Below are 70,902 nucleotides of genomic sequence, written 5' to 3'. Positions count from 1 at the left end.
CAGGCCAGCCATCGAACCCGAGTCCTCAAGGAAGACACTAGCTGGGTTCATTACTGCTGAGCCACAACAGGAACTCCTTCACTTGGTTCTTAAACAACAGCTTCTCCGTCCCCGTTATTTAGGAAAGCCTGGGATGAACGCAGTCATGACTCTGCCATGGCCTCATTTTGCCACCATGGGACAGGCGCTTTGGTATGTTTCACCAGCTCCTATCACTCATCTCTCTCTTTTGTTTTGGGCCAAGCCCGGGCCAAGGATAGAACTCACACCACAGCAGTGACCTGAGCTACCACTAGATCCTTAACCCACTGAACCACCAGGGAACTCCAATTATCACACATCTAAATGGAACAAATACAAAACACAAAACAAGACAAAACAAAGAGTTCTTGCTGTGGCTCAGTAGATTAAGAATCTGACGAGTATCCATGAGATGCAGTTTGATTCCTGGCCTGCTCAGTGGGTTAAAGGATCGAGGGTTGCTGCAGACTGGAGTGTGGGTCACAGATGGAGCTGAATCCTGTGTTGCTGTGGCTGTGGTGCGGGTCACAGATGCCGCTGGAATCCTGCGTTGCTGTGGCTGTGGTGTAGGCTGGCAGCCACAGCTCTGATTCGACCCCTAGCCTGGGAACCTCCATATGCCACAGGTGCGACTCTTAAATAAACAAACAAACAAAAACAAATGGGACAAATATGATCATCCGGGAAACTCACAGGTAATGTGACGCTATCCTTAATTTCTCCTTCTTGAGATCATATCTAATAGGTTTTTTAAAGGCAAATATATCTTATACTCCAAAGCACTGAGTTTAAACATGGGATTTCCGGAGTTGCCATCGTGATGCAGCAGAAACGAATCCCACTGGATTCAACATTTGTGAATGTTGAAAATGGTGTGAAGGTGGGAGGCTATAGCTGAGGTTGCAGGTTCAATCCCTGGCCTCACTCAGTGGGTTAAGGATCTGGCGTTGCCGTGAGCTGTGGTGTAGGTCGCAGATTCGGTTCGGATCTGGTGTTGCTGTGGCTCTGGCGTCGGTCAGCAGCTGCAGCTCTGATTTGACCCCTAGCCTGATGCTGCAGGTGCAGCCCTAAAAAGACGAAAAAAAAAAAAAAATTAAAAAAAAAGGGATTTCCCCCAACCCCCCCCAAAAAAAAGAAAAAAAAATATGGGATTTCCTTTCTTTCCTTGCTCTCTCTCTTTGGTTACTACTTTGGTAAAAAACCTAAAGCAACTTGGAGTTCCCGTCATGGTGCTGTGGTTAACAATCCGACTAGGAACCATGAGGTTGTGGGTTCAATCCCTGACCTTGCTCAGTGGGTTAAGGATCCGGCTGTGAGCTGTGAGTTGTGGTGTAGCTCGCAGACGCGGATCAGATCCCGAGTTGCTGTGGCTGTGGCGTAGGCTGGCAGCCACAGCTCCGATTTGACCCCTAGCCTGGGAACCTCCATATGCCGCAGGAGCGGCCCAAGAAATGGCAAAAAGTCAAAAAAAAAAAAAAAAAAGCAACTATCAAAAGGAAATAATTCAACTTAATTCTTTCTGCCTAAATAAGAGTCTTGCCTGCACATGAGTTTTGAACCTGGAGCTCTGTCTTGGGGTCAGCCTGGGAGCACTCATCATGTTTACGCTAAAGCTGAATGTTGAAAATGGTGTGAAGGTGGGAAGGCTTTAGCTGGAACGCAGACCCTCCAGTCAAAACCAGCATTTTAATTTAATTTTCCATTGATTTGACTTTTTCTCCTAAGTATCCGAGTAAAACCTATACTTATTATGGATTTTTTTCTTTATCAGATTTTATTTTGGAAACATACAGGTAACATGAAATTACTCTTTTAACCATTTTCCAGTGAACCGTTCCGGGGCATTACGTCTATTCGCGCTGTTGTGCAACCACCACCACCAGCCGTTTCCAGCTCTTTTTCATCACCGCAAACTGAATGTCTGTCCCCATTAACCACTGAGGCCCCATTCTCCTCACCTAAGCCTGGGGCACCCACCCTTCTCTTTCCGTCTCTTTGAACTTGATTCCTCAAGGGGCCTCCTATAAGCAGAATCACACGTTTGTCTCTCTGTGATGGGCGGAGTTCATTAGCTTAATATCCTCAAGGTGCACACCTGTGTCAGCCCTTCCTCCCTGTCTGAGGCTGAGTCGTGTTTTATTGTACATGTGCATACCACAGTTAGTTTCTCCATCGCTCTGTCGATGGCTATGGGGGTTGTTTCTCATTATAGAGGATATTGGAAAATGCAGAGAAACTCAAAGAAAAAGAAAAAAAAATAACGTTCTATCATAACCTCATGGCCAAGAAGCTGTCATCGTTGGCACTTAGGCACACTTCCTTGCAGCTGTGACCGTGGACGTTTGTGGCTAATTCTTCCCCGTCGTGAGGGGTGATGTCTTCATGCAGGTCTCTTCGTCTGAATTCCTGATAATGCTTCTTAGAAAAGGAATCACTTGGCCAATGGGAGTAAGCCTTTGTAAGACACTCAGTGGATAATGCCAAATGCCTTCCAGAAATAACTGCAACCTTAACATGAGGAACTGGGGAGCAGAAAGGCTTCCTTTGTGTCCCGGTGGCTCCCTTTACAGTGAAAAAAAAAATTCTGATTAAAAAATCCGCATTTACACATTCAGTTGAGTAATTTCCCACGTGCATACAAATGGTACCACACAAATAAAATATTTGGATACTTGATTGATTTCTCCCCTCCCCCTCCCGAGGTCTATCAGAGACTTGGTGCCTTGCATGGTTCTCTTCCTCCAGAGGTAGCATTTTTGCACCTATGTGCCCAGTGGGTTGGGGTCTGGGATGGGCTCAGGGCTTTGCACGGGTCTGCAGGAGGTGATGAGAGCCAGAGGGAGGATGTGAGCTCTGGGACTTGCCTTGAGCTGTGTCCTGCCTCACTTCCTGCTGCCCTCAGAATAAAGCAGAAATGGAGCAGCTTCCTCTCCAGGTCTGTGCTGCATCCGGTGGGGGGGTGGGGGTGGCGGGGGGGAGGCAGCGGCTGACCTCAGCCCACCTCAGGAACTCTCTATGGATGCTCTAAGCAAGCCCAGCCACGGTCCTGGTCCTGAAGAATTTTGTCCACAGTGGGCAACCACTTAGTGATGCTCTTCTTCCCAGATGAGCCAGTTTCCTTCCAGAGGCACCGTGGTTTTTTTTTTTTTTTTTTTTTTCGTCTTTTTGCCTTTTCTAGGGCCAATTCCTGCAGCATATGGAGGTTCCAAGGCTAGGGGTCTAATCAGAGCTGTAGCCACAGGCCTATGCCACAGCCACAGCTACTGGGATCTGAGCCGCATCTGAGACCTTCACCACACAGCTCATGGCAACGCCGGATCCTTAACCCACCGAGCAAGGCCAGGGATCAAACCTGCAACCTCAGCGTTCCCAGCTGGATTCGTTAACCACTATGCCATAACGGGAACTCTGGCACCGTGGTTTTGACGACCCAGCACCCACCCCAAGTAGCATCGGAGGTCCAGCGGTAGCCTTCATTAACTCCGTGGCCCTGGGGATGTTGCCGGCTTCTTTGAGTGTTGGTTTCCCCATTGAAAATCAGTTCAGACATTTATATTAAAAAGAACTTAGGGCAATGAGATCCTGCTGTATAGCATAGGGAACCATACCTAGTCACTTGTGATGGAACAAGATGGAAGATAATGTGAGAAAAATTGTGTATATATATATGTGTGACTGGGTCACTTTGCTGTACAGCAGAAATTGACAGAACATTGCAAAACAACTCTCATAGAAAAAATAAAAATCTTAAAAAAAAGACTTGGGGGAGTTCCCCTTGGGGCTCAGCCGGTTACAAACCCAACTAGTATCCATGAGGATGTGGATTCGATCCCTGGCCTCACTTAGTGGGTTAAGGATCCCATGCTGCTGTGGCTGTGGTGTAGGCAGCAGCTGCAGCTTCTATTAAACCCCTAGCCTGGGAACCTCCATATGCCACGGGTATGGCCCTAAAAAGGAAGAAAAAAGGACTGGGGGAGTTGCTGCCGTGGAGAAATGGGATGGGCGAGGTCTTCGCAGCAGCAGGGATGCGGTTCCATCCCCTGCCCGGTGCAGTGGGTTAAGGATCTTGCAACGCCGCCGGCTGTGGCAGAGGTCGCAGCTCGGCCTTGGACTGGATCTCTCTGGCCCAAGAATTCCATAAGCCATGGGGTGGCCAAAAAAAAAAAGGCTTGGAGGAGTTCCCTGGTGGCCTCGCCGTTAGGGATCTGGCACCGTCACTGCTGTGGTGCGGGTTTGGTCCCGGGTCTGGGAAATTCCATGGGCCATGGGTGTGGGCCAAAAAAAAAAAAAGGGGGCTTGGAAACCAGAAAAGGTATATATAAATATCTGATGTTATTGGTCTAAGGGCGATTATTCGGCACTGCAAAGAGAGTGGTGTTTTTCACCCTGAAAGTATCTCTCGATCATCGTAACAGTATCTCTTTAAAAAGAACACAGCCTTTCTAACTCATATTATTGCTTCATGGGTTTCACGGAATGTCATTTTACCCGTTCTGTTCCTTATCTCTTTAATCCCTGCCACGAAGAGGAGCTACCCCGTCGAGGACAGAGGAACGTGATGCCCCATGACATCTGCTGACGTCCCAGGTCGCAGAGAAGCGGGGCCGAAACCCTGGACGCCTGGATTCAAGGGCGGTGTGTCCACACCCAGTCCCCCGCCTCCGAACGTCCTTAGAGGGGAAGATGCCTGCGTACTTGCTTCTCCCCGTGTGAACCCGGGCCGGTGATGGCAAACCGAGGAGCGGGCTGGAGTTCAAGGCACAGGAGGGTCCTCTCCAGACCTTAGATGCTGCGGGTCCCTGACGTCACGTCTTCTTCAGGCAGCTGTTGTCCTCGCTCCCCACTTCGGGGAAGTAAGTCGAGGACAAGGACAGGGTCTGGGCCCCTCCTGCTGCCTCGCCCCCCCCTCCCCGGTGAAAGCCGCTTCTTACTCGGGTGCCCTAAATAATACGCTTCTTCTCTGTTGTTAATTTTGAAGGCGAGATGCTTATTATTTATTAGTCATCCCGACACTGTCTATTTAGAGCATTTATTGCCTATTTTGCAAACACGCTTTCGTGATAGGTACATATTGTGGTGTTTGACCCTGTAAATAAGAGTTTATTATTATCTTCGAATGCTCACACGGCATGCAAAAAAGCGACATTAATACCTGCCGTTTCTCCTCACTGCGGTTACTGCTAACTAGCAATCTGTGTTAACCGTTTTCAGACTGGGGAGAAAAGAAAAGAAAAAGGCTTCTTGTGCTGCTTGTGAGCAGAAAACGGGAGCCAGTCGGGGGAAAGGTGAATGGTGATGGTTTCGGCGCTTTTCCCGTGCTCAGATGTGTGGTGCTTCCCAGGAGATCCCTGCTGGGCCTCGGGGGTCGGGTAACCACACTTTGGCGAGCCGGCTCTGATGTTTTTGCAAACCTGGACGACCGCCCAAACTTGGTTTCAGCAGGAGATGTCCAGACAGCCCTCTGTGGACTGTGGCCGTAGAAAACCATCTGCTGAGATGAGCAGATCCAGCGTCTACTAAATACCAGCAATTGTCCCACCGAGAACAGTTCTGTGCTCTGTGGGCTCGGTGATGCGAGTCGAGGAAATTACAGGCTGCCCAGCCACCAGGCCTTCGGAAAAGATTATGGGGTGACTTACTGATCTTTAGGTGGGTCAGGGGTTTTGAGGGAAGGTTACATTTAAAAGCATGTAGTTAGAGTGGAAAAGATGGGGTTTGAAGTCTCAGCGTTTGAGAGATGGGGCCTAGAATCTCAGAGAGAGAGAGAAGTGGGGGTGCAGAGTGGACAAGGCTCTAGGCAAAAAGAGAGGGGGCTGTCGTCCTGGTTCTGACGCAGCCCCTGGGAAGGTCCTCTGTCCAGCCTGGGCAGCCTGGCTAACCTCCCAGAGCACAAAGCTACAGCTCAGGAGTTGCATCTAGGAGTTAAGGATTTGGCATTTTCACTGCTGTGGCTCGGGTTCGATCCTTGACCCGGGAACTCTGCATACCCAGAGCGCAGCCAAAAAAGAAAAAAATACCAGCTCAGCAAGCGAGTGACCCTCCCGCTGATGGGAGTCAGACCAGGAAGACAGCCCGTATGTTTCCATGTCAGGCAAGGACACCCCCTATTACTCGAAATCAATCCATTTCAGTGACGTTCCGCCCGATTCGCTCTACTCCCTTGGCAGTTTCCCCGGAGCTCCAGACATTCTCGGGTTTTTTCGTTTGTTTTTTTTTAAAACTCCGAGCTCCCCATCCATCCCCCTCCCCCCCTCCCCCTTGGCAACCACAAGTCTATTCCAGACATTCTCATTTTAATGAAAGAGGTGCACCTTGGGTCAACCTCCGAAAGGGGGGATACCAGAGGAAGGATTGGGGAGGGTTCAGGGCGGGTCCTGGCCTTTGCCCCTGTTACAGACTCAGTGGTGTCCCCTCGCATCCATACGTGGAAGCCTCAACCCCCAGCTCTTAACTCCCCAGCACCTGTGAACGTGACATTTGGAAAAAGGGTCATTGCCGATGCGGTTAGGTAAGATGAAGTCATCCCAGGGCATGAACAGCCACTAATTCCACGTGTCCACGTGGGGACACACACACACACACACACACACACACACACACACACACGACATGCACACACCTGCCCAAACTGCTCTGACGGCTCCATGAGTCGGAGACTCTTAGGGGAACCATGTGCCAGCTGGAAAGTCAAGAGCTGTGTGTCCTGGAGTTCCCGTTGTGGCGAAGCGGAAACCAATCCGACTCGCATCCATGAGGATGCAGGTTCAATCCCTGGCTTTGCTCAGTGGGTCAAGGATCTGGTGTTGCCATGAGCTGTGGTATAGGTTGCAGATGCAGAGCTCAGATCTGGCGTTGCTGTGGCTGTGGCGTAGGCTGGCAGCTGTAGCTCTGATTCAACCCCTAGCATGGGAACCTTCATATGCTGTAGGTGTGGCCCTGAGAAAACACACACACACACACACACACACACACACACACACACACAAATAGAGGGGCACGTCTCCTGGGAGTCAGGGACCCCTGCTCCTGGTGCAGAGGCTGCCTGGTGGGGGTGGGTCAGGACAAAGCGGTCGGGTCCCTGAGGATGCCTCAGGGCCACCCCCCATCTGCAGAGGCACTGAGCCTCTACTCCACGTGGACCACCTGCAGCCAGTACCAAAGTTCCTCAACCAACTGGGTTAAAGCGGTCCTTTAGACTAATCACACGGCAGCCCCGTGCCATTGCCGTCTTGCGGATCAAGACCAGCCCAGTACTGATCCGCTCATAGAGGTCCACCTAAAAGGTTTTAGCTTTTAATTTTAATTTCAGACCAGGAAGACGTGACACAAATAGAGGTCCTAAGTCCCCATCACCCAGCTGCCCCCAGGAGTGGCACCTTCCACATCACGGTCCACCGTCAAGGCCAGGAAATGGATCTTGGCACCACACAGTGGACGCGTTTCAGGCCATGGTTGGATTTTCACTAAGCGAATAGCTTTGGGGGGCAATTCCTTGTTTTCCCACGGTGACACATTGAAGACTCTTTTAGGCTCTGTTTACTTTAGACATGGTAGGGCTTTCATTTTTTTTTTTTTTTTTTTGTCTTTTTGCTATTTCTTTGGGCTGCTCCCGCGGCATATGGAGGTTCCCAGGCTAGGGGTCGAATCGGAGCTGTAGCCACCGGCCTACACCACAGCCACAGCAACTCGGGATCCGAGCCGCATCTGCAACCTACACCACAGCTCATGGCAACACTGGATCGTTAACCCACTGAGCAAGGGCAGGGACCGAACCCGCAACCTCAGGGTTCCTAGTCGGATTCCTTAACCACTGCACCACAATGGGAACTCCCAGAGCTTTCATTTTTAAGTTTTTGCAAACATGAGAGGCTCAAGGTAAAAATTCAAACAATGTGTAATTAATTGTGTAGGGTGTGAAAGCTTGTTCTTTTCTCTCTCAGTAGAAATCACTATGGTTACAAGTTTGGTGTGAATCTCTCTATGTTTCTTGCATGGAGATACGTATATATTTATACCCAATTATCTACACCCATGTGCCTATGTAGCTTCTTTTAAAAAATCATATTTCATAAAGCATGTTTCTCACTAGTGTTGGAAACATAATTCTTCCGTACCACGCTTCCACGGATCCTGTTTCACTGGATGAAAGATCGGGATCTGAGAACGCCTCTGCCTTCCGTGGCGATTCCCTCCACCCTCAGCCTGCCCTTGAACTCAGCCTCTTCTGCAGGTGAGTCTCTCTTCTCTGAATACTCTGCCTCCCTGTCATTCCATTTTCCCCCAATGCATCTATATTTCTATAAATTCCGGGACCCTCTTTAGAGGGCTGGCTTTTCCGCTTCTCTGCTCTACCTGCTCCCCTCTCCAGCACAGGCAGAAGTGTGCACTGACCAATCTTTTTTTTTCTTTTCTTTTTTTTGCTTTTTAGGGCCCCACCTGCAGCACATAGAAGTTCCCAGGCTAGGGGTCAAATCAGAGCTGCAGCTGCCAGCCTACACCATACACCACAACTCACGGCAATGCCAGATCCTTAACCCACTGAGTGAGGCCAGGGATTGAACCCGTGTCCTCATGGATACTAGTTAGGTTCGTTACCGCTGAGCCACAGTGGGAACTCCTGGGCTGACCCATCTTGATCCCCTTCTCAACCTGCCATGCTGGCCATGAAGTGCCAGACCCGTGTTTCTCCCAATATTATTGATTGATTGGTTGTCTTTTTTTCTTTTTTTATAGCGACAACTCTGGCGTATGGAAGTTCCTGGGCTAGGGGTGGAATCAGAGCTGCAGCTGCCAGCCTACACGACAGCCACAGCCACAGCCACACCAGATCTGAGCCACATCTCCCACTTACACCGAAGCTTGGGGCAATGCTTCATCGTTAACCCACTGAGCGAGGCCAGGGATGCAACCTGCATCCTCATGGGTACCGGTCCAGTTCTTAATCATCTGAACCCCAGTGGGAACTCTCTCTCCCAATATTTTTTGGGACACATTTATTCAATCTTTACACACTAGTGGTTCCTCATTTGTAAGAGGAAAAGCTGGATCACCTACAAAACTATGAGATCTGGAGCAGCAGTGGGAAGTTTTTTTTTTTTTTCTGCAAAGGAGCAGGTAATACCTATTTTAGACTTTGGGGACTATATGGTTTTGCTGTCACAGCCGCCTAACCTTGCTGTTGCAGCCCAAACGTAGCCAGTGACAATATGTAAATAAATAGGTGTGGTTATATTCCAGGAACATTTTATTTATGGACACAGACATGTGAATTTTGCATCTTTTTTTTTTTTTTTTACGTGTCACAAAATATTCGCTTCCTTATTTATTTTTAACTGTTTAAAAATGTAAACGTTATTCTTGACTCACAGGTAGCACAAAAATAAAGGCGGTGGACCAGATTTGGCCCATGAGCTGTCGTGGGCCAAGCCCTGGCTTATTGGAAGCTTTGGGGTCAGCCAGAGAAACGTTGGCATAGCTGTTGTCATTTGCTAGCTCTGTGACCTGGACAAACTCCTCCACCTTCAGACCTCGCCCCCTTGGCTGTACAGGAACGCTGTTCATCAGCTACGCTTTCATACAAATTTTTTTTTTTTTTTGTCTTTTTTGTTGTTGCTATTTCTGGCGTCCCGGCATATGAGATTCCAGGTAATCGAGCTGTAGCCACGCTACGCCAGACACAGCAACGCGGATCCGAGCCGCGTCTGCAACTACACCACAGCTCACGCAACCGATTGTTAACCACTGAGCAAGGCAGGACGAACCGCAATCATTCCTAGTCGATCGTAACCACTGCCACGACGGAATCTCATACAAATTAAACACAGACACAAGAACAAAAAGCCGTCTTCAGGAGTTCCCCTTGTGGCAGAGCAGAAACGAATTGGACTAGTTCATGAGGATTCGGGTTCGATCTCAGGCCTGTGGGTTGGGATCCGGGGTTGCCGTGAGCTGTGGAGTAGGCGGCAGCTGCAGCTCTGATTCCCCCCTAGCCTAGGAACTTCCATATGCCACAGGGGTAGCCCTAAAAAGCAAACAAACGAGCAAACCAACATCTCCCACCTCCCCAAACAATAACAACAACAACAAAACTAAACAACACAAAACACCTTCAAACCTTGCAGAGTTGTTGCTGCGAGAATTAGGATAACTTGGAAGTTTCTGACACACAGAGGGAACTCGTAGGCGTTAGTTCCCTTCTTGCCGCTGGCGATCTTTCCGAGTCTAGAATTCAGCAGCTCAGAGCACAGAGCTCAGCGGTGTCACCAAGGCCTTTAGAGCCTCTGCACAGTCTCGGCCCCCGTCACAAATATACACTCGGATGCACGGGGCTCTTCTCCACCAGTGGGCTCCAAGTGTCTCCACGGAAAATGGAGAAAATAACCCTCACCCTGTCCATCTACAAGAGGTTCTGAATTTTCGATTATTTCTGAAATGCCTCCATTACGTGTTTTGCTCTTTTATATTTCATAGCACTTTATGGAGTATTTTTTTTTAAATGAGGAAGTTTTAATAAATTTTTTAAAATGTGTTTTTTTTTTTTTTTCTGCTTTTTAGAGCTCTACCTGCAGCATATGGAAGTTCCCAGGCTAGGGGTCCAATCAGAGCTGCAGCTGCCGGCCTACACCACAGCCACAGCTGTGTCTGTGACCTACACTGAGGCTCATGGCAACGCCGGATCCTTAACCTACTGAGCGAGGCCAGGGATCGAACCCGTATCCTCCTGTATACTCGTCGGGTTCCTTACCGCTGAGCCACAACAGGAAATCCCAATGTTTTATTGTTTAATTATTTATTTATTGTCTTTTATTGTTTTATTTTTATTGTTATTTCCCGAACACAATTTTTCTTTTCCCTACTGTACAGCACGGGGACGCAGTTACACATACAAGTATTCATACCTTTTTCTCCCGTTGTCCTGCTCCGTTGTAAGTATCTAGACATAGTTCTCAGTGCTGCACAGCAGGATCTCATTATTAATCCATATTCCAAAAGCAATAGGTTGCATCTGTTAACCCCAAGCTCCCAATCCCTCCCACTACACCCCCCTCCCGCACCCACAAGTCTATTCTCCGAGTCCACGATTTTTTTTCTGTGGAAAGGCTCATTTGTGCTGTATATTGATACCAGATATGAGTGACATCATATGGTATTTGTCTTTCTCTTTCTGACTGACTTCACTCAGTACGAGAGTCTCTAGTATGTTTGGTAAAAGACACTTCAGTAACTCAAAAGTCTTATTATCGGCAAGCGCCCTGCTGTGAAAGTCAAGTGGATACTGCCTGCGGATGAGGAAGCTTTCCAGACCTTTTCTGGACTGACTGACTTCTCTGTCCAGCCAGGCCCCCAGTTTGGACATTTTAACTCAGAGAATTTAAAGTGACTTACCTGGATGATTTCATTCGACACCATTTTTTTTTTTTTTTTTTGCATTTATTTTTGGCTGCACCCGTGGCATATGGAAATTCCTGGGCTGGAGGCCAAACCCTGGCCCTCAGCGGTGACAACATTGGATCTTTAACCTGCTGAGCCACCAGATCCAATTTATGAGTAACTTTGTATTTGAGGCAACAGAGAGGTTTAGATGATGGTCAGCATCTCACAGCAGTGGGAGAGGCCAGGACGAAGGCCCCGGCCTCTGGAGCCGAGGATCTGGCTGTTGCAGAGCCCACACCCAGCACAGCTTCTAGCGCTTGTGTTTGGTCCATTCTGCTCCTTTGTGATATCAGGAGGGGTTTTTTTGGCGATGCCTGTGGCATGTGGAAGTTCCTGGGCCAGGGATCAAACCTGAGCCACAGCAGTGACCCTAACCACAGCAGTGACAATACCAGGTCCTTAACCCACCAGGAAACTCCCCAGGGCATAGTGTTTGAAGTTGCAGTCTACATCTTTATTTGTGTATTCTGTGTGACCCCGAACAACTTTTTACATTGTGATTGGTCAACTGGTGTTCAATAAATATTTATTCATTTATTCAGACATTCAGGAAGTCTCAGTCATGGCCCTCCAGCCAGTGGGTCATTTGAGCTTGTGCTGAATTCTTCTGTGGTATCAGAGATGTGTGTCTGAGCCTTAACCCACTGAGCGAGGCCAGGGATCGAACCCACAATCTTGTGGTTTACTAGTCAGATTCATTTCCACTGCGCCACGATGGGAACTCCCAGAAGGTAGTTTTAAGAGGACTTCCCATCGTAGCACAGCGGAAACAAATCCAACTGGTATGAGGATGAGGGTTCGATCCCTGGCCTCGCTCAGTGGGTTAAGGATCCTGCATTGCTGTGGCTGTGGTGTAGGCTGGCAGCTACAGCTCCAATCTGACCCCTAGCCTGGGAACTTCGGTATGCCACGGGTGCAGCCCTAAAACACACACACACACACACACATACACACACACACAAAGGTAGTTTTAAGAGCAGGAGTCTGTGGTGTGGCACTGACTCGGTCCTGTGTGCACTGCTGGTTCGAGCAGGTGGCAGGTTCCTTAACTTCTCTGGTCTTGTCTTCTCACCTGTAAGGTCGAGAGACGACTATCTACCTGGCAGTGATGTAAGGATGCCAGAGCCTGGCTTATAAACATGCTCGGGGAACAGGAGCTGTGATCCATCACAAGCGGTTAATAGACAGGTGAGGCTACTCTGTGGTCCAAAGGGCTCGAGACCCCAGCGGCATATTACCCCTCGCTGCCCACCTGTTGATGCCCCGTGTCCATCGTGGGAGGGCTGTGGCCTTGATCCAAGCCTTTCCTTGGGACTCAGTCTGGCGGAGACGCTTCCACCGGGAACCCCAGGGTGGAGCAGAGGGCAACGAGGGTGGGCAAACCCTCGCAGGACCTCCGAGTTGGACGACACACTTTCCTTTCACCTTCCTTTGGCCACATCGAGTCACATGGCCAAGCCCGATGGCATTGGCGGAAGAAAAGATAATTCTCCCCTAGGCAGAGAGGCAGCGAATATTTTTGAACGCTATTACAGCCTGCCACAATGCATATGCAAAATAACCTTAGGAAACACAAGGCCCTGTGGTGCAGAAAAGACCTGTAAATGCTGAATAAACATGAACGCGGAGCGTGCTTTCAGGCTTGATTGCTTCTTGAGGAATTTTCTGAGAAAGGCTTGTCTTGCCGCTCTCCTGTCAGGTTTATATAAAACCTAAGAGGACTGTACACACACTCCCGGCCGTTCTCAGACACACAGTTCCAGGCAAGCCAAGCGTCTGTTTGTCTTCTTGAAGCCTTTCAGAGGCAACCGCGGATCCAAGCAAATAGCGACTTTTTGCCAGCCAATCTGGGCTTTTAAAATAAATTTGGAGAAATTAATGGCATTCTGGAGACTCATTAATTGAAGCACACACATACACACACACGCACACATTATTGTCAAGCCTTTGGATCCTGTGTCTGTCAGGGCTTTTTCGTGACACACAACAGAATCCATTCTTGGGGGGAAATCGAGTAACGGCAATTAGGTAGCTCAGAAAATTTCCAGGAGAGTTTTGCCCTTAGAAACAATGGCTGAATTATGTGGATGGCATTGCCCGCCTGTTCCAGGGGAGAATTAACGGCTCCAACTCTGGGCACATGGCGCTGTGGCTGGAAACTCTGCCAAGTCGCCCCTCGAAGCTGGAGGCCTCCCTTCTCTGTGCTCCGCCGCCTTGCCACAAGGGACTCTGGGCAACCTCCTCTTCTTTCTTCAATTTTAACTTTGTTGAACAATCTTTTCCAAGCCCAGATCTCACGCGTTCATCGCCCTAACCAAGTGGTCAGACGTGGCATCCCAGGGAGGAGAACGTCCGGGCTGACAGGTCTCCTACGAGACACACACAGCGTCACCTACGAAATGTGCTCTTAGCAGGATGCAGGAGCACCTGCCTCTCTAGATTGGCGATGATCGCAGCTGTTGGTATTTGCTGCCTACATCTATTCATTTGTTGGGGGTTTGCACAATGCTGATAGTCTCATTTTACCATTTCTTTTAAAAATTTTCAGTGGAAACATCGAATAAAGATACTCTTCCCCTTTTTTTTTTCCAGATGATGATTGAGAAGCTAATAAAAAAAAAAATGGTGCCAGGTACCACGACAGTAACAAAATGGTGTTGTTTTCTGGGGTTTTGTTTTTTACATTTTTTTTTTAACTAGAGTGTGCTAGTTGTCTCTATGATTCTGTTCAGATGACTGCAGAACCTGGAAAAGCTGTTGCTGCTATCGATGCATAACATACTGCTATTGCTCTTTTTATATAAACCAATCAATCAATCAATCTATATACATATATGTATCATTTGGAAACTTTGGCTGCGCTGTCAACTTTGGAAGAAGTATCTCAGTTGTACCGTGTTGGGTTGGCATTGCACAGAAATTAACAGCCACATTGGTCTAGAAACGTTAAACATAATTTTTTTCCATTTGCACAGGGGTAACACACTGTATTAAATGTAAGGTCTTATCTACAGGGGTTTGATGACAGAAACTACTAAGTATTCTCCAAATAAAAAAAAAAAGAAACTCTTCCCCTTCTCAACTTTTGGGTTACTCAGCTTTTCAGAATGCCATATAAACAGAATAAATGTTTGATTTCTTCCCTTTATTAGTTTTATTTGTTTTCAAGATCATGAGTTGGTTCCTTACCACTCTATCTTTCTTTGGAGATGACCAATTAGTTTTAATATTTAAATTAAAAAATTTTTTTTTGTTTTTTTAGGGCTGCACCTGAGGCATATGGAGGTTCCCAGGCTAGGGGCTGAATTGGAGCTGCAGCTGCCGACCTACACCACAGCCACAGCAACGCAGGATCCGAGCCGTGTCTGCAACCTACACCACAGCTCACGGCAACACTGGATCCTTAACCAGTGAGCGAGGCCAGGGATCAAACCTGCATCCTCATGGATCCTAGTCCAATACGTTAACCATTGACCCATGAGGGGAACTCCAACCAATTAGTTTCAAAGTCTGTGTATATCATCGAATTAAAATGTATTTGACAAGTTTCAATCAACTGTAGTTCTCATTTATTTTTGCCATGCCCGTGGCATGTGGAAGTTCCCGAGCCTGGGATTGAACCCGCTGGAAAAGAACACACCAAGATGGGAGTTCCCGTTGTGGCTCAGTGGTTAACAAATCCGACTAGGAACTATGAGGTTGCAGGTTCGATCCCTGGCCTTGCTCAGTGGGTTAAGGATCTGGTGTTGCCGTGAGTTGTGGTGTAGTTTGCAGATGTGGCTCAGATCTGGCATTGCTGTGGCTGTGGTGTAGGTTGGCAGCCACAGCTCTGACTGGACCCCTAGCCTGGGAACCTCTGTATGCCACAGGTTCGGCCCTAAAAAGACAAAAGACAAAAAAAACAAAACAAAAAAACCCACCAAAATGGTAAACAGTGTTTACTTCTGGGTAGGAAGATTATGAATGAATTTTATTTACTTCTTCATATTTATCTATATTTTCTATTGCTTCTAAAACGTAGAAACTTCTTACGTAGTAAATTCCTAAAGACTTTTTAAAAAAACTTACTTCTACAGAAAATTCTCTTTTACCCTCTACTGTGATCTGAACATCCTAAAGCTTGGGATATTGGATGATTTTTAGGTGGTTTAATGCAGATTAAGCATTTCTTATTTTCTTAAGTATAATACATTACAAAAAATATATATGTTACAAAAAATACGTAATTACAAATATGGTAACATATATTAAAAAATGAATTAAATTCAACAAACGGAGCTGACAACATTGGCTATCCACATACAAAAAAACCTGGGAGTTCCTGTGGTGGCTCAGTAGGTTAAAAACCTGGCTAATATCCATGACGACGTGGGTTTGATCCCTAGCCCTGCTCAGTGGGTTAAGGATCTGGTGTTGCCGTGAGCTATGGTGTAAGTCACGGACTCGACTTGGATCTGGCATAGCTGTGGCTGTGATACAGGCCAGAAGCTCCAGCTCCAGTTAACCTCTAGTCTAGAAACTTCCATATGCCTCGGGTATGGCTCTAAATTAAAAAAAAAAAAAAGAGTATAGACACAGATCTATACTCTTTCCCCAAATTAACTCAAAACGGATGATAGATTTAAATGTGAAACAGAAAACTATAACTTTTAGAAGATAATGTAGGAGAAAAGTAAATGAGCCCATCAAATCCATGATTCAAATGATACTCATATTTTAAAAAAGAGAATCCCTGCAGTACGGGGGAAAAGGACTGTTTTTTTAATAAATGGTGCTGGGTCTGCAGGTTAGCTTTATGGGAAAAAAAAAAAAAAGGTAATTTCAACCTCTCTTTCATCATGTGCAAACATTGCTTCCAGGTGTCCTAAACGTTAAAAGTCTAATGTAAAGCTTCTAGGTGGTAAATATGTATATATATATTTTATTTTTGAAAAAGGAAGAAAATAAATGAACACAGGCTTCTTTAATTTTTTCATCACGATGGCTCAAGTTGCCTAAGGATTAAAGAAGCATGTGGGAGATAAAGGCCACACATTTGCAACACAACATCTGTCCAATTTTTCAGACCCTTCATTTCTGTACTAGCCAAGGGTTCCTGGTAGAAGATGTTACTTCTAGCACCACATACAAGGCCTAGCCACAGAGTGTGGACACACGTGACAGATGGAAGTTGACTCCAAGGGGTCAGAAGCCTCCTTCGACCTTGCCTTGTTTCCTGTTTTTGCTGCTATATTTGCTAAGAGCGTCTGAGGCATGGTGTTTCATGAGTGCCTAGTCTGAACCCTTTTTTACCAGAGGAGCCAGGACTGACCCCTGACTTTTCCTAAGGACATGTGCCTTCACGGCAGTGGCCTGCTGAGTGGGGACCGCTGTTGAGTCTGAGGGCAGGTGGAGGGGAGCAGAGGCATGAAAAACCCCAGCAGCACAGAGTTCTACACACGGGCTATCATTTAATCCTCCCAAGAACGTCATGAGGGAAATCCCTTGACAGAGAAGAGCTTGAAAATCCCGAGATGAAACCGTACAAACGCAAGGGCGTCTCTGGTTTGATGCTCTGTTATGACTGGCTTGAAATTCTTAATATTTTTTCTTTTTTTTTTTTTTTTTTAAGGTCACATGGGTGGCGGCACGTGGACGTTCCCAGGCTAGGGGTCAAATCAGAGCTGTAGCTGCCAGCCTATGCCACAGCCACGGCAACGCAGGGGCCAAGCTGTGTCTGCGACCTACACCATAGTTCATGGCAAGGCTGGATCCTTATTCCCCTGAGTGGGGCCAGGGAAGGAACACGCATCCTCCTGAATGCGAGTCAGGCTCTCAACCTGCTGAGCCCAAGGGGACTTCTCTTAATAATTGTTCTTAGCAGGAGGCCCTGCATTTTCACTGTGGAGTGGATCCTAGAAGCTGCACAAGTGATCTTGCCCCTGGCACGAGCGCTTGTGTGGACTGAAGCCTCATGTCTCTTTCTATGGCGCCCATCCCTGGCCTCGACTTCTTAGACCTCAAGGGGGAGGCTGAGGTTGGGCAGCTCTGCCCCATGAGGGGTGTTTCCTGCATCAGGAGGCAAAGTGGCTCCAGGTGGAGGGGGAGGCCAAAGGTTCCTCTCTTCCTCCCGACTCTGCTGGCCTCACCTGGCTCCAGAGCTGATCCCTTCCGCATTGACCGCAGCACCTGTCCCGTGAGTAGAGCTGGCTTGACTGTGCTTATTCTGAACTTTTTTTTTTTTTTTTTTTGTCTTTTTGCTATTTCTTGGGCCGCTCCCGTGGCATATGGAGGTTCCCAGGCGGATCGAAGCTGTAGCCACCAGCCTACACCAGAGCCACAGCAACGAGGGATCCGAGCCGCGTCTGCGACCTACACATAGCTCACGGCAACACAGGATCCTTAACCCAGGGATCGAACCTGCAACCTCGTGATTCCTAGTCGGATTCGTTAACCACTGCGCCATGATGGGAACTCCATCCTGAGCTTTTTTATACCACCTCCTTTTCCCCAGCACTTTCTCCCTCCTTTCCTCCCTCCCTCCTTCCCTCCCTCCTTCCATGCCCCCGCCCCCCCCCAAAGCAGAAACGAGTCACTCCTTCCACATTGCAATTCACCCCGTTGGGCCCGACCATCCTGTGTTCAAGTTCATCAGCTCTTCTGTCTTCTCACATGCTGCTGCCCATGGCTTTTTTTCTCTTGCTGGTTTTGGCTTCTGGGATGCAGTGGATCTCAGATACCCACACATCTCAGCATCATGCTCTGGGGATGATCTCAGGGCGGCTCTTTGACGAGGGACCTCAATGTTGATTTTGGCTCCTCTGAGGTCTCCAGGTTTCTAGCTTCTCAGCCACGTTCTGGGGGCTTGAATTGCCTCTGGATCGTTCCCCCTGGTGCGGTTCAGGTCTCTGAACTCCGCGTGCCTCTCTGCTCTGACTACAGGGGTCCTGTGTCCACTGCCAGGCTCGAACCTCTGTCTGCGGCCCCACCTGCACGCCCTCCATGCACTGCTTGTGATCAAATTGCTTAGAATCTCAGCACTGACCTCAAACTCCTGCCTTGATATTGAAATGTGTTGCTGTGTGGAATTTCCCGTTGTGGCTCAGCCCGACTAGTATCCATGAGGAAGCAAGTTCGATCCCTGGCCTTGCTCAGTGGGTTGGGGATCTGGCGTTGCCATGAGCTGTGATGTAGGTAGTAGACGTGGCTCAGGTCCCGCATTGCTGTGGCTGTGGTGTAGGCTGGCAGCTACAGCTCTGATTTGACCCCTAGCCTGGAAACCTCCATATGCTGCAGGTGCAGCCCTAAAAAGCAAAAAAAAAAAAAAGCAAAAAAAAAAAAAAAAAAAAAAAGAAACCTGTTGGTGTGTCCCTGACCTGATCTCAGCTTTGTCCTCATGAATCACCCTATGACACCCCCTTGGCATAGACACCTTGTATCTTTTTTTTTTTTTTTTTTTTTTTTTTGTCTTTTTTGGGCTATACCCATGGCATATGGAAGTTCCCAAGCTAGGGGTCGAATCAGAGCTATAGCCCCTGGCGGGATCCCAGCTGCATCTGCCACCTACACCTCAGCTCATGGAAGCACCAGATCCTTAACCCACTGATCAAGGCCAGGGATGGAACCTGCATCCTCATGGTTCCTAGTCGGGTTCGTTTCCCCTGCACCATGAAGGGAACTCCCCATCCCATGAAGTCTAACAGGGCGTCAACTATCTGGTTTGCCCAGCATGGTCTCAGTTTGTTTGTTTGTTTTTTGGCTTTGCCAGCAACATGCACAAGTTCCTGGGCCAGGGATTGAATTGGTGCCGCAGCAGTAACCTGAGCCACAGCAATGACAATGCTGGATCCTTAACCCATTGGCCACCAGGGAACTCCATGGTCTCAGTTTTAACACAGAAAGTCCTGCACCCTGGGAGACCCCATGGTTTCAGGCACACAGGGATAGTTCTCTCACCTAAAACTGAAAAACAACTTTGAAAACACAACTTGCTTTAATCAGAAGCAACTCTTGTATTTAGTTTGCCGGATGAAGCGATGCCGTTGCACACCTCAAGCGTGTTTCTCACCCCAGAGGAGAAGAACGTTTAGAGTCCAGCCTTTGCAGAGTGTACCCGTCATGGCTCAGTGGGTTAAGCACCCGACTAGTATCCATGAGGATGAGGGTTCCATCCCTGGCCCCACTCAGTGGGTTAAGATCTGGCATTATGTGGCTGTGGGGCAGGCCAGCAGCTGCGGCTCCGATTTGACTCCTAGCCTGGGAACTTCCTTATGCTGCAGGTGCCGCCCTAAAAATCTTAAAAAAAAAAAAGAAGAAGAAACACGAATTTGAATCCACGAATCCTGGTCTTGGGGGGAGAAGAAATAGAGGTCCCCTTTCTCCATTGGCGGCTGCTGTGTCCCAGGGCTCCCAGTCCCCCTCCCCCCATCCTTGTCCCTCCCCGAACTCCCCCCAGGCACCAGACTTGCCCTCCCACGCGTGCAGCGCTGCCTGTTCCAGATGGTAATCTCTGGCTGCAGCATCACCTGACACGGGGTTCCTGTCTGATACTGTATCTAACTCAGCAATCACTGCACAACTTACCGTCTTGCTACATACATTTTGGTGGCGGACCGTGGTCCGCGCCCGGGCTGAGTTCTGTGTCAGGTAGAGCTGCATTCCTCAGGGGTGGGAGCAGGTGCCTCCACTTGGGTAGCTCCCATGTGCGCCGCTGGGGGTCGGCAGTGACCTTGATGCTCCCCGCTTGCAGGCCTTTGGCATGGACCTCCCTTTGCAAAGAGAACAGGAAATCCAACCATGTCAAAAGGCAGAGGGTTGGGATCTGCATTAGCTTCTTCGGTGTTGAATCGGTTTTTTTTTTTTCCTAAGTCAGTTTCACATTTTGGTTCTAGCATCTGAACGTCCTTCTCCTGGCTCGCATTCTTCTAGCCGCTGAGAGGTTGTCAGGATCCTGGGTCAAGAGTGGTCCAGCAGGGACAGGTCCATGGTGAGACTGGCTGTACTGCATCTGGAGCATCCTTCTGGTGGCATCAAGGGAGACGCTGGTCCCAGGTGGGTGGGGACAAAGCAGGTTTTAAAAATATTTTCCTTCTTTTCCCCCCGTATTTTCTTTTCACTGACTTTTTTTCACTGATTTTCGTTAGTCTTCCAGAATTTGGGTATTTTATTTTATTTTTTATTTTTTTGGCCACACCTGTAGCATATGGAGGTTCCCTGGCTAGGGGTTGAATTGGAGCTGCAGCTGCCAGCCTACACCACAGGCACAGCAACACCAGCTGCCTCTGTGACCTACACCACAGCTCAAGGCAATGCCGGATCCTCAACCCACTGAACGAGGCCAGGGATCGAACCTGCATCCTCATGGATACTAGTCATGTTCTTAACCCGCTGAGCCACAACAGGAGCTCCTAGAATTTGGGTAAATAAGCTGCATGGAGAAATCTGCTTCGTGGGAGGTTTTGCCTTTTTCTTTCCATAAATTTAATACTTAAGTTTTCACTGCTTTGTGGCCAAGAGGGAGGGTAACCACTCCTGGGGTTCTGAGAGCTCTCTCTCGCTCTCTCTTTTTTTTTTTTTAACAGTTTCTCCAAGAATTTGTCCTTCTGTCCTTCCTCTATTGCCTCACTTTTCGCAAGGCAGAACATGTACTGAGAGTGGGTATATTTTTTTCGTGATTGGTTAAGAGGAACTGCTGGTATTTGAAATACTCTTTTGACCTTGATGTGCTGGCTTGGCAGCAAATTTTATTGTGTAAGCCGAAGCAGAAACCAGTCCATGTGAAAAGCTCCGTCCTCTGCCATACCCAGCACACTGTGGTCTTTCTAAGTGAAAAGCCACTAATGGCAGTGTAAACAAGAGATGAGGTGGTTCTTGGGGCAGGGGACTCTTTTCTTCTCAGTGCCTTATGAAATGCCGTCTGGCTGGGCTCAGACTCACTTTTCTCTCTGTATGTCAGTCTCTGAGACCTTCCAATGTGCAGAAGGAGAAGAAGCCAAAATCCTTGCTCTCAAGCTTTGGGGAGCTCTTGCTGTGGCTTAGCTGGTTGAGGACCCAGTGCTGCCTCTGTGAGGATGTGATTTCGAACCCTGGCCTTGCTCAGTGCGTTGAGGATCTGGTGTTGCCGCAGGCTGCGGTGTAGGTCACAGATGTGGCAAGGATCTGGCGATGCTGTGGCTGTGGTGTAGGCTGGCAGCTGCAGCTCTGATTTGCCCCCCTAGCCCAGGAACTTCCATCTCCCACAGGTGCGCCTCCAAAAGAAAAAAAGAAAAAAAAAAGAACAAAGAAAGAAGCTTTGGGAAGAGACAGAGGAGTCAACGGCAGTAAGGGTTGCTGCAGGCATTTGGACGTGACGTGGAGATCGAGGCTTCTCTCTCCTTTGTGGAGGAAAGGAGGCTTTGGGGAGCAGAGAGGGAGAGTTGAGCTGGATCTGGACACGGTTTCACATCCCGGGAACTGTCGGCGTTTTGGACCAGATCATTCTGAGCCATGGGGACTGTCCTGCGTTGTGGGGTGTGGAGCAGATCCTTGGCCCCTGGTCACTAGATGACAAGGATGGCAGCCGCCTCTCTCCAGGCCGTATCAATAAAGGTGCCTCCAGGAGTTCCCTGGTGGCCTAGCTGTGCAGGATTCAGTGTCGTCCCTGCTGCGGTGTAGACTCTATCCCTGGTCTGGGAACTGTTGCATGCCTCAGGCATGGCCCAAAAAACCTAACAACAGCAGCCAAAAATGACTCTAGATCTAGCCAGATGCTTCTAGTTGAGACGTAAGGAGTCAGCAGGGACATCAGAAAGGGAAAAGGCCTCCCACGCGTGGGCGTGAGGGCGGGAGGGGCCCAGGCCATTAGGACACTCTCGGGTGGTTCAAAACTGGGTGGAGCCCAGCACCTCAGAGGCTGGCAGGGAAATGGGCCTGGGCCTGAAGGTCTCACCTGCAGAGTGCCAACCATCGAGGCACATGCAACAGGGAACAGAGGGCACACTGGATGTGCCGTTAAGAATATGGATGGGAGTTCCCCTCGTGGCTCAGTGGTTAACGAATCTGACTAGTATCCATGAGGATGCAGGTTTGATCCCTGGCCTTGCTCAGTGGGTTAAGGATCTGTGTTGCTGTGGCTGTGGTGTAGGCTGGCAGCTACAACTCTGATTCCACCCCTAGCCTGGGAACCTCTGTGTGCCAAGGGTGCAGCCCTAAAAAGCAAAACAAAACAAACCAAACCCACATGGACAGTCTGGAAGCTTCCCATTGCAATTGATTAGTCTCGCTAAGTACATTCTATGCTTGAAAAATCATTATTTCAAAATGTTGCTCAGGGAGTTCCCGTTGCAGCTCAGCAGGTTAAGGACCCAATGATGTCTCGGTGAGGATGTGGGTTTGATCCCTGGCCTCGATCAGTGGCTTAAGGATCCGGTGTTGCTGTGGCTGTGGGGCAGGCTGGCAGCTGCAGCTCCGATTCCACCCCTAGCCTGGGAACCTCCATATGCCACAGGTGGGGCCATAAAAAGAAAATCAACAAACAACAACATCCCAAAATGCTGTCCCCAAAAGTTGGGTGCTCCAGGGGCAGCCCAGGGCTCTTTGTGTATGGTCGTGTTCTGGGGAGTGAGGGCTTCCTGTGTACCTGCCAGGAGCCAGCCAGGGGGGGGTCCTTAAAAGACCATAGTCATAGTGAGACAACCCCAGGTACCAAGACTGAGTCTGGGAGACCAGGGAGAAGGCCTGACACAAAGACACCATGTCCTGGGGCGGGGGGCAGGGGCGGGTGGGAGAGGTGGGGCTGGCTGGCGAGCCCTGCAGAAGGTCTACCTGGCCAGGCTTGGACAGGAGCCGGGGAGGGAAGGCGCACAGCCAGGTGAGCCTGGGCTCTCTGGGTGGGATGTCTCCTTGGCAAGTGTACAGAGCTGGGAGTGAGAAAAGAGCCAAAGCAGCACCGGGGGAGGCGGGGGGACGAAGGTGGGAAGTTAGAGTCACTTGTCAGGACTGCGGGGAGATGACTTCCCTGGAATCCGGAGCTGGGAGGACAGGACTGGGGTGACGATAAAGACTTGGGAGTGTGGGGACTTGACGCTGCGGGTGAGATGCCCAGGGGAGAGCGTGGAGGGAGGAGGAGGGGTGGAGGAGGGGGTGGAGGAGGGAGGAGGAACTCCCATGTCCTCTTTTTAAAATCTAAACTTAGAGCTCCTGGAGTTCCCGTCGTGGCACAGCGGCAACGAATCCGACTAGGAACCATGAGGTTTTGGGTTCAATCCCTGGCCTCGCTCAGTGGGTTAAGGATCTGGCATTGCCGTGAGCTGTGGTGTAGATCGAAGACGTGGCTTGGATCCCATGTTGCTGTGGCTCTGGTGTAGGTCAGCGGCTACAGCTCCGATTAGACCCTAGCCTGGGAACCCCATATGCCACAGGTGCAGCCCTAAAAGACAAAAAGATGGAAAAGAAAAAAAACCTTGGCTCTCCTGCCAATGGTTAAGAATCCAACTGCAGTGGTTCACGGCCGCTGTGGAGGCGTGGGTTTGATTCCTGGCCAGGTGCAGTGGGTTAAAGGATTCGGCAGCTCAGATTCAATCCCTGGCCCGGGAACTTTCCTATACCTCGGGTGTAGCCATAAAAAAAGAAAAGTTAAATAAAAGCTGCAATCTAAACCACTGGTGTTCCACCTAGGTAACAACAGCATGGGAGACGTTTGGGGGCTGACAACTGTGTCTTTGTTAACTTTCCTGTGTAACTCTGTCAGAAGCTCTTTAAGGCTGGGGCTCCATTTTATTTTCTTGTTTTCTCTGATTTTTTTTGGCTGCGCCTGTGGCATGCAGAAGTCCACCTGCCAGGATGGAACCCACACCATAGCAGTGACCAGGCTGGATCCTTAGCCTGCTGTGCCGCCAGGGAACCTCAGGGACTCCAGTTTGTATCCTCGCCCCGCTCTCTCTGCATTAGTTAAACCCCTAACAACTTCCCCTCCAGGGCAGTGGGATGCCTAGTGGGAGATTCTGGGCCAGGAGGAACATTTTGACCAGAGGACAAAGTTCGTGGTCCCCTCAGAAGAGTCCTCTCTCTACCCATGTCCTCCTGCCAGCACCGGGACTCACTGAATCCACATTTCTTGGGTCTGCTCGGTGATCCCAAACCCTGATTCCATGAACAGCCTGAAAGGAGACCTCATTGGCTTTACCTCTGAAAACCTGTGGTTTTACTAAAAATAAGAAATGGGAGTTCCCGTCATGGCTCAGTGGTTAACGAATCCGACTAGGATCCATGCGGTTGCAGGTTCGATCCCTGGCCTTGCTCAGTGGGTTAAGGATCTGGTGTTGCCATGAGCTGTGGTGTAGGCCAGACGAGGCTCGGATCTGGTGTTGCTGGGACTCTGGCGTAGGCCAGCAGCTACAGATTTGATTAGACCCCAGATTAGCCTGGGAATCTTCATATGCTGCAGGTGCAGCTTAGAAAAGACAAAGAGACAAAAAGACAAAGAAAAAAAAAAAGAAATGGGTGAACACTTTTTTGTTGTTATTGTTTAAATAAATCGACACAAAAGCAACAAATAAAAATAAGCTGGATGTTGAAGCAGCATGTTGAAAATAAAGCACCAGGCTATTGCTTATTTGGGGAAAAATATTAAAATCCATGAATCCCATTGTAATTGGCGATCAGCACCAGGAAGCCTGGTTCGAGGCCTTCCATAGCGAAGCTGCTGGAAGGATGGCTGAGGGGTGTTGGAAAATGTTTTCTCTCCTGCTGGGCTTATCTGCCAGGAAAGGAGCTGCTTATCACGGAGGTGGATGTTTTTACCAGGCAGCCTCTGAACTTTAACCCACTGTTGCAACCGGGGTCACCGCCGAAGGGGCAGGAGCCAGGCCCCTGTGCGGATCATGTGACCAGGAGCCTGGTGTCAGCCTGGTGCTCTGACCTGCGGGCTGGGGAGAGGTGTCAGCGCCTGGTGGTGGGCCCTGGCTCGTGGACACAGGGTATGCTGCAGTGGGAAGCGGCGACTCCTGGGAGAGGCAAATGTGGTCCAGAGGGAGCAGGCTTTGTCATCAGGGCTTTCCTGGGGTGGAGGTGGTGGCACTCACCCTTGAACGGACCCATCCGGCTCCCCATTCTGGGTTGCATGCCCTACAGTCTTTGCCCAGTTGCTGGGCCCTGGCTGATTTTGCTCCTTGTCCAATTTGTCCTTTCATAGTGGCATGAACCAGGAGGTGCCGTCAGCCTGCGCCCAGGCGTGTTCGGCTCACAGAAGCTGCTGGAGTTCCAGTCTCCCAGCCCAGGCCTCTGTTTCAGGGCTGTGCCTCCCAACCGGGGCTGGCTTGGCCCCCCTCTCTCTTCGCCCTCCCCCTGCCATGAGAGTCCATCCCCCACTGCCAACAGCTCAGCGTGGAGAGTGGCTTTCTTGGAACAAGAAAGGGGGTTCCAAACCTCGCTGGGGGCGGGGGTATCAGAGCTGAGCGGATGGGTGTGTCCGTTCTGTGTCTCCAAAGCGGTCTCAGCCCCGCGGCACATGGCCAGAGATCGGATCCCAGCTGCAGTTGCCACCTGAGCTGGGGCAACGCCAGATCCTTAATGCGCTGTGCCAGGCCGGGATGGAACCCGCCTCCCAGAGCTCCCAAGACACCACTGATCTCCTTGCACCACAGGGGGAGTTCCCTGGCATGACATTTTTGGGTGTAGAGACATCTGAAGAAGCGGGAGGGTAAACTCCCATTCAGCATAATGTAATTTTCAATCCGAGCCCCGGAGCTCTCATCGCCTCTGTGCCAAGTGGTCAAGCTGACGGTTTCCACGACCTCAAGGGCACGTAGCTTTTTCACTTTAATTCGATCTTTGGTGGGAGGCACACGGGGGCAGAAAGAAAGATGCCCCACACCTGGCTTTTCCACTTTGTTCTGGGACAGGTGCAGGGGTGAAGCAAGCCTGGGGCGGGGGCGGAGCAAGCGGAGGGGCCGGGGCCCGTGCTCCGGGAGCCCCAGGGAGCTAAGCTCAGAAACAGCTTCTGCAGGTGCTTTGCCATCCAGGAGCCTTTCGTCCTTCCTTGCTTGTGCCAGTGAGCTTTCCAGAAACCTTTGCTCCACAGCGCCCACGCTCCCTTGCGTGGGTGCTGGCGTGATTGGGAAAAGGCGGGTAAAGCCTCGGAGATGCTGAAGGCAGAGGGGCCTCGGGGCACCCTCGGCCCAGCGCGGGAGCCCGCCCGCTGCGGGAGCCCTGGAGACCCGTGGCTGCCACACAGGCAGTGAGTCAGCATCCAACCTCCTGCAGGCCCTGCGAACCCGCCAGGATGCTCACCCCCTCGGGTTAATATGCACCGTCCAGGCGGGCCCAGGCAGAACCAGGAAGGGAGGCGTGGTGTCCCCTTCTCCCGGGCCCAGCCATTCGCCCAGTGTATCCCTCCTGAAGCTCATTTTCTCTCTCCCTACTGCCCAGGTGTTTAAGCGAAACACTGCAGCTGGCTTGCCGCCCCACCCCCCCCGCCGCCCCCGGGAGGGGGGCAAGTGTGTTTGTGATTTTTTTCAGAGGTTAAGAAGGGCTTTGGGGTCAGAGCTGGGTTAGAGGTCGAGGCCCACGGTCCACGGCTTTAAGGCCTTGGGAGGGCGGTTTTCTAAGCCTCCGTTTCCTCATCAGAGGAAAACAGACCCCACGGTGTGTACAAAAGTACCGAGGTGGGGTAGCTATTATCTTTCTTTTTTATGAATGGCTGTTTCCCTTGCCTCTTCCCCCAGAACGTGGCCTTCCTGCCACTGACCTAATAGGGGAACTTCTCAGCAAATGTGTCTTGAAGCATGTAGGTGGAATTCTATGCACATGGTGAGTGGTGCGTTTTCTTTCCCTGGGTGGTGTGAGAGCGGAGGGTGGCTGTGTGCACAGAGGTGGGGGACCACGCAGCAGGTGCTGTGCCAGGTGTGTCACAAGTGCTAAGGGGCTGCAAAGGGTCGAGTCCCCCCAGAGGGGCCTTCTTTAGTGATCCCACATCCCTTGGTGGGCCTCAGACACCTAGATTTTTTTTTAAGGGCCGCATATGGACGTTCCAGGCTAGGCATAGAATCAGAGCCGCAGCTGCCAGCCTACACCGCAGCCACAGCAATGCAGGATCTGAGCAGTGTCTGCGAGCTACACCACAGCTCACAGCAGCACCAGGTCCTTAACCCACTGAGTGGGGCCACAGATGGGATCTGCATCCTCATGGATCCTAGTCGGTTCATTACTGTGGAGCCATGATGGGAACTCCCTGAGACGCCTAGACTGTGAGTGAAGACTCCAGCCTTGGGGATTTGGGCAAAAGAGTGATGAAGTGGGGCCGTGTCCTGTTGCATCGCCTGTCCTTGGAGGCTTAGCACTCACTGACAGATAACCAGGCTTGGCCAGATGACTCACGGGGGTGGCTTAAGTCCTTCCGGGATTGTTCATGGCCAGCTCTCTGGAAATTGAGGAAAACAAGCAAAAAGAGGAAGATGCGTTTGTTTGCTGGACAAATATTTACCAAGCACCACGATGTGACAGCCTGTCCTGAGCCACAGAAGATGCAGAGCCTTGAGCAAGACGGGCAAGTTCCAGTTGTCCTGCAGCGACGATTCCAGTGAGAGCGGACAGGAAATAAATAAGGCTTCCAAATAAATAAACAAGGGACCTCTGAGAGCAGTAAGCACCCTGAAGATAAAGAACTAGGCAGGGGTTCTCACATTTGCACGTGCATCAGACTCACACGCAAGGCCAGTGAAAACACAGACGCCGAGCCCCACCCCTGCCATGTGGTTCTGGTTCCATGTGTCTGAGGAGGCCTGGATAATGGGCCTTTCTGTCACGTTCTCAGGTGATGCCAATGGTCCATTTGTTGAGAATGACGGCCTAGGGTCTCCCCTCTCTACTCTCTCCCTGTTCAGAGGAACCTTTGGAATCTCATTGCTCTGGGGGACTGACCGTCTAGGGGCCTCAAGGCGTGACGCTAGTCTGTGGCCTAGAATAGTCCCATCTGTTTGGTAGTTCCCATGGAGCAGCAGTTGCAAGGCCAGATGAATCTAAACAGTTGAGAAGCGATCCTTGCTCTGGCTGTAGCCAGCTCTGGGGCTCCCTGGGCCCTTCTCACCTGTTACCTGCTGGGCGTGGTGTTTTGGTAAAAATCTGTATGGGAAATGGAGATGAAGGCATTAATAGATCATAACTTCCCCTTCCTATCCTCAGGGTCCAGCAGCATGCCTGCCCTAACGGCAAGTCATGCATGCTTGTTGACTGCAAACATTCATTCAATCATTTATTCACAACCAGGCACTTTGCTAGGTGCTGTGGGGCGTATAATGGCAAAGACAGAGCCAGGCCCTGCTCTCAAGGGTTTATGGTCTAAGTCGGGGATGTCGACAAATTAACAGGTAGTTACTGTGCAGGGGTGTTGCCTTAAATTCTGTGCCAGGAGCAGGACGGGGGACTATGGAAATATGTGGCTTGGGGAGGTCAGGAAGGCTTCCTGGAAGAAGTGGCATATAGCATGGGGGAGAGCGGGGTTGGATAAGCAGGAGTCTGCGTCTGCGCAGGCCCGGAGGTGGGAGGCACAGTCCCACATTGGCATCAGTTCAGGACAGCGGGGGGCAAGACCTGGGACTCGAGCTTGAAGGGCCTTGCAGGGTCAGTCGACGTTGGAGCCCAACGAAAAGAGCCACGTCTTAGGGGTCTCACCGGCTCCTTGCTATTGTCCCTAAGTGTAAAGGTTCTGACCTCACCCTGGGTGGGAATTTGTCAGACACCCAGGTTGGGGAAACTTGCTGTGGTGATAATTGGATTCTGTTTGGAGTTGGCTCTGCATACAGGTCCTGGTTCACAGATGCCACTTCCTCTCACCTGTTGAACGGGGAGTTCTGGGCAAACCAGTTTGGATGAAGGAAGAGGCTTGTTGAATCTTCACCATCAAAGAGCCTTCTTGGAACAAAAGTGGCAACTCTATTACAGTGTGGTTTTGGGGGAAGGGATTGTGTCCAAAATGGTTGTTGAAATACTAGAATATAATTTTAGTTCCTGGCAAGGCACAGATAGTTTCCTGGGAGCTCTGTCTGCCTGCCTGGCGTGTAGGCCTGGCTAATGACTCTGTGACCTGGGGCAAGTCAGTTGACCTTTTGGCACCTGACTTTTTTTTTTTTGCTTTGCTTTTTAGGGCTTCCCGTGCAGCATATGGAGGTTCCCAGGCTAGGGGTCGAATTGGAGCTACAGCTGCTGGCCTACACCACAGCCACAGCCACGCCCGATCCCGAGTCGCATCTGCAACCCACACTGCAGCTCACGGTAATGCCAGATCCTTAACCCAGTGAGTAAGGCCAGGGATGAACCACATCCTCACGGATACTAGTCAGGTTCATTACCAGGAGCCACAGCGGGAACTCTGGCACCTGACTTTTTATGGTTACAAAATGAGAATAGACTCTGCCTCGCTAAGGCCCTGGGGCTGTTGTGTATAGAAATGAGAGGGTGTTTGTGAAAACACTGGGCCTCAGGAGGGAGGTTCACATGAGCAGGGTGTTGATTATTAAAGGCGTTTAGCTGGTGCGGCCATGGTCGCTGGTTTCTGTCTGTGTGCGTGGACCTAATGGTTAACTATTCAGCCCAGGATCTGTGTCTAGTTTATTTCCATAAAAATACTTTCAGCTTGCGTTTGCATAGATCTTTTTCTAGTTTATTTATATTAAGAATAGTATGTTCAGAAACTTTCGCTTAATAAAACATCCCCAAGAGAAAGAGGATGGGCCAAACACACCTCTCGCAGTTCATTCTTAATGTACTTGGAGAAACAGCAGCGGTCTAGCTGCAAGCCTGTGTTTTGTGTGACAAATGTGTTATCGTCTCAACAGCTCTGTGAGTCCCGTTCCTTTTATTTTTATTTATTTATTTTTTTGTCTTTTTGGCTTTTCTGGGGCCGCTCCCGCGGCATATGGAGGTTCCCAGGTTAGGGGTCGAATCGGAGCTGTAGCCACCGGCCTACGCCACAGCCACAGCAACGCCAGATCCAAGCCCACGTCTGCCACCTACACCACAGCTCAAGGCAATGCTGGATCCTTAACCCACTGAGCAAGACCGGGGGCCGAACCCACAACCTTATGGTTCCTAGTCGGATTGGTTAACCACTGAGCCACGACGGGAACTCCGAGTCCCGTTCCGTTTAGAAACGCTGCTTCTCGTCGTGTTGAGATCCGCCTGCACTCCCACTCTCTTCACCCAACTGCGCCCTTTTGTTGAAGGACTCGGGTCTCATTCAGACTTGAAGACTGAATAACACCCCCGTGTCCCCATGGCCTTGTTTTCCGGCCAGGTGTCCTCCTGCTGCTGCTGACCTGGATTTTCTCCCTTCCACTTGGTCTATTTTTTTTTTTTTTTTTATGGTTACACAGTTTATTTGTTTTTACATTTTATCTTTTTTTATATCAATGGATTTTATTCCATTTATAGCTGTACAGCAATCATCACAACCAACTTTCACAGCATGTCCATCCCAAACCCGCAGCGCTTCCCCCCACCCCCACCCTGTCTCCTTTGGAAACCATAAGTTTTTCAACGTCTGTGAGTCAGTATCTGTTCTGCAAAGATGTTCATTCTGTCCTTTTTTCTTAGATTTCACATGGAAGTGAAGGCATTTGATGCTGGTGTCTCACTGTCTGACTGACTTAGCATGATCATTTCTAGGTCCATCCATGTTGCGGCAAATGCCGTTCTTTCGTTCCTTTTAATGGCTGAGTAATATTCCATTGTGTGTATGTACCACGTCTTCTTGATCCACGCCGCTGTCAATGGGCATTTAGGTTGTTTCCATGTCTTGGCTATTGTACATAGTGCTGCAATGAACACTGGAGTCCATGTGTCTTTTCGAGTCATGGTTTTCTTAGGATAGATGCCCAGGAGTGGGATTGCTGGATCAACGGATAGTTCTATTTTTGGTTTTCTGAGGAAGCTCCATATTGTTTTCCACAGCAGTTACACTCCACTTGGGCTTTCAATGGATGAAAAATACAGAGGACCTGGAGTGGCGTTACCTCTAGCGAAGGCATGCAGAATTTTCTAACTGTTCTGGCTGTCCTATTTCTCGGGCTGGCTCACATCCTTGTTTTGCAGACATGAAAGAAACTCTCAGCTCAGGACACAGACTCAGGACACAGGGAGAGAGTCTTTTCCTGGGGTTTCTCTCTTGCTCACTCTCTTTCTTTTCATGCCTGATTTCCTTCCCATTTCTCTCTAGCGTTCTGAAGAAGGCATGGAAGGTGGAGAAAAGAGCTTCCATGTTAAAATGTGAGCCGTGTGCTCGGTGCAAGAAAGGGGGAAGTTACTAATTCTAAGAGGCTGAGGCCAAATGCAAATTGCAGTTCGTGGTTGAGAAAATAAACTCACTTTTTTCTCTTTTTTTCTTTTTTAAAACCCTGAGGTTCAACACGTGGAGTCCTAAAGGAAAGCTAAGTACCTTTAATCATCCTTTGGATAAGCATATAAAGCCAACTACTGTTCTTCTGTATGTGGCGTCTTAAGGAAGTGAAATTGGAACTAGAGTTAAATTTCTATATAGAGTTAACCTTCTCTTTTTTTTACCCCAATGGATGAAAATTAGAGTTTATTCAATAATAGTTATCTATTGTGCGGCTTTTGTTGTTTTTTGCTTTTGAAATTTAATGACATTTTGGAGTTCTCTTGTATGTTAAGGATCCAACATCGTCACTGCAGTGGCTTGGATTGTTACTGTGGCGTGGGTTCGATCCCCGGCCCAGGAACTTCCACATGCCACAAGTGTGGCCAAAAAAGGAAAAGAAATTCAATGACATTTTATTTAACCAAATATATGAAAACCTTATCATTTTAACATAAGTATAAAATTATTATTTTTATGTCTTTTTTTTTTCTTTTCCTTTTTAGGGCCACACCCATAGCATATGGAGGTTCCCAGGCTAGAAGTTGAATTGGAGCTGACACTGCCAGCCTACGCCATAGCCACAGCAACTCAAGATCTGAGCCACATCTGCGACCTACACCACAGCTTGCAGCAAAGCCAGATCTTTAACCTCACTGAGCGAGGCCAAAGATTGAACCTGCATCCTCATGGATATTAGTCAGGTTCTTAACCTGCTGAGCCACAGCGGTAACTCCTAAGTATAAAATGATTAATGAGATAATTTATATTCTTTTTTCATGTGAAATGTTAGAGACGTAGTGTGGATTTCAGTTACAGCACATCTCAAACATCTGTATTTCAAGGACACAGTAGCCACTACTCATCATGGCTACTATTCAAAAGCAGAGCAACTGCGGGTATCATCCAGGTTAAATGTAAGTATAGTCACAGATTAATTACCTTACGAATTTAAAGAAAGCAGAGTAACATTCAACATCTCCTGAGACTGAAAGATGACCTGGAAGGTCAACTCCAGGAATGACCATAAACACCCCCATTATTAGATAGGCTTTGCTTTCAGCTTGATTTGCGGCTTAAATAACATAAAGTAAGATGAAATTAATTTAAGAAGGAAACATGTAAGTTACAAAATTCAAGTAGAACCTGCAGTTCCCGCTGTGGTGCTGTGGAAATGAATCCGACTAGGAATCATGAGGTTGCGGTTCGATCCCTGCCTTGCTCAGTGGGTTAAGATCCGGCGTTGCCGTGAGCTGTGGTGTAGGTATCAGACATGGCTCGGATCCTGTGTTGCTGTGGCTGTGGCATAGGTTGGCAGCTGTAGCTCTGATTTGCCCCCTAGCTGGGAACCTCTATATGCTGCCATGAAAAGACAAAAAACAAAAAACCAAAAAAAAAAAAAAAAAAAAAAAAAGAAAAGGAAGAAAAATTCAAGAAGAACTTAATATTTTATAAATTTCTGTATTCTCTTGAAATGCAAACTTGACTTTGTCTGGACGCGCTCTGCAAGTTCAGTATAATGCAGTTTATTGCGGATTTTAGGAGGTTGGCTCATTTCAGAGCATCATGTCCTGTTTGAACACACATGGAAAGGCCCAGCCTGGAGCACCAGCCGCCTGGCCGGGCTTCTGGACGTTAGTCCTGCTTCCCCTGGGTCAACCTTCAAACCACCACTGAGACTGTGTTTCCAGAAACCGGAGCTGGCTGTGTTTGCCCTCAGCCGATCTCCTTCAGTGGCTCAGTAGCTCCTGATGACCTGTCCAGTCCTTTCCAGGTGCCTGCGGCCCAGTTCCAGCTCTCTTCCCAGCTCTCTTCCCTAACACCTCGGCTCTGGCTGCAAAGTATCTCTCACTGCACCTGCCATGGAGTCACCTCTCCTGCCTTCCTCCTTATCACCCAGCCTTCAGTCCCCACAGCCCTCCTTTCAGAAACCCTCTGTGTCTTCCAAATAGGACATGGCTTCTCTGGGCTCCTGGAGCCCCAGGCCTGCATTGCAGCATCACCACCTCGTGCAAAATTGGAAGGGAAGGACGTGTGTGAGTCAACCAGACATGAGTGGCTCAGAGCAGGTGGTTGGTATTCGTGTCGAATCCATACCTCGGTGAATGGGATGGACTGAGGGAGAAAGCACGAACAGATATGAAAGTATCTCATGAGAATGGGGGATGGAGGACTCAGGTACCAGCACCAAGACCTTAGGAAGAGTGTTTATTCAGGGTGACTGGTGCCTGACCTTGTGTGTCCCTGGACCTGAGTTCTTCCCATGAAGAGAGGGGACTATGGGAGTTCCTGCCGTGGCGCAGTGGTTAACGATTCCGACTAGGAACCATGAGGTTGCTGGTTCAGTCCCTGGCCTTGCTCAGTGGGTTAAGGATCTGGCGTTGCCGTGAGCTGTGGTGTAGGTTCAGACCAGCTCGGATCCCGCATTGCTGTGGCTCTGGTGTAGCCTGGAGACTATAGCTCCGATTTGACCCCTAGCCTGGGAACCTCCATATGCCACAGGAAGTGGCCTAGAAAAGGCAAAAAAAAAAAAAAAAAAAAGGACGAAGGTGGGGGACTGTGGACAAGACACCCCTCAGAGGGGAGGGTGGGTGAAGAGGACACCCATGCAGAGACTGAGGCAGGATGAAGGGGGTGCCTGGAGATGTGGGAAGACCTTGGAAGGGGTAAGAAAGTCCTTGAGAGGAGTTCCCGTCGTGGCGCAGTGGTTAACGAATCCGACTAGGAACCATGAGGTTGCGGGTTCGGTCCCTGCCCTTGCTCAGTGGGTTAATGATCCGGCGTTGCCGTGAGCTGTGGTGTAGGTTGCAGACGCGGCTTGGATCCCGCGTTGCTGTGGCTCTGGTGTAGGCCGGCGGCTACAGCTCCGATTCGACCTCTAGCCCGGGAACCTCCATATGCCGTGGGAGGGCCCAAGAAATAGCAACAACAACAACAACAACAACAAGACAAAAGACAAAAAAAAAAAAAAAAAAAAAAGAAAGTCCTTGAGAATACGTGGAATGTCAAGGTGGAGCTGTTTGGTGTTTGTGACTTTAAAAATCGCCCAAGTTGGAGTTCCCATTGTGGCTCGGTGGGTTAGGAACCTGACACAGTGTCTGTGAGGATCCAGGTTTGATCCTTGGCCTCGCTGAGTGGGTTAAGGATTCAACATTGCCATAAGCTTCAATGTAGGTTGCAGATGTGGCTCAGATCCAGTGTTGTGGTGGCTGTGGCACAGGCCCACAGTTGCAGCTCTGATTGGACCCCCAGCCTGGGAACTTCCATATGCCGCAGGTTCGGCTCTAAAAAAAAAAAAAAAAAAAAAAAAGCAAGCCACACAAGTTGCCAGAACTACAAGAGAGGATTTTCAGAAGCAGAAAGCACTGCAATTTACGGAGAAGTGATCAGGTTAGAAGACTCTAAGCTGATTTTGGTCCTTTTTCTGTTTTCCGTTTGATTGTTAGCTGACTGAAGTCAAGGGCAATGTTGAGATTTTCCAATGATTTTCACTGTAAGAGCGATGCGTGCTTATGGTCAAAATAATGCACAGACATGCCGAATAAAGGTGACAGTCCCTTCATGGGTGTGCCGCTGGGAAAAGGCCTCCTGCCGACTGTCAGAAAATTGTACAGCAGCAAGTACGAACACCCCTCGATGTCTACTGTTGGGATGTCCCCGTGCTCCATCTGTGTCACCACACGTGGCCCCCGTGCCTCTGCAGGCTTCCCTCAACCCAGTCCCCTCCTGGGGGGCCCCGGGTCTTTCGCCACGTGGATGTGTACGCGTGCATGTGCAAACCTGTTTTCACGCACGCAGCTCATACGTAGCAAGAGACAGACGAGGAAGAAGCGGAGGTTTACAGACACGGACCGCACTTTACAGGCTTCTTGGTCACGTGCTTTTTTCCCCTCGGCAAAGCATCTCGACTATAACTTCCTCTCCGTGTCTATCAATACCCATTTGTATGGGTACAATATAAAGGACTTTTTAAATTACACGTAATGATGTAACGCGTATGAATAGTGACCATTTGGGTCCAGGTTAAATGGTACCAAGCTTTTGCCTTTCCGTAGATAATACAAATTGGCCTCCAAAATGTATGCATTATACTGCTGTTTCTGCACATCCTTGCCAATATTTATTATCACTCTTTTATATTTTTATCAGTTTAGAGGAAGAAAAATGGCAACTCATTGTAATTTTTGTCTTTCTGATCCCTAGTGAAATTGAGCATCTTTTCATGTACTTATCAGCTACTGGTGTTTCTTTTCTGAAATGCATGGATTTTTCCTTCATATTTTTAAAACTGACTTAATCTTTACTGGGTATTGCATTGTAATGGTTGATTACAGGATTTTGCTTTCAGCATACATTCAATTCCTGTTAACTGCACTGGAAATAAGTGATGGAAGCTGAGTGGGAAAGAATGCAGTACATTGAAAGATCGTAGTGTTTTGGAGCAGAAAGGGTCATAGAGATTATTTTGTCCAGTGGCCTTATTTTTCACAGAAAATTAATGTTTCAGGAGGCAAAAGATGTCTCATACTTGGACAGCGGGAAGTCTGAAAATTGCTTCTTGACAAGTATTTTTTTTTTTTTTTTTCCCTGCCTGTTGTCCCTTCATGAAACAGTGTTTATGAAGACTATCACTGGTTACCTTTTTCTGGGTATTACGTAGTCCAAGCAAATCTTCATTAATTTAACAGAAAGCAAATGCAAATCCGTTTGTTGGGGGGTGGGTGGAGGAGGAGCGTAAGCTTCACAGTCACTTGCAAATGGCCCGGAAGGTCTGTTTCCAGGCGTAAAGCTCAGCACAGTTTCTTATTTTATTCTTTTTAGCTGCACCTGGGGCATGAGAAAATTCCTGGGCTAGGAATCGAACCCTCACCACAGCAATGATCCGAGCCGCAGCAGTAAGCACAATTTTTTTTTTTTTTTTTTTGTCTTTTTGCCATTTCTTGGGCCACTCTTGCGGCATATGGAGGTTCCCAGGCTAGGGGTCGAATTGGAGCTGTAGCCGTCAGCCTACACCAGAGCCACAGCAATTCGGGATCCGAGCCGTGTCTGCAACCTACACCACAGCTCACAGCAGCGCCGGATCCTTAACCCACTGAGCAAGGCAGGGATCGAACCCGCAACCTCATGGTTCCTAGTCGGATTCGTTAACCACTGCACCACGACGGAACGCCATACAATTTCTTAGATCTATTGAGTGGGTGGAACAAATAGGTTTGTGGGAAAGGAGGCATTAAATGTTGATGACAGAGAAAGATATTTTTATTTTTTATCTTATTATTTTTTATATTTTTAGCCACCCCACGGCATATGGAGTTCCCGGGCAGGGATCAGATCTGAGGGGATGCGACCTGAGCCACAGCTGTGACCCTGCTGGATCCTTAACCCACTCTGCGGGGTGGGGGATGGAACCTGTGTCCCAAGATGCTGCTGATCCCGTTGCGCCCCCATAGAAACTCCAAGATACTGTTATTTTTTAAAGGGGGGGTGCTAGCAGACCCACTGCCCACATGGCACGTTTCCAGTGGCCCCACGTCTTCGTTTTTTGAGCCTTCCAGAATGCACGGCCAAGTATCAGGAGCAGTCATCTAATTCAGAAACCGCCTTCCTCCGACACTTAGGAAGATACCCCCACCACCGAGGGGTGTGCTTTTAGATATGCAGTGCCTTTGGTTCCGGCCAGAGCAGACTGGGTGTGAACCATCTGTTCAGCGAAGACAGAGCATGGAGGGGCCACATGGCATGCCCTACACACACACACACACACACACACACACACACACACACACACACACACACACACAGTAACCATCTGTCAGCGAAGACAGAGCATGGAGGGCCACATGGCATGCCCTACACACACACACACACACACACACACACACACACACACACACACACACACACACACACACACACGGCTGCAGGCTTTCCTGGTTCTCACATAATGTTAGCAGGAGGGGAGGTGAGATGGGCCAAACCAGGAATGTTCCCGGGCTGTTGGCCAGACGGACCAGCAGAGCCTGGGGCTGGTCTTCCTGCTCTAAACACATTAGAATTCCGATTCACCCCTAGCCTGGGAACTTCCATGTGCCACGGGTGCGGCCCTAAAAAGACAAAAAGGGATTGGAGGCCTCCCTGAACTCGCAGCAGATTCCAGACCCATCATCTCCCTTTTTTCCCTAAACCACAGTCCTCCTTGAACCCTTCCCGAGTGGCTCCTATCATCAGTCCTTTCCAGGCTGTGCTCACATGCTCTCAGTTATAAGATGGACATGGTTACAGTGACAAGACAGTTGCTTGGTGGGGCTTGGGGATCCGAGGTGGGCCGATGCCGTGGGGCGGGGCGAAAGGGGCATCAGAGGTGGAGGGGACTCCGTCGGAGGAAAAACAACAGGGCCTGGGAAGGGTGAAGAAGGATGGAGTGCGACAGAGACGGAGTCCGGGCTGCTGAGCCCCAGCACGTGCTTAATTATGCGAGTCACCCGGGAGAGGGAAAGCCACACGGCGGCCGCGAAGGTTCTGCTTCCGCTTTCAGAGGGACCTTCTCGATGAGTCTGTGGGAGCCCGAGGCACTGGAGGATCTGTGGGAATGGATGTGCCCAGCGCTCCAGGGGGAACAGGACAACCTTTCCGGCTCTGCCGAGAAACCTTCAAAGGGGTGATCTCTGAGTTCCCAATTTCAGTAGATTAACTGTGTGGGAAACGGGGAAAAAAAAAAAAGGTGAAGGGGACCGACCTCCTTTTGTCCTGGGCGCTGGAGTGACTCAGGACCATAAACCTCGCCTTAGCTCTTGGCCCCCAGGTGGGTCCCTCTCTGTGCCACTTAGCAATGCTTTCTTATTTTTATTTTTATTTTTGGTCTTTTTGTCTTTTTAGGGCACACCTGTGTCATGTGGAGGTTCCCAGGCTAGGGGTTGAATTGGAGCTGCAGCTGCCGGCCTACACCACAGCCACAGTGATGCAGAATCCGAGCCACGTCTGCGACCTACACCACAGCTCACGGCAACGCCGGATCATTAACCTACTGAGCGAGGCCAGGGATTGAACATGCGCCTTCATGGTTCCTAGTCAGATTCGTTTCTGCTGCATGACAGTGGGAACTCCTTACTTTTTTTAAAACCACTGGCATCACTGTATAACCTGTTATGCTTTGTCCTCCCCTCTAGACTCTGGGGTCCCCAGGTGGGGGCTGTGTCACGACCCTGCGTGTTCTCATTTCACGTGGAGAGGGCGTTGAGCTCGTCCTCGGGGAGCGAGCGACTGAAGGGTGAGTCGTGAGCTATGACTTACCTTCAGGACCGGCTTTGAGAATTTGGCAGCACCTGCAGGCTATAGGTGTGTATGTGACAGTGTCTGTCGCAGGGAGGCGACCGTCCATGTGGCTCCATCCCGGGTCCAGACCAACGAGTTTCTGATTCTTTGTTCAGTTACAGGGCATGGCCCACGGGGCTTTTCTCTGCGTTTCCTTAAGAAGTAGAGGCACAGCTCATTTTATTGTGCTTTGCCGGCTCTGCATTTTTTATAAATTGAAGGTTTGGTGGGGATGCTGTGTTGTCGGATGATGGCTATCTTTTTTTTTTCAGCAATAAAGTAAAGTGTTTTATTTTCTTTTCCTTCACTTTCCTTTGCTTTTTAGGGCCGCACCCACGGCATATGGAGTTCCCAGGCTAGGGATGGAATCGGAGCTATAGCTGCCGGCCTACACCACAGCCACAGCAACAAGGGATCCCAGCTGCATCTGTGACCTACATCACAGCTCATGGTATCGCTGGATCCTTAACGCACTGAGTGAGGCCAGGATCGAACCCACATCCTCGGGGGTACTAGTCGTGTTCTTTTTTTTTTTTTTTTTTTTTGTCTTTTTTTTTGGTCTTTTTGGGGCCGCATCCACGGCCTGTGGCTCTTCTCAGGCTAGGGGTCTAATCCGAGCTGTAGCCACCGGCCTACGCCAGAGCCACAGCAAACCAGATCCGAGCCGAGTCTGCGACCTGCACCACAGCTCACGGCAACCCCAGATCCTTAACCCACTGATCGAGGCCAGGGTTTGAACCCTCAACCTCAAGGTTCTTAGTCGGATTCATTAACCACTCTGCCACGAGGGGAACTCCACTAGTCGTGTTCTTAAGCTGCTGGAACTCTAGCGATAAAGCGTTTTCAATGACGGCGTGCACATTGCTTTTAGACATAATGCGAGGTGCGCTTACTAGACGCAGCAGGGGGTTAACATAACTAATAGACACCGGAATCCGAAGCAGCTGTGGGACTTGCTTTGCTGGGTTTCGTGCTGGATCGTGGTGGCCTGGGCTGAGCCCTGCTGTCCCCGAGGTCTGCGGTGTGTGCGCTGCTCCTCTCTGACCTGTGCCTTGGGTCCAGGCGGAACTCCCTTCCAGCTCACTTGCCACAGAAGGAAAAGATCCCTTCAGATCCTCAGTCCTGGGGCAGGCGCTCCCCAGGTGGGACCCGACCCACCCTTTCTTCTTTCTTTGGACTCCGCTTTGATCTATTGTGTCTCCGAAACGGGAGGGTGCCTGAAGAATCCTCCTGTGTTTACCCAAGAGCAGGGAAGTCTTACCGACAAACCACAGTTCCAGAGTCCTCCTCACTGAGCAGGAAGCCCAAGGGCTGAGGCGGCTGCACACAGATGATGGGAGGGGCTCTCTGGCTTTGCAAGGGCAGGTGTCCTCCTGCTGACGTGTGGAGGGTGGTGGCAGGGACCACTGGTTCGTGGTTGGCTCGGGGAGAAAGGAGGAAGGAGAATGAGGTCAAGGGGAGACTCTGCACCCCAGAGACGGCTTTGTCCACCTGCAAAATTAAAAACTCACATCCCTGCAGTTCTCTTGTGGTGCCACGGGTGAAGGATCTGGTGCTGTCCCTGCAGTGGCTTGGGTTGCTGCTGTGGTTCGAGTTTGATCCCTGGCTTGGGGAGTTCTGCAGGCTGTGAGTGCGGCCAAAAAGGAAGAAAAGTCCACACCCATGAATGCTTATTCGACTCTGGGCAAGGGAGAGCCGCTGGGCACAGTGATGTGAGCCACAGGGAAAAGCCAGCAGGGGACCGGGGCTCAGAGGATAAAGTGGGGGCAGGATGGGAGCAGTGAGGCAGTGAGGCACAGTCCTGGAGAGAGCGAGAGATGTGGCAGCCAAGCTCCCTGGAAGATGCTAGAATCCAGGCTCTGGAACCGCAGTGTGGTTGGCGGGCAGTGGTGCCTCCCCTGGGCCTCATTAGAGTTACCTGGGGACTTTGCTCTGATGTTGGGCCCTTTTCCAAGTGAGTCTGTGTAATCGGCTTGGGCTTTGGCCCAGGTGATTCTCATGTGCCAGCTGCTTATGAAGGAAGGGGCAGTGCCTCCTGCGGAGGTGGCGGGAGAGGAGGCTGACGGGAAACCGAAGGAGAGTCCTACATGTATCATTTGTTTTTCCAGCTCTTTCAACCACATTTCTCAGCCTCTGAAATGCAGCAACTGCCCTGGAAGACTCGAGGTGACTGTGCAAGGAGGAGCTGCAGACGGCGTGCCTTGTGGGTCTGGAGGCAGGACTGGAGCCCCAGAGCAGGTGGGATGGAGGGAAGGTCAAGGTGGGCAGGAGGCACCAGAAGTACATCAGCGGGGGTGGGCCAGGGGCACGGATGGGGATGGCACTCCATCACCAAGGCGATGCTACTTCCTCCTGCAGCCGTGGCTGGACCACGCCCTCCCATCACCTCATCAGTGGCTCCAGGTGCCTCTGTGGGCGTGTGGAGCAGGTTTGGTCACTTTCAGCTCATGGATGAGGAAGTAACCACAGAGACGGTTCTGTCCCTTTCCAGAAGAGGCTAGGACAGCGTGGAGCTCAGGGATTTCTGTACAGGGTCTGTGATGTTGCTGGGAGCTGGTGAGGGCCACAGGCTGCCGTGCTCTCGGGACAGGTGTGGGCGTGACTCAGTGGACACAGGGGGAGGCAAGGCCCAACCGTGGCTCAGGGGTGGGCCCTGGTCCCTGGAAGGGATGCTTGCTGAGTTAGTCTGGCTATTTCAGGTGGGGAGACTGCAGACCAAGGCTGGTTGCTGCAGGTGCTGGGAGTTTGGTGGAAGGACAGTCAGAGAAGGAGGGAAGGCTGGAGATGCTTCCCTAGGCCTCTTGGGGAACGGGGAGCTTGTTCAAGGTCGAGTGTTACCCTAGCAATGGTTGTTCTCCCCTCAGAAGTGGTGATTTCCCACCATTGGGGTCTCCCCCCATCTCTTCTCTCTGCTGCCTCACGGCTCCTGCTTTCTGCCATTTTCATCCGGCTCTCTATTTCCTGTCACCACCTGCTCCCTGGAGCTCCTCTCCAGGTGCGTTATATTTAAAGGCCCTTAACAGTGAGGGGGTCACAGGGCACCTACCAGGCTGGTCTCCAGGTGGCTGCGCTGGGGTAAGTCTGACACCTGGCCCCGTTAGCAGAGGCCAAGGTGGCAAGGCGACCACACGCAGAGCCAGTGTCCGAGCGGCTCGTGGCGTGGTGGGTCCCCAGAGCAGCGGCCCCATGCCTGGCTGAAGCAACGCAGAGCCCCTGTCCTCGGGGATTTGGGAAGAACTGGGACACTAAGCAGCGCTCCAGAAATTCCAGGATTTCCAGACCGAGGGAACGAGAGGCAATTTGATGTTCCAGAGCGGAAGCGTTGGGCAGGAGCGTGGTGCCCGGGGCAGCCCTGGAGCCCGTGCCCCTGCCCTACATTTCCCTTCTGGAACATGAAATCGCCTCTGCTGAGACAGGGGCAGAGGTGGAAGAGGCGGAGGGAGGGGACAATGTCCATAAACCCTCCTGCCCAGGGCCGGTCCTGATTCTGGACACGAAAGCCAGGCTGGGCTGGCAGGAAGGGTCTGTGAGCTTCAGCTGTGGGCCCAGGTAGGCTAGGACCAGTGATGGACAGATCGAGGCCGCACTGGACAAGCTCAGGTGGACCCGTGTGCAGCAAACCATGATGATACCACGTCTTCGTGGAAAAGGGGACTCGACACGTAACCCTTGGTGTCAGGACCTGCTCTGAAACGAAGAGGATTCCGTTCTTGCAGCTAAAGTCCTAAGTGATGGGAAACCCCGCCTCTGTGAACACACCCCAGGCACACACCCCACCGGAGCCCCCGGAAAGAGGGGGTGGCGGTGGGTGGCGAGTCCCCTGAGAATGTTCCACACAGACCGGGGCTGCAGGCATGGGCTTGGGGTGGGGGTGGGGGCTGGACCCCTGGCTTTGACGACCCTCCTCAACCTGATCCCGTCTTTGCCAGGCCTGCCATTCCCAGGGCTTCCCCAGCCCCTCCGCCTGCAAAGCCAGTCCTGCTCACTCCCTGCTGTCCTTAGGACGATGGCAACTCACGTGAGATGCGTGTTGTCTGAATAATATGCAATTCAAAGCAAATACAAAGAGAATAGAGTCCATGTGTGTGGTCTAGCTAGTTCTCACAAAGCCACCCCTGCCAAAGCGAACTAAAATCAGAGCAAATGTATTCTTTTTTATTTTTATATTTTTTAAAATTTTTTGTCTTTCTCTCTTTTAGGGCTGCCCCTGCAGCATATGGAGGTTCCCAGACTAGGGGTCCAATTGGAGCTGGAGCCGCCAGGCTATACTGGGGCCATAGCAATGCAGGATCTGAGCCGCATCTGTGACTTATACCACAGCAACACCGGATCCTTAACCCACTAAGCGAGGCCAGGGATCGAACCTGCATCCTCATGGATGCCAGTCAGATTTGTTAACCGCTGAGTCATGATGGGAACCCCCCTTTTTAAAAATTACTTTGAAGTGTGTTCTTTTAAAGACTCTTTGGAGTTCCCTGGTGGCTCGTCAGGTTAAGGATCTGGCGTTGTCACTGCTGTGGCGCAGGTTCCATCCTTGGCATGCCTGGGAACCTCCACATGCCATGGGCACAGCCAAAAAATAAAAAAAGGTCTTGGCATTTCTATTGTGGCTCAATGGGTTAAGAACCAAGGTAGGAGTTCCTGTTGTGGCTCAGTGGTAATGAACCCAAATGGTATCCATGAGGACGTGGGTTCCATCCCTGGCCTTGCTCAGTGGGTTAAGGATCCGGCATTGCTGTGAGCTGTGGTGTAGGCCACAGATGTGACTTGGATCTGGTGTTGCTGTGGCTGTGATGTAGGCCGGCAGCTGCAGCTCTGATTTGACCCTAGCCTGGGAACTTCCATATGCTGCAGGTGCGGCCGTAAAAAGAAAAAAAGGTTCCCTGAGGGTGATGCCTGATGTGGCCCGCTGTCTGGGGTACAGGCTCCTAGTCCACCCCCAGAGGAAAGAAGAGAAAAGAAGAAAACAAGCCTCTTGGTCCCGCTTCCGCCCTGCTCTGTACTGTCCTCACGGGGTTACTTAGGTGAGTCCTGCCCTCCTTTCCTGCTAGACGGTGTGTTCTAGGGAGGATTCAGGCCTTTTCGTGCCATCACTGTGCACGGTCCACCGGCCCCTTCCGGATCCATCCCATCCGGGGAGCCTCTCACTCGGCCAGGGGGGTGAGTGGCGTTACCAGGACGCCGTCATTTGGGAGAGGCGGCTTCAACGCCCCTCCTCAGGGGAGAGGCAGCAGTCGTTTCAGGTACCCGAAGCGGGCTTCGAATCCTGGCTCTGTGGTCTTACACAGGGTGCTTCACTTTCCCAAGCCTGGTTTTCTCATCTATGGAAACATGACATTGACCTCGTCAAAGTCGGATGAGGCTGGAGAGAGTCGTTGTGCGTCTAAGCCTCTCAGCACACGGCGCCTATCGGAGGGCAAAACGCTCGGGGATGCAGGGTCCTCTTGCCGTGAGCTGGGTCTGCTCCCCCGTGATCTCTTCCTTATTTATTGAGCAGTTACTGTGCGCTAAGCCTGGTGCTACGCGCTCTGACCCTGGAAAGCTGCACAGAACGGTTGAGTGTGTTTCCTTCCTGGTTTAGGGGAGGAGGAAACGGAGCCCCAGGGAGTTTAGGTTCTTGACCGAGGTCACCCCACGGTGAAGTGACTCAGCCAGTATTTAAAGCCACGTCTCGCTAACGTTTATGATGTGCTTCTCGCCATCACGCGAAGGAGCCTTTCCTTAGGGCCTGAGCTCAGCTCTGGGTTCAAAAGGAGGCCTGAGCGACCTTCCGGCCCTGCGCACGTTACCTGAGTTAACGGTGCCAGTCGGGTTGGCTCGCGAGCCATCCAGGTGCGTGGAGGAAGCGGGAGTTACCGCTACGAAAGAATCAGTGGTTAAGCCGCCAGGGCCTTCGTGCTCCGAGGTCTGTGTCATTTCAGCCCTCGGCGAGGAAGCAGACGCCCACCGTACGCACATCTGGGTCTACCTGCCTCCCGTGAAGCAAGCCCTCTGTTCCTGGTCTGATTTCTGCAGCCTCAGTCAGACCCAGGCCACCTGCTCGGGAATCTAGAAGACAGAGGATGGATAAACAACAAGCAGCTACTGTCGAGCACGGGGAATCATAGCCAACATCCTGTAATAATAAGCCTTAATGGAAAAGAATAAACAAAGGAAAGTATGTATATACTGAATCACTTTGCTGCACAGCCGAAATTAACACAGAATTGTCAAACAACCACACTTAAACATTTTTTTTCCTTTTTTTTTTTGCGGGGGGGCACTGCCTCGAGACATATGGAGTTCTTGGGCCAAGGATCCGATCTCTGCTGCAGTTGTGACCTAAGCCACAGCTGTGGCAATGCTAGATCCTTTAACCCATGGAACCAGGTCAGGGATCGAACCTGTGTTCCGGCACTGCAGAGACACCTCTGAACCCATTGTGCCACAGCAGGAACTCCTCAATCAACTAGATTTTAATAATTAAAAAAAAAAGATGCTCGGAGTTCCCTTGCGGCTTAGCAGGTTAAAGATCCAAGTTGTCACTGCAGCAGCTCCAGTCACTGCAGTGGCACAATTTTTTTTTTTTTTTTGTCTTTTTAGGGGCCACACCTGGGGCATATGAAGTTCCCAGGCTAGGGGTCCAATCGGAGCTGCAGCTGCTGGTTTACACCGCAGCCACAGCAACTTGGGATCTGAGCTGTGTCTGCGATCTACACCCCAGCTCATGGCAACACAGGATCCTTAACCCCCTGAGCAAGTCCAGGGATCGACCCATCCTCATGGATACTAGTCAGGTTCGTTCCTGCTGAGCCACGACAGAATTCCTGTGGTGCAGTTTTGATCCCTGGCCTGGAGACTTTTGTGTGCTGCAGGTGCAGCCAAAAAAAAAAAAAAAAAAAAAAAAAAAAAGACGCTCAAGAAATACTACCTGCCAGTGAGTATGTGTGTGATGAAGGCTAAGCCCCGGGTTTTAGGTGCTCTCTGTGTTCTTCTGAAGGGGAGATTTGACAGGAGGTGGAAAGGATTATAGACTCCAGCCAGAATGGTCTACACTCAAAAGCCTTTTGTTTAGGGGCTGAAGGAAGCTAGTAGTTATAATATTGACCACGTATCTGGTACCCTGCCGGATGTCTTCGGCACCTGTTCTCCTTAAATGCTCCCCAAGCTGTGATAACTGGACCATCTTTGGCTGTAGGATGTGTTGTACTTACTGGTCATTGTGGCCACTGCCACCTGTCCTTCTGCCCCCCTCTCCCCCGCAGGGCTCTGTGAAGGGGTGGGGGCAGGGCGCGTGTGCCTCCCTCCCTCCCCCAAGCCCCTCCTGTGGGGAACTCTGCCCTCTGAAATGACACTGATTTCCCCCACTTGCAGCGGGAGAGTACAAGGTTCAGAAGCCTGCTCCTGGCCAGGATCACGGGACCAGCACCATGCCGAGTCAGGGCTGGAATCCACGCGGGTCTGGCTCGTCTCACCAGCACTGGCCGCCATGCCCTGTTTCATGAACTGAAACTTAAAGAGATCGGGATTTATTTTTAACTGAAGGTTGCCTAGCGCGTCTCCCTGGCAGGGCCTTCCCTTCCCCCTCTCCCACCGGAAGGGAGCCTGTCTCCACCAGGCCGCTCCCTTAGGCTGGAGTGGGAGGTTCAGAGGAGCCAGAGGCAGGGCTCTCGGGAAGGTGCTGGGGTCAAGGTTGTATCTGACTCGGATGGAGCGTGCTACCCTGAAAGACACTTGAGTCCATTGTTTGCAAACACATTTTTGGCCACAAGCAAACATCATGAGAGCCAGGAAATTAAATTAGCATAGAAGCAAATCAGATTTGGGAACTGGAGTTCCCATTGTGGCTCAGTGGTAACGAAAACTGTTAGCATTGATGAAGATGCGGGTTCGATCCCTGGTCTTGCTCAGTGGGTTAAGGATCCGGTGTTGCCGTGAGCTGTGGTGTAGGTTGAAGATGAGGCTGGGATCCTGCATTGCTGTGGCTGTGGTGTAGACCGGCAGCTGCAGCTCTGATTCGACCCCTAGCCTGGGAACTCCCATGTGCCTGAGGGGTGGCCCTAAAAACACAAAACAAAAAAAAAAATGGGGAACTATGTAATTTTCAAGGGTCCAAACTTCGGGATGAAAATATTTAAATAATTACGTGGACTTATTTTCATTTTCAGGGTGAGGTTTGGCAGCATGTGAACCAAAGCTGAACTGGATAATGAATCCAGTTTTCTCAGTGTTTGGCCTTGTTCGCATATGTGTCCTTAGCATGGACTAGAAGTTTGTGTGCTTGTTGAATTCACGAAAAAGGTGCTTTGCCTGCTTATTTTTCTCTTCCTCCTTTTTTTTTTTTGGCTGCTTCGAGGCATATGGACTTTCGGGCCAGGGACCAGGGATCAGACCCAGGCTGTAGCTGTGTCCGACACCGCAGCTGCGGTAATGCTGGATCCTTAACCCACTGTACCAGACCGGGGCTGGAACCTGCGTCCCTGTGCTCCCAAGATGCCGATGACCCCGCTGCGCCCCAGCAGGAACTCCTGCTTATTGTCCTATTCTGCTAAAATAGAGGTACCATCCAAGTTGCCAGTTTAGCCATTTTGCTGTGTGCGGCTGAGGGTATAATGCACATTGTTGAGCACCTCATGCCCCGAGCTTCTTCATCTTCCCACTGGGAACCTCCGTCCCCACTAAGTCCCCATCATCCCTTCCCAGCCTCTGGCAACCAGCCTTCTCCTTTCTGTCTCTGTGTGTCTGATCAGCTCTGGGGACCTCATATCGCTGGAATAAAGCAGTGTTTCTCCTTCCGGGGCTGCTTGTTTCACGGCGCATAATGTTCTCACGTTTCATCCACGGTGTAGCCTGTGTCAGAATTTCCTTCCTTTTTCGGGCTGGATCGTCTTCCGCTGTGTGTGTGTATGTGTGTGTGTGTGTGTGTGTGTGTGTGTGTCCCATTTTGTGTACTGACACAATGGATCCTGGTGGGGGGAGGTTCAGCCTTCTGTGCTGCCAACTGCAGCCCACACATCACACCCCTGCTGTGCTGGGGGAGCCCCTGCTTTCAGTTGTGTCTGCTGTTGTTTATCCTGTGTCATCTCTGGCACTGAGGGCTACCACTCCTCCAGTCGCCCAGGAGAGCACTGGCTCCACTGTGATGCCAAACAAAAAACAGGACGGGAAAGAGGTTTCTGACAACAAACCCGTGGCAAAGCTACTTTGCTTCCTGCGTCGGATCTTGCTATTAAATCGCTCCCTTTTACCCCCATTTCAGGGCTCATCAAGCTGCGGATCTTTCTGTTGGCTGGTCCACATGGGGTCCCCAGGGGAGCCACCCACTCGGGCACGCACGATGCTGGGCTCCTGGCCCTGGCTCGCCTCTGCAACAGCCTGCACAGGGTCGCTGGCGACTGGCAGCTGCCCTGTCACATCACTCTGTCACTTCCTTCCCCGTATTTCAAATTGAGCTTCTAAAGCCTGGAGCAGCTGCCTGTTTGAGAAGTCATTAAAAAAAAAATCTGCAGTGAAAGTACAGCTCAGTTCTATTTAACTAGCTTTAAAAGTTTGTTTTTTTCCAGGTCTCAACTGTAATGCCTCTCGAACCCTTCCATCTGGGGATCTTTCTGCATTTCGGTTTCGCGGAGCCCCCCACACTCATTTTGGGGGGCCTGGGGGGAGGGGCAGGCCTGCCTTGGGCTTCATCGTGGTAAAGTTATTCTGGGTCTCAAAAGGCCTCATAAATCTGCTCCCCAGATGGGAGACTCCGTAAAAGGCTCCTCTCTCCGGGTGAGTCTCAGATTTCCCTTCCACTCAAATTCAGCAAATGAATAATCACATGGATGAGGTGAATTGCAACCCCGGCCCCCCAACCAACAACAACCACCACAAATCCGTTTTTTAAGAAGGGAGTTCAGTTGTGAATTCTTCGTTCACGAGGAGCCACGCTGGTATCAGGTTGACCCAGGACTCCTCCAAAACCGAAGTCGAACCTGAGCCGAAGGCCACTGATGACCACGTGGCTTGGAATAAGCACAGGTCACCGGTCTCAACGTTTCAATTCTTTCTTTCTTTTTTTTTTGTCTTTTTTTTAGGGCTGCACTTGCAGCATATGGAGGTTCCCAGGCTAGGGGTCGAATCAGAGCTGCAGCTGCCAGCCTACACCACAGTAATGCCAGATCCAAGCTGCTCCTGCAACCTACACCACAGCTCACCACAACACCAGATCCAGAGCGAGGCCAGGGATCGAACCTGCAACCTCATGGTTCCTAGTCGGGTTTGTTTCAGCTGTGCCACGGCAGGAACTCCTAGAATAGATATCTTGACCTGGAATTTCTGGGTATGCCCAATTTTAATTTTAATTTAAACTGAATAATTTAATTTGCAAAAAATAGAGCAAATCACACTGCCACCAGCAACATCTGAGAGTGACAATTTCTCCACATTCTCACAAATATCGGATGCTGTCAGTGTTTCAACTTTTTGTCAAAATATGTCTCGTTTTAATTTCTAATCCTATAAACTTTAGTGAGATTGAGCATTTTTTTCATAAACTTATTGCTCATTTGTATTTTCTCTTGTGTGAATGGCCCATGTTATTTTTTCTTACTTTTTTGATTGTTTCCCTTTTTATTATTACATTATAGGATTGAAAAATATTAGGGATATTAACCCTAGGTCTGCTGTGACAATACAAGTATTTTCCTTCAGCTGTGGTGTATCATTTCACCTCATGGCATCTTTTGTCGTGTGAATACTGTGACACCAGAGCAAAATCATCATGCAGTTAAATCTCTCAAGCTTTCTTGTTTTGGCTTCTGAGATTTTTGTTTTGCTTAAGACCTTCTCTGTTTCAAGCAAATGCTTTTTTCCCCAACATTTTCTTCTAAAACTTTCCTTGCTGGAGTTCCCATCATGGCGCAGTGGTTAAAGAATCCGACTAGGAACCATGAGGTTGCTGGTTCGATCCCTGGCCTTGCTTAGTGGGTTAAGGATCCCGAGTTGCTGTGGCTCTGGTGTAGGCTGGTGGCTATAGCTCCGATTAGACCCCAAGCCTGGGAACCTCCATATGCTGCGGGAGTGGCTCAAGAAAAGGTGAAAAGACAAAAAACAAAAACAAACAAAAAAACAAAACAAAAAAACTTTCCTTGCTTATTTTTGACACTAAAACTCAATCTTTAGGAGTTCCCACTGGGGCTCAGCAGGTCAAGAACCTGACATAGTGTCAGTGAGGATGCGGGTTTGATCCCTGGCCTCACTTAGCGGGTAGAGGATATGGTATTTCCCCCAAGCTGTGGCATGGGTTGCAGATGCGGCTCAGATCTGGTGTTGCTGGGGCTGTGGCGTAGGCTGGCAGCTGTAGCTCCTATTCGACCCCTAGCCTGGAATTTCCATGTGCTTCCCCCCCAAACAAAAAACGCAATCTCTCTTGGAATTTATTATTTAATATAGTATGGGGAACAGGGCATGTAATTAAATTTTTTTCCAGATGCTTCGTAGTTACGCCAACATTATTTATGAAATAATTCATTTCCCCCTCTTTGAATTGATGTACCTTCTCTGTCTCATCGCAGGTTCCCATGCACCCTTGCATCTGCTTCTGGACCCTTTATTCTCTTTCACGGACCCATTTGTCTGTTCCTGTGCCAACTCTATAGAGTTTATCATGTTTAAAACATTCATTTTAATACATGGAAAGGCAAGCTCCCTCACCATTTTTGTTTTAAACGTTTTTGGCCGTTTTCGCACATATTTTCTTGCATGGAACTATTAATATTATTTACCTGCCATGAAAACATTTACCTGATTTACCTGGTGTTGCAACTGGAATTCTTTTTTTTTTTTTTTTTTTTTTTTATCTTTTTGTCTTTTGTTGCTGTTGTCGCTATTTCTTGGGCGGCTCCCGCGGCATATGGAGGTTCCCAGGCTAGGGTCGAATCGGAGCTGTAGCCACCGGCCTACGCCAGAGCCACAGCAACGCGGGATCCGAGCCGCGTCTGCAACCTACACCACAGCTCACGGCAACGCCGGATCGTTAACCCACTGAGCAAGGGCAGGGACCGAACCCGCAACCTCATGGTTCCTAGTCGGATTCGTTAACCACTGCGCCACGACGGGAACTCCGCAACTGGAATTCTTAATAAACCATTATATTAACTTTGGAGGAGATATATTACTTTGTTGTTTTCTCATTCAGGATCATTTTGTTTTATGTTCTTTAATAAAATTCTATAGCTTACTTGGTTTAAATTTTGTATTTCTTGTTTCAAAGATTTTACTGTCTACTCTTGTTAGGAACAAGAGTATTTTCTCCTTTTTTTTTTTTTTTTTTTTTTTTTTTAAATTGTTAGGACATGGAGTTCCTGTCGTGGCGCAGCAGAAACGAATCCGATTAGGAGCCATGAGGTTGCGGGTTTGATCCCTGGCCTCGCTCAGTGGGTTAAGGGCCCGGCATGGCTGTGAGCTGTGGTCTAGGCTGGCAGCTACAGCTCTGATTTGATCCCTAGCCTGCGAACCACCTCCATATGCAGCGGGTGTGGCCCTAAAAAAAGCAAAAAAAAAAAGGCAAAAAAAAAAAAAAAAAAAAAAGCACATGCTTCCCGTTTGGCAGTGCTGGGGGTGGGGGCCCGCTGCTTTTCAGGGATGCCCGCAGCGGGCGGGGCTTTTGTCCGCGGACGCAGGCGCAGCTGTGCTTTTCTCGGGGTTGCGCGGCCAGCGCGTGCGCAGCGCATGTGCACACGCCCTGCTTCGCTGCCTGAAATCCCGGGTCTCGCGGTATTTCTGCACCCGACCCGGAGCTGAGGTGTTGGTGCAGCGGATTCACACCGGGAACGCTGGTCCGAAGACCCCGGGTCCAGGCCTTTCTGTGTGGGCCCCCGTGAGCCAGTGCAACTCGACTAAGCACAGAGGAAAAGAAGAAACAAGGTTAGACTTTATTCTATTACCCAGACTAGTCTCCTTTCCTGGGAGTTGTTAATGGGCTTTGCACCTGCCGTAATGACATGCATCCTTCCGTATGGTATCGTATTTTCATGGCCCTGAACCCCGTGCTCTACCGGTCATCCCTCTAACTCGGCAAACGCTGATCTTTATAGTGTCTCCAGCTTTGCCTTTTCCAGGATGTCATGTAGTTGCAATCATACAGTGTGGAGCCCTTTCAGACTGGCTGGCTTCTTTCAGAGTTCCCGTCTTGGCTCCACCGCTAATGAACCCGACGAGTATCCATGAGGACGTGGGTTCCATCCCTGGCCTTGCTCAGTGGGTTAAGGATCCAGCATTGGTGTGAGCTGTGCTCTGTAGGTTGCAGACGAAGCCCGGATCCTGTGTGGCTGTAGCTGTGGTGTAGGCCGGCAGCTACAGCTCCGACTTGACCCCTAACCTGCGAACCTCCATATGCAGCAGGTGTAGCCCTAAAAAGACAAAAGAACAAACAAACAAACAAAAAAAACTGGCTTCTTGCGTTAGCAGTATACATTGAAGTCTCCTCAGTATCTTTTTGCTGCTGGATAGGGCATTTCTTTTTAGTGTTGAATAACCTTCCCTTGTCTAAATGTGCCAGCTTATCCATTCACCCACCAAAGACATCTTGGTTGCTCCTGAGTTCTGGCTGTTAGGACTAAAGGTGATGCCAGCATCTCTGAATAGCCTTTTGTGTACACACAGATTTTCATCTCCTTTGGACCATGCCAGAGAGTGTGACCGCTGGACCGCACGGTAAGAGTCTGTTTAATTTTGTAAGAAATTGGCAAACTGTCCTCCAGAGGAGCTGTACCTCCTGCATTCTCACCAGTGATGAACGTGAGTTCCTGTTGTTCCCCATGCTCATCTGCGTTTGCAGTTGCCAGGGTTCCAGATTTTGACCATTCGGGTAGGTATGCCGTGGTATCTCGTCGTTTTAATTTGCATTTCCCTGGTAATGGGCTGTGGAGCACATTTCCATGTGCTTATATTTTCTTTGGTGAGCTGGGTTCTCTTAAAATCAGGTTGTTTGTTTTCTTATTGTGGAATTATAAAAGTTCTTTGGTTATTCTGGAAACTGTCCTCTATCAGACGGTTTTTTTTGCACATATTTTCTCCCCATCAGTGCCTTGTCTTCTCATTCTCTTGACGTTGTTTTTGCAGAAACCGAAGTTTTTAATTTTAATGATGTTCGACTTCTCAGTTATTCTCTCCTGGATGTGCCTTTGGTGTTGTGTCTGAAAATCATTGCCACACCCAAGGTCATCTGAGTTTTCTCCTGTTATCTGTTAGGAGTTTCATAATTCTGTATTTTACATGTAAGTCTGGGATCCATTTTGAGTGAATTGTTGTGAGGGGCGTAAGGTTTGTGTGTACATTTATTTTTGGGTTTTTTTGCATGTGGAAGTCCAGTTGTTGAAAAGACTACCTTTGCTCCATTGTATCGCCTTTGCTCTTTCGTCAAAGATCACTTGGCTCTATTTTTGTGGGTCCCCCGTGCTCTCTATTTTGTGCCTTTGCTCTGTTGGTCTGTTCTTTGGCCATTGCCACACTGTCCTGTTGACTGTAGCTTTGAAGTAAGTTTGAAGTTGGGAAGCATCAGTCCTCCCAGTTCTTCTCCTGCGCTACCACGTGGACTATTCTGGGTCTTTGGCCTCCATATAAACTTCGGAATCAGTTTATAATATCTGCAAAATAACTTGCTGAGATTTTGACTGGGGTTGCATTGAATCCATGGATCAAGTTGAGAAGAACTGACATCTCAGCAATGTTGATTCTTCTTATCCATGGACAATCTTTCCATTTATTTAGTTCTATTTTGATTTTTTTTTCATCAGAGTTTTGTAGTTGTTCTCATATATATCTTGTGTATACTTTGATTTACTTAAGTGTATTATTTTTTGGGGTACTAATGTAAATAGCATTATGTTTTTAATTTCAAATTGCTGGTGTATAGGAAAGCTATTGACTTTTGTATATTACCTTGTATCCTGCAACTCTTATTTCCTTTTTTTTTGGAAAATGTTTTATTTTTCTCATTTTTAAAGTTTTATTGATGTACAGTTGATTTACAATGTTGTCATTCTTTCTTTCTTTTTTTTTTTCTTTTGAGGACGGCACCCGAGGCATATGGAGGTTCCCAGGCTAGGGGTCAAATCAGAGCTACAGCTGCCGGCTTATGCCACAGCCACAGCAACGCCAGATCTGAGCCGCATCTGTGAACTACGCTGCAGCTTGCAGCAACTCTGGATCCTCAACCCACTGAGTGAGGCCAGGGATTGAACCCACATCCTTATGGATACTAGTTGGGTTCTTAACCTGCTGAGCCACAATGGGAACTCCTACTGTTTGTGGACTTCTTTTTGTGTGTGGACTTTTTGATGATGGCCCTTCTGACTGGTATAAGGTGGTACCTCACAGTAGTTTTGCTTTACAACTCTCTAATAATTAGTGATGTTGAACATCTTTTCATGTGTTTTTTGTTTTTTTAATGAACTGTATGAGTTGTTTGTATATTTCCTTTTTTAAAAAAATTAGAGTTGATTTTCAGTGTGCCAATTTCTGCTGTACAGCAAAGTGACTCAGTTATCCATATATATACACACATTCTTTCCCTTTTAAAACTTGTTATTGCTAGCATAAATAAGAATTTTTGACTCTTGTACGTTTATTATATGTAGTGACTTCATCAAATTCTTTTAGTATTTATAATGGGTTTTTAAAATAGAATCTCTTGGTTTTCTAGGTGTACTTATCTATCTATAACCATATCTGTATCTTATTCTAATATTTATACTCCCTAGTTAATTTTCTTGTCTTATTGCATAAGTGAGAACTTCTAAAAGCAGGCTGAACAATTTTGGTGAGGGAGGCCTCTGTGTCATAGTCCAGATTCTCATGGAATGGCTTTAGCATTTCATTGTTCAATACAATGTTTGTCATTGGCTTTTGATATATAGATTTTTACCATACTTAAAAAAAATTAGACCTGGCTCCTGGATTTTGTCTAATGACTCTTTCTTCAATATTGATATTATTTTCCCCTTTCTAAATAAACCTCCCTCCCCCCCAAAAAAAAGCTTTAGAAATTGTTGCCATCAGCTGATAGTACACTTTTGCAGCTGGCAGTGGATGTCACATTTGGGAAGCCTGGTGTATCCTCTGGAGTCCTTGGCGGGTGTCTTCTTGGAGCTGTGGGGCAGGACACAGCAAGCCAGAAACCAGGGCCTTCCAGTAAGGGGTGGAGGCGAGTGTGTCACTTCTGAAGGAGCGGAGGGAGCACCGAGGCGAAGCCGGGGCAGGGATCCCCAGCTGTCATCAATCACGATGCCACCGTGAGCCTGGGAGGCAAGGGTGGGGTAGAGCGCTCGGAAGTCAGTAAGATCCCTCCCCAGGTGTTGGGCAGAAAATGTGAGGAACCTGTGGAGCAGACACCTGTGTCTGGATGTGACCTGCAGCCGAGGTCACGGGCCAGCGCAGGTGATGATGACGTTGCAGGCGTGGTCCATGCGGTGCCTCCCGCTCCGGGCTCCTTGGTAGAAGCCAAGGGCTTTGCCGCCTTGTCTTCCTCTGGGTCGTCTTGAAGAGTTGGAGAGGCATCAGTGACTAAGATGCGGGGTCCAGCTGAACAGGATACGCAGCAGTCTTCCCCAGTTATTACAGAATATGCTCTCATCCTCTCTGAAGGGAGGGTCACTTAAGCCAAAAAATCTTAGCTAATCCTTCACAAAATAAAAGCACAACATTGACAGAAATCTCATCTGAGGGTAGAAAGGTATAAAGAAAAAAAGCATAGCTCGTGATTCTCATCCCTTAAAGATGACGTCAGCTGACCTAGTAGTGTATTTTCCTTGTTTTCCCATATGCTTTGTGGTCATCCAGCGTCTGTATAGATAAGCAATTATGTTTGCCTTCTTCATCGTTTTCATATTATGTGCCTTTCCTAGTGCCATCGAGGTAGGTGATCAGGGAATTTGTGTTCAAGCTCCAGCCTCAGCGCCTGGCATATGCACGAGGAGCTTATTTGTTGAGTGAATATATTAAGTCATTAAAACAGAAATTCCCGGAGTTCCCGTCATGGTGCAGTGGTTAACAAATCCGACTAGGAACCATGAGGTCGCGGGTTCGATCCCTGGCCTTGCTCGGTGGGTTAAGGATCCGGCGTTGCCATGAGCCGTGGTGTAGGTTGCAGACGCAGCTCGGATCCCGCGTTGCTGTGGCTCTGGTGTAGGCCGGTGGCCACAGCATCGATTCGACCCCTAGCCTGGGAACCTCCATATGCCATGGGAGCGGCTCAAGAAAAGGCAAAAAAAAAAAAAAAAAAAGAAATTCTCATTGTGGCTCAGTGGGTTAAGAACCTGACATAGTGTCCATGAGGATGTTGGTTTGATCCCTGGCCTCGATCAGTGGATTAAGGATCTGGAGTTGCCACAAGCTGTGGAGCGGTTTGCAGATGTGGCTCTGATCCAGTATTGCTGTGACTGTGGCGTAGGCTGGCAGCTGCAGCTCCCATTCGACCCCTACCCTGGGAACTTCCATATGCCACAGGTGTGGTTGTGAAAAAGAAAAAGAAAAAGAAAAAGATGTGTCTGTGACCGGTAGCTGTTAAGAGCTACGTGAAATTCCCTGGTGGGCGTGCCCTGATTTATGCAGCTCTGAGCCCGCTGCTGGCTTCCCACGCCTCTGCCGTCCCGAAGCTCTAGGAGGTTGTAGAGGGCACCGGTCTCCTTCTCGCCCCCACTTTTGTACCTGATGTTCCCTCGTTCCTCTGCCCCCATGCCCAGCTAGCATATCCTTGCCTTCTGGGTTGCAGCCTGGCAGACGCTTCTGGCACAGCTGCGATGCCCCTCCCCCCATTAGTTAGAGTCCCTGTCCCTTGTCCCCCAGCCCTCTGGCACACCACCCAGGCTCCTGGCAGCAGAGAGAAGGTGCAGCCTAAATAGGTCATTGAGGAGAACTTACTGACAGACTGTTTACAGAGGCGAAGGCAAGGTTACGGGAAACCAGCAGGGGAAGGCAGCGCACCTGGGCGAGTGTTGGGGAGACCCTGTGCCTGAGGGGCAAGCAAAAGAAGGGGCTCCTGGCGTCCAGAGAAGACTCTGGACAGAAGCTGTGGTAGAGGAACACAGAAAAGGACAGTCTGTGTTCTGCCAGGGGCGGGGGTCCTCCCCCTTTTTCTCCTTCCCCCAGAGCCTTCTGGAGGCCCCCTGACTGGCCAACCCACCAGGAAGCCAGGGAACCTTGGATAGAGCGCCTGGAGGACCCAGCGCCTGGAGGACGCGGTGCCTGGAGGACAAAGTGCCTGGAGCATGCAGTACATGGAGGACTCGGTGCATAGAGGGCACAGTGCCTGGAGGACACAGTGCCTGGGGGACACAGTGCTAAAGGCCGGCAGCCAAGCTGAGGGCAGGGTGGAGGGGGGAGGGCAGTGTACCTGGAGGGGCAGACAGAGCATCCAGAGTTCCGGGGTACCTCTGCCCAGCACCTGTCTGACCCTGGATGCTGCCACTTTTGCACCCCACAGCTCATGAGAGGTCTTCTAGGTCAGGTGCCTTATCTTTAGGGGGTGTTATCCCCCAGGAAATAACTCAAAGGCGGGAACCTGTCCGCAGCACCTCTGTGGATAATTGCGAGGATGAGAAACGCCAGTGGGACGTGCTGCGATCCCGCCCTGGCAGGAGTGCCAGAGGCTCTGTTAACACCTGCCGATGGAGCACGTGGTATCACACACGACAACAGCGAAGCGTGCTGGGTATGACTTTCTCAGACCATGTCGATGTGTCCTGTATAGAAAAAGCTTGGAGGCCGATAGGTCCATGGTCGTTAAGAAGCCCTGGACAGACGCCCTCATCCGTGATCGAGGAGAAAACAGCGGGCGTCTGCTGGAATTCGTCGCAAGTCCCGGCGAAGTAATGACAAGAGTCGGGGCTGACAGCTCATTTTAGGAGGCCGGATGGAAAGCCTCTTGGCTTTTGTCAACTCTTGCTCCAGCCCCCAATATTTGGTTGGCACGGAAGCTCCTTTTCCAAGACCCCGTGGTGGGTTTGGGGCGGATTCGTCGGCTGACAACCAGCAAAGGGTCTTGGAAGTTCCTCGCGGCTTCGCGTGCACGTGCGTCCCTGGAGCGCCTGGTACGAGGCGGACTCTGACTTCAGGGCTGGACGGGGCTGAGGTTTCCCGCTTTGGCGAGGTTCTGGGAACTGCGGAAGCCCTTCTAAAGCCGATGTTTTTTGTTGATAAATATACAAATTACACGACCTCTGTTGCCCCATCTCCAGATGCTGGTGCCCGCCTGGTGGAGCACGTGGCCTCTGGTGGAGAAACCCCGTGTCCTCTGGGCCCCTCCATCAGCCCCAAAGAACGGCCTCAATTTTACTTTGTGGAGCAAATATCGCCCCAATGATGGCTTCAGTGTCCCTGACATAAATATTACCACGTTGAGAAGGCTCTTTCCAAACTGCCACCCTTTCCAGCTCCAGTTATTTTTATGATCATCATCTTATATTTCTCCCATTATCCTCACGTAAGAGGCTTAAAATTCTCCACGGATCCTTCCCAACAGCCCCAGGGCGGTCCTGCAGACTTCGCTGATGTGGAATTCCAAACGCATCGTGACCTAGAGCGAGTCCACTAAACCACCGCGGGAACAGGCCTTATCAGCGGGTAGCACTTGCTGTGTTTCCACGACTCTCAAAGATGCAGTCAGGTGCCGCTGTGGCCGGGCCTTCCTGGAGAATAGCCGCCTGCGGAGGCATGTGTCGGCCGTGACCTCGCCTCCTTTCAGGCATCATCTCATCTCTGCTGAAATGCCTTTCTTTGCACAGGTCCACACAGGACCGTTTCTCCTGTGCTTATAGGGCAAGACGTCTTGGGTTTTACTCTTTGCCCTCACTTCCCATTCAAGAGTGTCAAGAATGCAAATTAAGTTTTTTCCCCTTTTTTGTGGTTTCTTTTTCTTTTCTCTGTTAAATCACTCATTGAATTTATTGCATGTATAGCTGTACAATGATCATCACAATCCAGTTTTACAGGATTTCCATCCCACACCCCCAGCGCATCCCCCCCACCCCCAACCTGTCTCCTATGGAAACCGTAAGTTTTTCAAAGTCTGTGAGTCAGCGTCTGTTCTGCAAAGAAGTTCATTGAGTCCTTTTTTCAGATTCCACATGTCAGTGAAAGCATTTGATGCTGGTGTCTCACTGTCTGACTGACTTCACTTAGCTTGATAATTTCTGGTCCATCCATGTTGCTAAAAATGCCGTTATTTGGTTTCTTTTAATGGCTGAATAATATTCCATTGTGTATGTGTACCACATCTTCTTGATCCACTCCTCTGTCCATGGACATTTAGGTTGTTTCCACGTCTTGGCTCTTGAAAATAGTGCTGCCACAAACATTGGAGTACATGTGTCTTTGGAGTCATGGTTTTCTCTGGATAGATGCCCAGGTGTGGCAAATGAAGTTTCTATTTCCATAGGAGCCATCTGGGGATTTTTAACATTAATTAATTAATTTGACTGTGCTCACAGTATGCGGAAGTTCCCAGGCCAGGGATCAACCTGCACCACAGTGGTGACAATGCCGGATCCTTTAACCATTAGGCTACCAGGGAACTCTTCAGCTGAGGATTTAAAAATTAACTTCTAGATCCAAAAATCTGAGAATAACTCGTGTTATTCTGCCCTATTTTTTCCTTTTCCGTCTGCTCTGTTTTTCCCTCTTTGCTGGATGCTGCTCTTGACTGTCCTGATGGACAGTTGGAGAGTAACGTCACCTGCCGTGATCCTAGGCTCACCTCACAGGGGCCCCAAACCACCTCCTGTGAGTGAGTGCCCACACTGGGTACACGTGCTGGGGTGAGGAGCGGGTGGGGACAGGACCTTGGATATACACGCAGCCCACTTGGGTCTTGTTATCTCTTTGCTCTGGAAGATACTCCTCCCCCATAAATCTAGAAAGCATTTAAAAAAATTGCGGTAATACTGATTTATAACATTATACGTTTCATGTGTATAGCATATTTCCACTTCTGTTTATACTACAGCGTGTTGCCACCAAAATTACTTTCTATCTGTCACCATGCAGTTGCTCCCCTTCCCTAATTTTGCCCTCTCTCCACCTCCCCCTCCAGGGACCATGACTCTGTTCTCGTATCTACATGATTGTTTTCATTTGGTTTTTCATTTGTTTTGGGACTTTGGTTTGTTTTCTTAGATTCTACGTATAGTAAAATCATACAGTATTTCCTTCTCCATCTGACTTATTTCACTTAGCATAGTGCTCTGCAAGTCCATCCATGTTGCTGCAAGTGGCAAGGTTTCGTCTTTTTTATGCCCAAGTAGTATTCCATTGTAGATATACGTGACCTCTTCTATGTCCATTCAGCTGTTGGTGAGCACTGAGGTTGTTTCCATACCTTGGCAATTGTAAATGCTGCAGTGACCAGAGGGGTATGAGTGTCTTTATTTATTTTGTCTCTTCCATATACCCTCGGCGTATGGAAGTTCCCCAGCCAGGGGTTGAATCAGAGCTGTAGCTGCTAACCTACACCACAGCCACAGCAATGTGGGATCTGAGCAACCTACACTGCAGCTCACAGCAATGCTGGATCCTCAACCCACGGAGCAAGGCCAGAGATGGAACCTGTGTCCTCATGGATTCATTATCGCTGAGCCACAATGGGAACTCCTACGCATATCTTTTTGAATTAGTGTTTTTGTATCAAAAGCAATTCTTAGAGAATTATGGTGTCGTTGTCCTTGTAGGTGTTTTGTGAGGATCCAGGAGTAACTATGTCAGCATATTTGTTCTTTGTCCCCAGTTCCTTACGGTGTTCACACACGCACACCCTCTGCTCACACGAGAGAGCTAAGCTTGCAGCTTCTACATTTGAGGGGGTGTGTGTGTGTGTATGCACACGTTTACAGAGAGGAAAAAATGAAATGCAGTCGACAGTAAACACATTTGTCTGGCACTGCTTTGCCATTACTTTCTTTTTTTATTTTTTATTTTTATTTAATTTATTTATTTATTTTGTCTTTTTTTGCTATTTCTTGGGCTGCTCCCGCGGCATATGGAGGTTCCCAGGCTAGGGGTTGAATCAGAGCTGCAGCCACCGGCCTACGCCAGAGCCACAGCAATGCTGAATCCGAGCCGCGTCTGCAACCTACACCACAGCTCACGGCAACGCCGGATCGTTAACCCACTGAGCAAGGGCAGGGACCGAACCCGCAACCTCAGGGTTCCTAGTCGGATTCGTTAACCACTGCGCCACGATGGGAACTCCTCTTTCTTTTTTTAAATTAAATTTTTTTCTTTATTTATTTTTATTACTCAATGAATTTATTACATGTATAGCTGTACAATGATCATCACAATCCAGTTTATAGGATTTCCATCCCACACCCCCAGCGTATCCCCCCCACCCCCCAACCTGTCTCCTTTGGAAACCGTAAGTTTTTCAAAGTCTGTGGGTCCGTATCCATTCTGCAAAGAAGTTCATTGTGTCCTTTTTTCAGGTTCCACATGTCAGTGAAAGCATTTGATGCTGGTGTCTCACTGTCTGACTGACTTCACTTAGCACGATAATTTCTAGGTCCATCCATGTTGCTAAAAATCCCTCCTTTGCGTTAAACCTCCCTCCGGAACCGCCAGGTCTAGTGCTGGGTGGTGCCACAGCCAGGCCCGGGGAAACAGTTCCAGGCCCCAGGTTCGTTAGGACCGGTGGAAGCGTTGGGGACAGCCAAAGCAGCCAGCGTAGACTGGAGTAACAGAGCTGTCTGTTGAGCCACCTGCTTTTTCTCGGCTGCAGAGGATTTACAGGTTTGGAGAGGGATGATTTTTAGGGGCTTCCAGGTGACCCTAACCCTGTTTGCAGGATTCCTCTCGCAGGGTGGGCGTCACGGTGGCCCCACGGAGAATAAAGGCCCCGAATTCACTCGCATTTGGAGACATCCTAAAACATGGGGCTTGGAGCTGTAGGATCTGCTCCAGTCGTGCCGCCTCTGTGCTTCTCCGTGAGGGCGGGGCGTGCAGCCTCCACTCCCACCTTCTAGCCGAGGGAAGCACCTGTCTGTCCTGGAGGAAGGGCGCTCACGGTGGAGGAGGGAGGACGGGAAAGGAAAGAGAGCGGAAACAAAGGCGAGGTCAATTTGCATTCAGATGCTCGCATTAAATATGAACGGGCTTGGGGCCGCCTGTTAACTCCCGCTCCGTCGTCGTCCCTGCCCTCTGGGTGTGCCGGGCTGGCTCTGGGAGGGGGCGAGGTGAGAGGAGGAGAAGGGCCCCCTTTCCCTGTGAGCAGCTCGGAGTCCCGGTTCTGTGCCCTGACACTGAGGCCAACCCGGAAGGGCAAGGGCAAGGAGCGGAGGGATGTGGGAGTTTGCAGCAGCAACCAGGGCACATCCGATGGCCCATCCTTCACCCATGAAAGTAAAAAAGAAGTAGTCTGAGTTTAGGGGCCACAGACAAAACGAGTGGAGGGACAGGGGAGCAAAGGGGGGCACGGTGGGAGGGCCGTCTGGGGACACCCCAGGGACCGGAAGTGTCCCAAGGGCCGGAGAGAGTGTCCAGGCCTTCCTCAGCGTGTGGACTGCGGGTGAAGAGGAGGGAGGGGGCGGGAAGGGCTGGCAGCCCCCCCATCCCTCTCTGGCTCTGAGGGCAGGTCGGGAGGGTGGCGGCCGTGGCGGAAGCTGCCACTTTGAGGAGACGGTGGCTCTGGGCCGCAGGTGGGCTCTGTGACCCCTACGAGCCCTCGCAGAGGAAGCCCTGGAGGCCAGTTGTCTGGTCAGAAGAGGCTTTCGTGTCTCCTCGGGCTTATCTGTTTCTTTGGAGAATGAGGGCCTCCCAGAGCCTCTAAACTCACACCCGCCGCCGCCACCGCCGAGGGACTGTTTACTCTGCCCTCCTGCAAGGCTGGCTCTCGTCACCCACATCTGGGCCTGTCCCTGAGTTCTCCTCCGCAAGGGAAGCTCGCAAATTTCCACGGCTCCCCTCTCATCCAGCCCTAGCGGCGCCGGCCAGAGTGCCCGGATGCTGCAGGCTCTTGGCAGAGTCCTCGCCCACCTTGGCTGCTCGGGGCCATCGTCCGCACACCTGCGAAAGCTAGGATGCCCCATAAAGTCAGGCGCAGGGTGGATCCCAGGCTCGGTAGTTTTTAGAACTTCCCAGGGCGATTCTGACGGCTGCCTGGTTTGAGAGCCGCTGGCCTGGGGGAGGGGGCACATCCAGCTGCCTGAGCTGGACTCTGGGCTCTGGGGCTGGTACCAGCTCTGGGAAAGTGGTTTACTGCTCCTGGCCTCAGTTTTCTCATCCGTACAGTGGGAATAGCGGTGGCACCGATAATAGCACATTGCCTGGGTGTGAGGGTTCCGGGAGCCAGTGTGCGTCTGGGGCTTGGGAACCAGCTGGCACAGTCAGCCCTCTTCCAGAGCTGGCCATTTATCATGCGGGGAGCCCACGGATGCCCAGCACGTGTCTCAGGAGAAGAGGCAGGAACTGGCGCCATTTCTCCCGGAGGCACGAAGCTTGGTTGAGCTGTGTGGGGTGCCTTCAGAGCCTGGTAGATACGGGAGAGGAACCTGGCTGGTCTCACGCAACCATCAAGGGAGGAACTCGGATGCCCGCAGGGGAAGTTCCCAGTGGAGCCGATCAGCCGCCGAGCAGACCCTGTCGTGCGGAGTGAGTCCCCAGGCCCTGGGGTGTTCCGGCGGCAGTGGGACACTTTGGGGGGAAATGTCATGAGAGGAATCGCAGCAGAACTGAGCAATTTCCACTCGCTTCTCCGGCCTGTGCCCCGCAGATCCTAAGCCCCACCAAAGGCCAGCGTTAGTAAACTGCTCTGCTGCCCCGGTGACGTCGGCAGGGCCGGCAGTGCCTGCCACCGTGAGTCTAAAGCTTGTTCGAGAGAGGACCAGGGTCGAAGCAGGTGGGGTCAAACCCGTTTGCAGGTCAAAGGGGTGAACCTGGGCCCCTGCGGCCTGGAGCAAGTGATGAGGCAGTGCCCCGGGCGGGGTGGGCGTCTGGAGCCGCTGCGGGATTAGGGCTTGGGCTGCCCACGGGCCCTTTTGTTGGGCTCTGGACACAGGATAGACCCTTGGGCTGGCTTTGTTTACCACTGAAGGTCAAAGCAGCAGACGCTTTGTAAATCAGAGGCTCTCAGCCCCTGCCCGGTGTGGTACCCTTCCCTTCTCTGGGTCTCGGGAAGGGGGAGGACTCTACCCGGCCTGTGCTACTTGCCTTGTCTTTTTAGGGGTGGGGTGGGCTGGGGTGGCGTGGGTGGGGAACGGCACTAGCTGTGACACTATTTCACTGGAAACGAAGCTGAACGTCACTTTGAACAAGTCAGCTCGCCTTTGGCTCGTCCCTCCTAGTCCAGTGCCCCTGCGGGCACTTGCGGGGCTCAGGCTCCGGGTCCTCCTCCCACCCCCACCCAGTGGCCTGTACCCCTCTCTCTCCTCCGCCCCAGCAGAGACACACCCTGGACCTTAGCGCCCTGCAGGGGGCGCTACCTTTCAGATCGTCATCTCCGAAGCCCCCCTGTAGTGCCACCTGTGTCCTGACATTGTCCCTTTTTCTTTTTCTTTTTGTATCATGATTATTATTTTTAAATAGTTCTGACATTGTCCCTGTCACGTGTTCCCACTAAACCTCTTCAGCCTTCCTTGTGGCCCTGGAGGCCTCCCTGTGTTTGGACCCATCCTGGTTGCGTCTGTTCCGCGCTCCCCATTGTGTCTGGACTCCTTGGTGAGCCATTTGGGGCAGGTTCTCAACAGTGTCCCCCTCCCTCACCCTCCGGACCCTCCACCGTGCCTTCCCGCCCACTCCGCATCCCTCTCTAGTGGGTTCTGCGGAGGAGATGCCGGCTGCTGCCGTGCCCGCTGTGGTCATCGCTGGGTGCCCGCCCGGTCCTCGCTCGGTCCTGCCTGGTCCTCGCTCGGTGCCTGTGGCCATCGTCCTTTCTTCGCTCCATTTTTAGCCCGCTATCAGATTCCCACGACAGCTGCGCCAGATCTTTCCACCCTGCTCGAGCCCTGGCTGACCCTGCTGGCCTCCTGTCCCCGGAACAGACCCCGGACTGGCTGAGCCGTCCAGCCCACCCCGCGCCGAGACCCCCCCACCTCCTTTCCTGGTTCTCCTTTCCTTCATCCTGCTTTGGGAAGGCCTGTCCCCTCTCCCTGGGGCTGGGCCACCCCTGGCCCTGGCGCTGCCCTCGCTCCTGCCCTGTGGTCTTGCTCTGTTGCTTCTCATCTTCCACCCCGCTTTCCCTGGGGCCCCGAGACTGACTCTCATTTCCTGCACCTTAAAAAGCAAGCAGGAACAAAGGCCCCTCCGTCTGCCTTCCTCCTCGTCTCGCCTTTCTCCCCCACCTTCCTCACCCTCCAGGCCGGGTGCCCCTTCCTCCCCTGGTCCCATAAACCAGCCACATTGGCCCTGAAATGTGCCCCCGCCCCCGCCCGAGGCAGCCTCTTGGGTGGAAGAAGCCCGTTGGAGTCACAGTGACACAAGGGTTTGCATCCCGGGCTCTGCCTGCGTGTGTCCTGTCACCTTGACCCTCACTCGGCACGTGACGAATCTCTTCAAGGTTCGGTTTCCTTCTCTGGAAAACAGAGGCCCATGATTCACGGGGTTGCTGTGAGGGCTACATGGTTCTGCGTTTAAAGTGCCCAACACACCCTTGGTGCAGATTAAACATTCCCTTCCGTGCCATGCCTAAGCGATGCCAGCTCCTTCACGCGACGTGCCCCTGCTCTCCTCCATCCGCCCTGAGTCCCCGTCCACCCTTCAAGGCTCCGTCACACCCTTGTCTCCACCTGCCAGGCCCCCGGTTCCTTTTCTCTCTGAGCCCCCTTCCTCTGTTGTCGTGGGCGCTGGGGCCTGCCCTGCGTCGGGGTGATCGGAGAATGTGGACATACACTCGTCTGGCCTCTCCTGAACCCACTGCCTCCGAGGGCAGGGCTACGGAACTCACCTTCGGATCCCTCACGAGTGCCTCCGGGAGCAGCTTGCCCGGAACAGCTATTCGGTAAATGTTACATTGAAAAGAATCTTAAGAGATTGCTCGCTGCCGGGTATGTCTTTATAACCTAACAAACAAACAAACAAAACCAAGCTGATCTCTTTCTCACCCATGAACTGGTAGAATTTGTGAGGTGAGCACCGGGAGAAAACCTCTTAAGAGACCCTCCCCAGGACTAGCCGGGTTTTCGGGGTCCTTATGCCTCCCCGGGAAGTGATTTCCCTTCAGGCCACTGAGGGTCTGTTTGGGCACATAATTAAGATAGTCCCCGTTTGGTGGAGTTGATCCGATTTCTCATGTGGGAGAGGCCGTGGTTAGATGAGCCATGCTTCCCTTTCCTTCCAGCCCGACCGTCAGAGCTCACCTGCTGCGAGGGCGACATAATTAAGACGCTGACTGATGAAAGGGACCGAGGCTGCGTCTCATGTGCATCCTGGAAGGCAGATTCTTTGGGGAGGGCTGTTTTCTGCAGGTGCCTTGGTCCTTTCATTTGTTTGTGCAGTAAGTATGTATTGAGCATGGACTGGGTGCACCTGGCTTGGCACCAGGTGCTGGGAACACAGTGGTGACCCAAGCCTGGGCTCCCGGGGTGCTGGCTGGCGCCGACTTGCTCTTCTCGGGAAGGGGAGCTATGCGGAGGTGGGCTGGGCCGGCGGCCTGGTGGCCCACAGAGAGGGTGCTGGAAGGGGACGTTCTTTAGCAGCCAGCAGCAGCAGCAGCACCTGCGCCTCCTGGCAGGACCCTCCACGCGGTTGCTCCGTCGTGAGTCTCCGGGCTTGTCGCATTATCCTCAGGCCGCCTGAAATGCCTCCTGCTACCCACACTCGCTTCCCTCAATTCATCTTTCAGTGTGGAGGATTTACAAAGATTTATGCCATTAAGAGCAAGATCTCAGCAACACGCTGTATGGGAAAAACATGTTTTGCTCCAGCCTGTATACGTATTAGTGTGTAAGCTCTTCTGGGCAGGCACCCATTTTATGTGTCATCTCCTCTGGCCCTCGTTCCCTCTTAGGGCCGATGGTTCAGAAACTTGGGTCTGTATCTTCATGTGGGGTCCGTGTTAATTGGCCCCGGTTCTTGGCTGGTGGGGAGTCATCTGTGTTTCGCCGCGGGGCGCAGGATCTGAACCCCTTCTCGAACACCCCGCGATCACAGAGGGCCGGAGGAAGGAACGCCCACACCACTGCGTCAGGCCCTGTCCGTGGCCTGGGAGCAGCCCGGCCGAAGCGGCTGGGTTCCTCGTGGCCTGCAGGCGGGGGCTGATGGAGGGTGACGGCAGGACAGGAGGGAGGAGGCCGTCCAGGGCGGGCGGCGTGACTCATGGGGACACGGTTCATGAAGAGTCCAGGCTGCCTCTAAGGATGGGGACGGCCCCCTGGGGCCCTCTGGGGACGGGGGATGGAAGGAGAGGAACCTTTCCCCGTTTGGTGACTTGGGGACGCTCTTGAGCCTCTTTCTTCTCTCCCGCCTCTGGCCGCCTGTCCCCCTCAACTGTGGGCCACCTGTCGGGAGCCTGTGAGGAGACCCAGATTCCACACTTGGGGCTCGGTGTGGAAAGAGGTGACAGGCAACACCCAGGTCGAGGAGGGGCTGGGGTCCTGACGGTTTCTGCGTGGGGGCGGAGGGGGGCGGGGAGCAGGTGCGGGTGGGGGCCCCGGCTGCACTGCCCTGGGAGCTCCCGAAGGCAGGCTCTCTGGCTCCCAGTGCGGGAGCCCCGCAGCCCCATCCTGCGGTTCTGTTGCTTCGCCTCCTCAAAACGTGACCCCCATCCCCCAAGCAGATCTTTTCTGTTTGTCGTCGTCGATCTGGCTGCAAAGTCACGCGAACTTACTGCGTGTCTCAGGGCAGGCGTTGGCACTTTCCCAGGTCTGCTCCCTCTGCTCTGGCTCCCGTGGGTTTGCCCCTTAGGCCACCTCCGTGTGGCGGGCGGGCTGGGAGGACTCAGGCGGGGTAGAGAGGATGAATGGAAGGCTCAGCTTGTTTTCGTGGTGGAATCCTGCGGCGCCACTGGTCCCCAAATAGTTCACGCTTTTCTTCTTTTGTAAATTAATTTAAAAAATTAGAATATAGTTGATTTACAGTGTCATGTCCATTTCTGCTGTGCAGCAAAGTGACCCACTGATACATATATACACCCACACACATTCTCTCTCTCGCTCTGTTTTTTTTAGGGCTGCACCCGTGGCAAATGGAAGTTCCCAGGTTAGGGGTTGAATCAGAGCTACAGCTGCTGGTCTGCATCACAGCCGCAGGAACACAGAATCTGAGCTGTGTCTTCTGCCTACACCATAGCTCATGGCAATGTGGATCCTTAACCCACTGAATGAGGCCAGGGATCGAACCCACACCCTCCTGGTTACTAGTTGGATTAGTTTCCGCTGCACCATGATGGGACTCCGACATTCTCTTTCTTATCTTACCTTCCATCATGGTCTGTCCCACGAGATTGGCTGCAGTCCCCTGTGCTGTACAGCAGGACCTCGCTGCTTATCTACTCTGAATGGACTAGTTTGCATCTACCACACACAGCTCACCTTTTCCGTTAAATGATGCCTGAGTCGTAAGGGGACGGTTAGGGGGACCCTTGGGTGCACGTGCCGCACAGAGAGTCCAACACCTAGTTTTATGGAAAGAGGGCAGTGATGAGCCCAGGTGTACATGGGCCTGTCTTGGGCACAGAGACGCCGAGGGCCTGTTTGAAGAGGTCCTGAACCTCTGCCTGCTTGAGGCCCACGCCGCAGTGGGCCAGGGCATGGCTTTCATTCTTGATGACAGCAGCTCACCCACGCGCCCTTCTCCCATCCCTGACGAGCCCCAGGTTTAACCCGGAGTAAGGACACAGGGCACTGCTCAGCCCAGTGGGGGCAAGGGCCTTTGATCTTTGGCATCTTTCTTAACCCTGCCCAGCTGACCAGCAAGAATGCAGAGGGGACAGGACTCTATTTCACACCTGCTAAATTTCTGACCAGCCAAGGAAGACTGCTAACAACCGAATCGACAACCCTGGCAGCCGTTATCAAAAGTTCAGGGTGAACAGAGTGGCTGGATTTGGCGAACTGGGAGCAGTTAGGGATTGAAATAAAACAGCAAATTAGGGAGGACAAATAAATCATCTTACGTTACCTTTCGTTCTCTGGCCATTTTATTAGGTGTAATTTGGACGTTGCCAATGTACACTCACTAACTATTTCCATGTGCTCACATGAAATTTGAACTCATAAATGTTATGGTCATAGAAATTTCCAATTTGTTTCAATTACTGTGTTACATTTCCTATTTAACGTAATACGAATTTTTGGAGAGAAATAAAAATGCAGTCATAACCCTACTACTTGAGGGCAGAAAAGAGATGTTTCCTGCTGTCTTTCTCATAAACTAAACATGCGGCTAACACTTGTTCTGCTTCTCAACAAAAACATCAGAGACAAAAATCAGCCATGGACCACTTACCGAGAAAATCCAGCGTGGCCCACAGCTGGCCGGTGGCCTGTGGTGGCCTGTTGTCCAGGTTCCAGGTGAGCAGCCAGGGTCTTCACGGAGATAGATGCTCATTCTAGATTGAGATCTGCATTTCCAGGAACTGAGGCAAAAGCCCCTCTGACACTGGAACAGACTCGGAGCAGAAGGAGTGTCACTGGGACTCACTCTTGGGTATCATCTCGGAATCAAGGAATCCGCTTTGCGGCAGGCTCAGCATAACGATGTGCCGAGAAGAGCCCTGTACGACGGGCTTCAGCTCCGCACCCACGAGGCAGGGGACCGGGCGAAACTGGAATGGGCAACTGAAACGTGCTCCTGACTAAATTGTGGGGGAGCGGGTGATAAAGGATTGAAGGGTCAGCGTGCCTGAAAGCTGAGTGCGTGTTAAAAAGTACTAATCGAACTTGAGTGAAAACCTTAGTTGCAGTTACACCAGGATGCACAGTCTTTCAACATCTCAGTTTAGCCTGGAACATCAGTACCTTGCGGACGGATCTTAAGATCCGTCTCAACACTCAGCTTCCAAAGGGACATGTGTCAGTGTTTAAATAAATAGTTCCTCAAGTCCGGATTTGTTCACGGTTCCAAGGCGTAGCCGATGACAGGAGCACGGCTCCACCCAGCATCTCAATAGAACCAGTTACTCTGGGAGAAGACGACGGCGCGCTTGAATGCTAATGTGTGCTTTCACCAAAATGTTTATTAATTGGTATCCATGTAATCGGAAATGTGGATTTTTGAAGATGTTTATGCCATTTTATTGAAGACATGTCAAGTAATGACAGTTTTTTCTTTCTTTTTTTTTTTTTTTTAGCAAGCAAAATGAAATAAACAGCAACTACCATTTGCTGGCTACCTATTATGTTCCTAGGTACTTTATTTTATTCAAGAGCCACGTGTGGCTATTGTGTCCATTGCACATTGGAGGACCCCAGGGCTGAGACGCTGTTTCGTGTCTTGGCAAGTCTCCGAGAGAGTAACTGGCAAGGCTCTCTGGTTTCAAAGCCTTCTTTCTTTTTGCTCAACTCTGCCTCCGTGAAGCGTTGTTTACTTAGAAAACTCTCCTGCAGGGTCCATCCAAGATCCATAAACATTTAACTCATTCGTCTATGTTTTCTTACAGGTGTGCCTGTACGTTTGTGGATATACATATACATATTCATATACATGTGTCTGTCCATCCATCCGTCCGTCCATTTGCATACGTGACCCGAATAAAGGAAGGATCTTCTGTCTGATGTAGACAGAGCCTTTGTAGGGGCACTTCCTTAACGGAATCATCAAAGTCTTAGGTTCTGAAAATGGTGTATCAGTGAAATGTTATCTAAGGGAATGACTCCTGTGAACCAAACTGATGAATGAAACAGGTATTGCTTTGCCAATTAATTGCGAGG

The 70,902-nt window shown here is 50.5% G+C and overlaps 2 long non-coding RNA genes across 7 annotated transcripts; both read left to right on the top strand.

Moving 5' to 3' along the window:
* On the top strand, positions 19,979 to 46,952 carry LOC102165101. Of its 6 annotated transcripts, XR_002346281.1 has the most exons (5): positions 19,979 to 20,079; positions 20,325 to 20,484; positions 41,200 to 41,329; positions 43,946 to 44,115; positions 45,013 to 45,264. It is a non-coding gene; the product is annotated as an uncharacterized LOC102165101 (long non-coding RNA). The 6 variants fall into 6 exon arrangements; XR_002346283.1 differs by lacking the exons at positions 19,979 to 20,079; positions 20,325 to 20,484 and adding an exon at positions 39,867 to 41,045; XR_002346282.1 differs by lacking the exons at positions 19,979 to 20,079; positions 20,325 to 20,484 and adding an exon at positions 46,445 to 46,952 and having other exon boundaries at positions 41,069 to 41,329; positions 45,013 to 45,248.
* LOC110261769 lies at positions 47,420 to 48,572 on the top strand. The gene is made up of 2 exons (XR_002346280.1): positions 47,420 to 47,629; positions 48,330 to 48,572. It is a non-coding gene; the product is annotated as an uncharacterized LOC110261769 (long non-coding RNA).

Source organism: Sus scrofa, chromosome 7, assembly GCF_000003025.6.
Source record: "Sus scrofa isolate TJ Tabasco breed Duroc chromosome 7, Sscrofa11.1, whole genome shotgun sequence".
In the NCBI taxonomy this organism is placed as follows: domain Eukaryota; kingdom Metazoa; phylum Chordata; class Mammalia; order Artiodactyla; family Suidae; genus Sus; species Sus scrofa.
This window is presented reverse-complemented; position numbering and strand designations above follow the sequence as displayed.